At 32.1% G+C, this 60948-nt stretch overlaps 4 protein-coding genes across 5 annotated transcripts; all 4 read left to right on the top strand.

Moving 5' to 3' along the window:
• Positions 1-3871: 3871 nt before the first annotated feature.
• Positions 3872-6716, top strand: LOC114425546 (exopolygalacturonase clone GBGE184-like). Its single transcript, XM_028392489.1, has 4 exons — positions 3872-4441; positions 4928-5217; positions 5639-5867; positions 5980-6716. Exons 1-4 carry the CDS (start codon positions 4124-4126, stop codon positions 6196-6198), a joined length of 1056 nt encoding a protein of 351 aa, XP_028248290.1. The 5' UTR covers positions 3872-4123; the 3' UTR covers positions 6199-6716.
• Positions 6717-25780: 19064 nt separating this feature from the next.
• Positions 25781-28148, top strand: LOC114368020 (ethylene-responsive transcription factor ERF071-like). The gene is made up of 2 exons (XM_028325351.1): positions 25781-26066; positions 27338-28148. Exons 1-2 carry the CDS (start codon positions 25901-25903, stop codon positions 27883-27885), a joined length of 714 nt encoding a protein of 237 aa, XP_028181152.1. The 5' UTR covers positions 25781-25900; the 3' UTR covers positions 27886-28148.
• A 13053-nt stretch (positions 28149-41201) lies between these two features.
• On the top strand, positions 41202-54055 carry LOC114367832 (phospholipase D zeta 1-like). Of its 2 annotated transcripts, XM_028325039.1 has the most exons (20): positions 41202-41702; positions 42325-42426; positions 42578-42702; positions 42796-42937; positions 43816-43986; positions 44115-44288; positions 44734-44976; positions 45144-45260; positions 46342-46481; positions 46611-46760; positions 47937-48093; positions 48192-48725; positions 49096-49206; positions 49514-49660; positions 49754-49951; positions 50026-50127; positions 50939-51070; positions 51151-51216; positions 53366-53427; positions 53524-54055. In XM_028325039.1, the coding sequence occupies exons 1-20, from the start codon at positions 41442-41444 to the stop codon at positions 53768-53770; spliced, it is 3381 nt and encodes a 1126-aa protein (XP_028180840.1). In that variant the 5' UTR covers positions 41202-41441; the 3' UTR covers positions 53771-54055. The 2 variants fall into 2 exon arrangements, with proteins under 2 accessions (XP_028180840.1, XP_028180841.1); XM_028325040.1 differs by lacking the exon at positions 41202-41702 and having other exon boundaries at positions 42319-42426; positions 42603-42702.
• A 3287-nt stretch (positions 54056-57342) lies between these two features.
• LOC114367650 (disease resistance-like protein DSC1) lies at positions 57343-57933 on the top strand. Its single transcript, XM_028324835.1, has one exon. It carries the CDS (start codon positions 57362-57364, stop codon positions 57827-57829), a length of 468 nt encoding a protein of 155 aa, XP_028180636.1. The 5' UTR covers positions 57343-57361; the 3' UTR covers positions 57830-57933.
• The last annotated feature ends 3015 nt before the right edge of the window (positions 57934-60948 follow it).

Below are 60948 nucleotides of genomic sequence, written 5' to 3'. Positions count from 1 at the left end.
TAACGAGAAATAAGCTTGACTTAATTTCAAAGATACTATATTTTAACTCCATAAAATGGGACAATGTGATTGACAAAAGGGAACATATATAATTTCTTTTAACTATAAATTATTGTTATGAAATATCTATTATTTTTTTAATTAATAATAAACAGGAAAATATTAATGAGATCTTTCCTTTCAATTATTTTTTTTATACACAAAATTAATCATCAATGACAAAGATCGAGTAACTTCGGTTGATTAATTTGAATGCAACGGTGGGATTCAAAATTGTAAACATAATTTAAAACGTGATTTTGTGAGATTCGTGTGCGTAGTTAAAAAAAAAAATCCCTTATCAGTTGAAAGAATAATTTCTAAAAGAGAAAGAATTCCATCAAGCGAAAGTCCTAATTAATTAAGGAGAAATCAATTTTAGTTTAATTTAATTGATCAGAAAATATTGTATGTTAATTCCACAAAGTGGGACAATATGATCCTGACAGAAAGGACATATATAATAAAAAGATCAACCGCATATGTGCGTGCATGACATTCCAATTCTTAACTTGGATTCGTGCAATTTTATCATCCGAATGGAGAGGTTCACATTCTATAAATATAATTTTGTTTTTCACTCTCAGAAACATATATTCGGTATGTGACAATATTTCAAGAGGTTAATTAACTCTTTCACTAGCCGAAAAGAATAATCTAAGAAAAATTAAAAATCAATCACAAATCATCTGATGTAGGATTAACCACGTCTACTATTTTGCCACCTTCTTTGATGCTCTAATAATTTACTATTCCAACAGATTCGATTCCTATTGGAGAAAAGATGCAGTGCCTTTACCTTATTACATATTAATTAATGGACCTATATATATACCCTTGCCCATCAAATTTTATACTCAAAACATAGAGAGCACTTCCTTAATTGATTCTTTCTTTATTTCCTTCTTTTTCTTGTGTAGTTGAGAAATAATGGCACCACAAGCAGATTTTGCAAAATTTGGGTTTGAAATAGAAAAGTTCTTTGGCAGGCAAAAGAGTTTTGGCAATGGTGGCAACAACCCTCCAGCAACTCATCAAAATCTCTGCCAATACAAATTTTATCCAACTTATGGAGCTACCAAGGTGGTCCACATGCATGTAGAAGATGTCAATTGCAATGAAGCTGCTTCAAGATTCATATCAGAAAAGAGAACGGAGCTGCAGATGAAAGGTTTGGTTGGGCTGTGATCATAATTAATATTCTAGTTCTACTAAAAAATATATTTAGCAGTTTTTTTGTTTTCCTTTTTGTTATAAACTTTAGATGTCTTCTAGCTCTTGAATCTTCTAGCATATGATGTCTAGTACGTACCACTGTTGCTGTACTATATAAAAACACTTATTATGTATGCTTTAGCTCGAAGACAAACAGGAAGGTCTTCTGCAGCTTCAAGAGTTATTAGGCTCTTTCTATGGCTTAGGTTTCTTTTTTATGTACAAAGACAATATAATACTATCCATCAAGAAGTTTTGTTCTCGTGATATTATTATTGCCTCTTATGTAGCAGAAATGAGTTTGAGAAATCATGGACATGGGTTTAAAATATAAGGGTTAACTGTATATTTTTCTTCCCTAAACTTTTTACGATTTATGATTAACTATGTTTTGTTTTCCTAAAAATTTTGTTGACCGATGAACATCTTTGTAACTTTTTTATCATAAATTTTAGTTATTTCCGTCTATTGTAGCTGTTAAATAATAACATCACGTTACTTTTATTATATTTTCTAATAAAATCATCATAAATTATTTCATCTTAAACAATTAAGTGTAAATATCAATTGGCAACTTAGCCGTACGTAAAATTATCTTTCACTTGCATCTTAGTCCTTGAGTATCTAAATTTACTAAGCTCGATCATATTAGAGTTAGTCCTTATTAAGGAATAAATATACAAGAAAACCTAAGGTGATACATATTTTAAAAATAGAGGAGCTAACTCCCACACGCATAAGGTAAATTCATAAACCAAGTTACAAAAATAGAAAAATGTTTAGGGACTAAGTTTATATTTACTCTCAAATTTTTCAAAGCGGTGGCTGTTAAACTTGTAATTAGAGACATGTTAGATTAGTAGATTAAAGAAATATTCTTTGTTAGTTTGAGTGGCCACTAAAAGCATATTTCAGGGATTGTGGTGACAGCATATTTTTTTTTCACCCAAACTATGAATGGAGGAACTAAAGTTATCGTTTTTTTTAGTGGTACTACTAATGGAATGTGGCAGCTAGCTAGAGAAAATGTAGCCTGCTTTGGAGGGCTAATAGCCAGAACCAGAATTTAGGAATTAAAAATGAACAGAGAGAATCACGAATTTAAAATTAACCAACTAAATTTTATTTTTTTTGCACAGCATTAACCAGCTTAATTAACTACAAAAGGTAACAATATTCTCCGCTGATTTAGACGCTCATAAATAGAAACCAATGATAACCATTTGCTTAACCAAAAACATGGCATCAAATAAAGAGACAAAGAGGAATTATTTTTTTTATTTTTCACAACCTTTTTTTCTCCTAGCCTCCCCACTCCCCAGGAGGCCTCTTGGCTGAAACAAAAAAAAATTAAAAAAAAATAAAATTGAAAAGTAGAAGTATATAGAGAATTGAGGTACAATGGCCTCTCCTAAGAGAATTGGTGTTCTAATTTTGTGCTTTGCACTGGTTTGCTATGTGGATGCTAAACCAAAAACAAAGCCATTTGCTAGTCCTGATATCTACAAGGGTAAAAATGTAGCTAAGGATGAAATTTCTCCTGGCGAGAAGATAGTTAATGTCATGAGCTTTGGAGCCATACCTGATGGCAAGTTTGACTGCACTCAGGTAGTTTGTGGGATTATATCTTTTGTTTAATAATATGGTGATTTTGCTTTGGTTCAAAATTTAGCATTAGGGCCAAATGTTGTTTAGAATAAACACTAAGAATGCTTATAGATTGTCTTTTTCTTCTTCCTTAATTAAAATGTGAAATATATTAACATTGACAATTTTTCCTTGAGCATTGGTAAATACATACATATATATATATATATGATCATATACTTTGAAAAGAAACTTTGCAGAATTACCATACCTTGCAATTGAAACTTGACATTCCACCATGTCTTACAATAGCAATTAACTCTGCTTTTGTCTTTTGGTTAGTCTTGGACGAATAACACCGTGCTATTTTTAGGAGGACCACGCAAATGATATATTTATGAGGACCACGCCATAAAAGTAGCCATTCTAATTAATTAGAAAGTCCAAGATCTTCTAAATCCTACACCAGAATATGATACTTTCAATGTGGGATTCAATGGCCAACCTTGACCAAATATTTTAAAGTGACCCACATAGAAAGGTAGGTAGGCTTGGGTTTAGGGTGCACAAATAAAATAATTTGAGTATTATGTCAAAGGTTTTTTTAACCATTAAATATATATTTCTTTAATCAAAGGTTAAGATTTTTTTATTTTGTCTTTTTTTCAATTGGATTTCTGGACTTTTATTTTTTTAATTAGGTTCTTAAATTTGCATTGGGGCCTAATTAAAAAACATACATATTCGGAGATCTAATTGAAAAAAAATCAGAATTTTAAATAAAAATTAACAAATAATTTAGGAACTTACAAAAGAATTTAACCAAAAAAAAACCTTTTATTGAAGTATATTGAAAGTCAAATTCATATTTTGGCCATTAATGATGAAATATTGGACGAATTTATATAGGCATCACAATTAAACTAATTTCCAATAATGATATATATATTGGCCAATAATGAAAATGCAAAATCTTAAGTTTTCTTTACGTTCTATGCCATGCTACATATCTATGAAATAGAATAACCATGAAATGATGTGAAGAGCACCTAGCTAGAGAACTTCTAGCCTTAACATTGGCATCAATTTGCTTAAATATATACCACCCAGTTGCTGCAAGTACTGTAGGAAGTGATCATAAGAACAATGATCCAACCCAAAATTCTTAGCACAATGATAGAACAATGATCCAACCCAAAATTGTTAGCACAAAATCAAAATCCTTAGGGGGGGAAAACATTTTTGATAATTTGATGTTGGTTATGTGTACCTGCAGGCTTTCATGCATGCATGGAGAGCAGCATGCAAGTCCAATGTGCAAGCCAGGCTTCTGATCCCTAAGGGAAGATTCGTCGTTTCCACGATGTTTTTCGCAGGACCGTGTTTGACTCCAGGGCCTATTACAATCCAAGTTGTAGGCACTGTTGCGGCTACAACAGACATCAGTGAGTATGCGAATGGTGAATGGCTCATGTTTGAGGAACTGGATGGTATAAAGCTTATCGGTGGTGGTACTTTTGATGGCATGGGTAAGGGATCATGGGCAACTGCTGAGAACTGTGAAGCAGATGAATCCAACAATTGCGTCAGAAACCCTAGTGTAAGTAAATATCTACTTAACTAATGAACACCACACGTTCTTTGATACTCTCTTTCTAATACACTCTCTCTTATATCGGTTCCCATTAGTTTAGAAATAAGATCCACTAAATGAGAAATAAGATCTACATGTTCAATTGGACTCACAAGGATTTTAATAGAGTAGAACATATTTTTAATTTCTCAAAACATTTCAAAATGTCGGTTTTTGTCATTATAAAATTTTAATGTGTTTAATCCCTACATTTTAACAGAAACACCTAGTTCTAGTCCTGATGAGAAACTAAAACCACAACTTTTGTTAAATGTAGAAACAACATTAATCAAATTTCGAAATAATTTTAAGGACAAAAGAGAATGTTTCAAAAAGATAGCAATAGAGGGGCTGTGGTTTCTCTTAATTTGATTTTGAACTGCAGCATTAATCAACAACATGTAGATACAGTTTAGCACTGTGATTGTGAACCTTGTATGTTTGGTAATGCAGAGTATTTATTTCCACAATGTGAGGAATGGAATTATACAGAACATCAAATCCGTAGACCCCAAAGGCTTTCATCTTTTTGTCACTAGCTGTGCTAACATCAGACTCCGATTACTTAAGCTCACTGCACCAGCTACCAGCCCCAACACCGATGGAATTCATATTAGCAACTCCATCGATGTAAAATTATCCAAAAATATCATTGAAACTGGAGATGATTGTGTTTCCATGATACAAGGAGTCAACAATGTTACTATCAACAAACTGAAATGTGGCCCTGGACACGGTATCAGGTAATGCTAAATTTCTGGCTATATTGATTCTCAGATGATAAAAGATTATTTTCCACTCCATGAGTTCATATTTCTCAATGCATTAAACTGGAGATCATATATAGTTCAATAGTTCTAGTTAATTTATATAACACAAAAACATGATAATTATTGGAATATAAGTGTGAGGTGAAGTCTTATATCGGGTAGGAATGAGAAGATTGAGAAGATTGAGAACCATATAAGTGAGGATAAGATCCATAAATCTGATCCTTAAGGTTTTGGATAAAGGTGTGGTGTCAGGTTCACTTGTATGATTATTCATAGTCCATTAATGTAAATCTTTCCGGTGTTTACGTCCCTCAGACACACGACAACTGTGATTTTAAGAATACAACTTGATGTGTTCCTTATTTTTCTTACTCTTAAATGTGCATGACAGTATTGGAAGTCTTGGAAAGTATCCGGAAGAGCAAGAAGTGAAAGACATTCGTGTCAAGAACTGCACGATGGTTGGCACAACGAATGGCCTCAGAATCAAGACATGGCCTGATAAGTATCCAGGTGCTGCATCAGATATCACCTTCGGTGACATTGTCATGGACAAGGTTAAAAATCCTATCATCATTGACCAAGAGTATGAATGCGAACCGGCAAACTGCAAAAAGAAGGTTTACTTGTTTATTTCTTTCTCTCTTTTTAATCCAGCAAAAAATTGTACTATACTGAAGTTGTCACACACAATAACCCTGCTAATATGAGCATTCATTTATTTCCATGCAGCCTTCACTTGTAAATATAAAAGATGTTGTTTTTTCAAACATAAGGGGAACCACAATTTCACCAATTGCAGTGGATTTAAGGTGTAGCAAGCAGTTCCCATGCCAAGATATTAAACTTCAGAACATAGACCTGAACCTTGGACCCAAGCCTTCCGGTTCTAGATGTGCCAATATAAAACCAATCTATACGGGTGTTCAAAGGCCAGCAGCTTGCCTATAAGTACTTGAAATTTCATGCACTTTGCAGCTCTGGCAATAAAGAGGGAATGAAAAGTAATGTTTTGGACAATCAGACCAAATGAGGAAAACAAGTGGAAAAGGTTTTCAACGATGGTTTTTAAGGATGATTTTTAAGTACTGGAGTAGGGGAAAAGGTTTTCAAGGATGGTTTTTAATCCCAATTAATTAGCTGAAGCCAAAAAAACCTACTTTAACCCTTTTTAGTTCACTTGCTGTCTGATTTCCAATCTCTCCTCTTGAACAACAATTCTGAATCAATTGAATCAACTTCCATACCTTGTTTTCTGTATATAGAAAAACCAGAAATTGTATACAAGTGAATTAAGTACTTTTTTCAGCCTTGTGTATTATGTACTCAAAAGTGTAAATAGAAATATTTCCTCTCAGCCAGTTAGGTAAGGAATTCATGTATATTAACTGACTGAGAGGAGTAAATCTCAAAGTATGTCATTCTTGGTTATTAATTTTATCACAAAATACCAGAGAGTGAACACTTCATGATGTAATTTGCTGCTAATTTTTACCAATTCTAATTATGAAGTAGTTTTCCATTTCAATTCTCTTCTGTTATAAAGTATGAAGCAATAGATGACAATGATAACCCATGTTAGAACTTTTTCTTTTTTCAAAGAAGTGATCATATTAGAGCCTTCATTATTACTTTTGATGTGTCCTGTAATTTTTGTTTGGTATTAGACCTTGCTAGGGGCCTAGGAGAGGCTCACTAATACAGTGGTGCTTAAGGTCTCCTACTAGAAGCCCATGAAGGGGAGATGAGGAAGGGAAATAAAAAAAATTAAAAAAAAAAAAGCAATATTCCATTAAGAGATGCTAAATCCCTGACAGAGACTTTGTAACAAAATGTCCCAACCAAGTGGATCTTATTTGTTTTATGTAATGAAATATTGTGGGGATATATGGGTTTGGATTCCATAAATAAGGTCTTGTGTTAAAAAAATTTGGATGGAGGGGAGATCCACTAAAAGTGTAATTAGGTTCTCCAGCACGATTAATCATCGGTAAAGCTAAGACACATTGCACCTATAATATGGTAATAAAAAAAAATTGCAGGTATATACTACATGAACTTCTCCATCCAGAGGCGTTGAACTTATTGTTACTTTAAAAACTCAAGGTCGTTTTCACATTGAAAGATATTGGGGAAATCCCAGTCCTCTTCAATGCCATTTAAATGACTAAGAAACCACAATTTTCCTCTCATAAATATCAGCTTGTTAGGCTGTGTTGATGCTCTGAAGAAAAAATTTCTTGGTCTCATTTCCTCGGAGGCTGCCTTTCAAGAAAATATTTCAATATAAGGAAAAAAATGATGAATTCTTTTTGGCATGAACAAGTAACAGCCATTTTTAAATGACAATAACACCTACTTATATAAGTGCCTTGCCTTTTCTTCTTATTAAAATAAATGCCATACTTTATAACTTTAACTGTGAGAGTACAATCAAAATAACTTTATTGTTTGTGCTTTAGGATTTATTTTGTCACAAATTCTTCTTGCAGAATTTTAAATTAGAACTGGATGTTTCAAAGTGCTTAGATATTGTTACTGGCTTCATGTCATAAATCATAATTAATGTATGACTATGGCTGTTCCCTTGACTCTATATCAGGTCGTTTTCCTTTTCATATTTCCTTGTCGTAGAATACCCTTTTCAAGTAGTCAGGCACCAATTAACTGTGCACCATTACCATGCAGGATCTGTTTCTAAAACTTACCTAGTACTAAATGAAATTTATGGCAACATAAAAGCTTATGAATATGTCAAACAGTTACAATATGAAAGAAAAACTGTACGATTAACATATCACAAGATTAAATTCAGCATAATTCAAGCAACTTAAAATTATAAATTAAACGTATTAAGAAGGGTTAGACCCATTGTGGTGCAAAATTGCTAATAATAGTAGGAGACTAGGATTTAACAAGGCATGCTTTCAGGATCTGTGCCAAAAATGAAGAGTATACTACCATTAAGCTTGAGTATAGCAATTGTTTACATAGTTAGTTCTGAAATTGGCATAGCATTTGCGAGGGATTCAACCGCTTTAGCTCCAGAACCTCTAGCTGATTCTCCTGCCCCAGATGAAATTCCTCCTGCTGATTCAGCTGAACCACCTACACTAGATAATAACCCTTCTTATGATGGCTCAGCTGAATACATTGAGTTATATTCAACGCTATTAGAATATTTTGATGTGACTCGTAATGGAGCAGTGGCTGATGGGAGGACAGATTCTAGCTCTGTAAGCTCTTGATTTGCATCCAAGAACTCACAGTGATGGAGGATAAATTTTGCAGGATTTGCAGCTTCTTTTGACTATTTATGCATTTTAATAATGTAAAATAAAACTAGTGTAGCCAGAAGCAAGTAACCAGCATGTTCTACGGTATGGTATCAGTATCACTAGTGATTTAAGGACAAAGCTTATCTAAATAGTTCCTAGTTGGGACAAATTATTATAAAGGACTTAGCCATCTTTATTTATTTTTTATTTCCGGGTGATTCCTTTAAATTGGTTTTCAGTTTCACCTATCCTAAGTTTTATCTATTTAAGAATCATGCCTTTTCACACTTTCATTTAGAAATACAAATACTTACTCTGGTTAGGAAGTTGGAGAAGTCATGTCAGAAATGTGATTATAATATTTAAAACTAAGGATCTTTTGAAATTTGTCAGAGATTCAGGCTAGGAAGCCTCTTATAGTTTTCTATTTAAACATTATTCACAGTAGATAAACAAATAGATTCATGCTTATCTTATTATAATCAATGTTTTAAATTGCGATCACAGCTACAGTTTTATCACGGTTCTTGATATTGCAGAAAATTATGCGGTATAGGAGCCATGGCCCCCCCAAAATATTTGAAGTATATTTATATTTCTCTACAAAGCTTTATGTGGCCCCATCCGATTTCCTGTTAATTTGTTTTCCTTTGTGCATCTTCTTTGTTTTGTTTAATTTTTCATTTTATATGCAAAATAGCTTACGAAACAAGTTGAAGTATAATTAGTCGTGCCACCTTCCCTTTTTATTATTTGATTGTTATTCGGCTTTGTTATGCATTTACCTTCTCTCTCTTTTTTTCATTTGATCGTGTGTGTTTTATACAAGTTTTGCATACTACTAGCAGTAATTTCTTTTTTACACGAGAGAAAGAAAGAAAAAACAGCAACAGTACAAATTTCAAGGCCTGGAAATAAACTTCTTGATGCATACTAACTACTTATCAACCCACTCTATATTTGTTACCCTAACTTGCTACTACTTTCGTGTGTATTCTTCTGGTTTTTTCTACTTCTCCATCGACGCTTGTATGCTAGTTACACTTGTTGGTAAGTACTTTTTATACTCAATACAAATGTATCTATTTTTTACTCAAAAAAATATTTGGTATATATTTATTTTCTTGCATAATGTGGAAATTTAATTTCTTAATTTGTTATATTTTTGTTCTTGGCCCCCTTAATTCAAAGTCCTGGCTCCACCCCTGACGATGACCCCCACTGCAATCAAAATTGCAGTCCCCGACATTTTTTAAAACTTTGATTATAACAAATTATCAAGTATATGATTATATGGTAATGGTAAAATTTTAGGCAAAATAACTAACAAGTTACAATGTAATGTTACTAGGCATTCTTAGCTGCATGGGAGGATGCATGCTCTTATAAAGGATACTCAACCTTCTTTGTCCCAAAAGGAACGAACATTCTACCTAGGTCCAGTCTCATTTTCAGGGCCCTGCCACAACAATGGGCCCCCAAAGATATAGATAATGGAAACTTTGAAGGCTCCAATTAGCCTCAATGATTTTCCCAACCCTGAATGGGTTGTGCTTAAGAACTTGAATGCCTTCAATCTCAATCTCACTGGACTCAATCATGTTAGCATCCACAGGTGTGAGAGCATTGATTTCTATGGTTTCAAAATTCATTCACCTGGGAGTAGCCCAAACACTGATAGAATCACCATTAGTCAATCCAACAAAATCAATATCACTTCCTCGACAATTGGAGTTGGTGATATGGCAGCACCAACATATCTGTGTCATTTGTACACTATGGTCCTGGTCATGGAATCAGGTTGTATACCTGTATAACAATTGCATTGTATTATATTTGTTTATCTGTTTAGATAAGATAATCCAGAAGCACTTTAAGAATAAGAAGAAGAAAAAAAATGAAATGAGTTTTTCCTTAAGTTAAAAATGATCTTTTAGAGAAATTATAGGAGAAAACTTTTATAAGATAGTTTATGCATAAGTTAATTTTAGCTTCTAGATAAGCTTTTTTTTTTCTTGTTTTCTTCTCCTAGAAGTGCTTCTAGAGAAGTTTATCAAAATTCATAAGCTAATTTTGGCGTGATCATTGAATGAGTGAATGTGTTCTATTGTTATGGCTGTGTGGGAAGCCTTGGCAAGAGCTCAAATGAGAAGGATGCAATTGGGGTTCATGTTTCAAATTGCATAATTAACGGTACCTGATAGACTATGCTTCTCTACTACAGAAAATACTAAGAGTAAGTATAGGTAAATTCTTCCTTGCCTCTTATTTCATTTCATGGTATATATATAATGATCACTCAACGGAAAAAGTTTTGGCACTCATGGACCATAACAAAAAAAAGACAAGCAATTGTAACAAAATTCCAAGTAACAAAATAGTGAAAACATCCTAGTTTGTTATAATTGTTGTAGTGTTGTCGGGCAAGGAATATTCTAGGTGAATAGGAAATCAAGCATAATCACAGAGATATGTCAGTGTCTTCTGCATCCTTGTACGCCATCTCCTCCATAGGGCAGGATTGCTATTAGCACCCTCCTCTGACAAAACAACCTTGTCCCCAAGGTTGTAGGATGTGTGAAGAGAATCCCACTCCTCCCAAGTGGTGTCATCTGGTGTTAGGCCTGTCCATTGAACCAAGACTTTTTGAATTGGCGGAGTGTTGCAATTGTCCCATTTCCAATCTAAGATCGTCAGTGGTTCGACCACTAGATAGTTGTCGGAATGCATTGGTGGCAAAGGTTCTAGGGCAAAAGGAGTAGGTCCATGATATGCCTTTAAAAAGGAGACGTGAAACACAGGATAAATTTTGGAGGATGCCGATAATTGAATGCGATAAGCCATGGGTCCTACACGCTCCTAAATGCAAAAATGGCCATAAAAAGGTTTGGAGAGTTTAGTGTAAAAGGGTCTAAGAGAGGGTTTGGCAATATGGGCGAAGCCGCACAAACACCCAGGGTGCCGACAACATAAACAACTTCATGATGATGCGAGTCTGCAAGCCTTTTCATTGCATCTTGGGCCTTAGATAAATGACGTTGGAGGTCGAAATGAAGTTGGGCTCTTGTTGACATTATAACATCCACGGCCTTGACTTGGGAAGAACCATCCAAATACTTAGGTATCGAAGGAGGGGTTTTGCCATATGTGGCTTCGAATAGGGACACACCAGTGGCGAAGTGGACAACAGTGTTGTAGGACCATTCAACGAGGGAGAGGAAGGTGAACCACTATGACGGCCTGTCATGAATGAAGGCACGGAGATACTATTTTAGGACCCAATTTAGCACCTCGATTTAGCCATCTATCTCCGATTGATACGACGTACTCATGCGTAGTTTGGTCTTGCAAATTTGAAATAGTTCTCGCCAGAAGCTGCTGATGAACACCAGGTCGTGATCTGAGACTAAGCTTCGAGGGAAGCCATGAAACTTGCAGACAATATCCATGAAAAGCAAGGCTACTTTGTGGGTTGTGTATGTTGACGGTAAAGCACCGAAGTGAGCACCTTTAGTGAAGCGATTGACCACCATGAGTATGGTTGAAAAACCCTGTGATGTAGGCAGTCCAGTAGTGAAATCCAGTGAAAGACCTTCCCAAATTACAACGGGAAGAGGTTGGAGTAAACCAACTGGCTTCGTGGTCTTATATTTTGTTTGTGGACATATGAGACACTATGAGACGAATTTGTGCACATCTCACCTTTTAGTAGTCCAAAGAATTTGTCCTGTAGGCGGCAGAGGGTTTTTGCGACACCCAGATGGTTGCCCAATGGTGTAGAATGGAATTCTTCGAGAAGAAGGGAGATAAATAGGTGAGCCAGGGGAATCCAAATCTTCTGCTGGTAAAAAATGAGACCATGTCGAACTGTGAAATCTGGCTGACTCGTCAGGGTATCCTGGATTTGCCGCAAGAAGTCATGGAACTTGTGGTTATCATGGAAGGAATAACAAAGATGTTCCAAAAAGGTAAAGTTATGCATAGATAGAGAATAATGTTGGCTAGTATTTACAGTAGCATGCGATAATGCGTCAGCTGCGACATTGTTGGACCCTGGCTTGTATTGAATTTAATAATCATAGCCCAAAAGCTTCAAGAGATAGTGTTGTTGTTCTGGTGTTTGGATGACCTAAGACATGAGGTCTTTAAGGCTCTTGTGATCAGTAAGAATGATAAAAGGATAGCCTAGGAGATAGTGTCGCCATTTACGCACTGTTGAAGTGATAGTGTGCAACTCCCTAACGTATGTCAAAGCACTTTGCAATCACTGGCAAAAAAACCTTGCTAAAGAAGGCTATAGGGTGCGATAGCTGTTGGAGAACAACTCCCATTGCATTGGTGGAAGCGTCAATTTCCAAAGTAAAGGGCAAGGCAAAATTGGGGGGCGCCAGCACGGGGGCTTTAGTAATAGCCTTTTTTAGTTTAACAAAGGCGTGTTGAGCGTCCGCGGACCAGTGGAATTGGCCTTTGCCCAAGAGAGCAATTAGAGGACTAACAATGGAAGCATAGTCATGAATGAAGCACCGGTAAAAACCCATAAGACCCAAGAAACCTCGTAAGTTAGTGGTGGATATTGGTATAGGCCATTCAAGCATGGTACTAATCTTAGTGAGGTCTAGGGCTACGTCGGTAGTGGAGACAACATGGCCTAGGCACTATAGTGTGTCTTTGGCAAACAAACACTTGTTTCTGTGCAAGTGAAATTTGCTCTAAGCCAACACTGTGAGGAACTCTTGCAAGTGAATGATGTGTGAATCCGGTGAGGGACTATATACAAGTATGTCATCAAAGAAGACTACCACAAATTTACTAAGATACAACTTTAGCAAATCGTTCATGGTGGCTCAGAAGGTGGGCAGAGTGTTGTAGAGTCTGAATGGCATTACTTTGTACTTGTAATGCCCTTGATAAGTTTGGAAAATAGTTTTGGACACATCTTCTCTAGCCATGCGGATTTGGTGGAACCCTTGTTGGAAGTCCAGTTTTGAGAAACAAGAAGCGTTACCCAATTCATCCAAGAGTTTATCGATGGTAGGCATGGGGAAACGGTCCTTGATGGCAATTGCATTCAATGTGTGATAATCTACGCAGAACCACTAACTTTTGTCTTTCTTATTCACCAATAAGACAGGAGAAGAGAAAAGACTCTGGCTCAATTGAATGAGTCTCGTCTGCAATGAAGGTAGCGATAAGGATAGGCATTCACTAGGCTTGAGTGGGGAAAATGTGGATGTGGTGGGATATGGGACACGAGGGAGGTAGTTCAGTCGATTCTTGAAAAAGGTGGTCATAACGAGAGAGAATGTGGGTGATAGTTGTTGGTGTTGAAGGTGAGGAAGGTGGTGGGCTGGTGTGGGTTGGGTCGGGTGTTTGGGTGAGTTGGAAGAGAGTCAAAACTCCTTGAGTTTGCGCTAGACGCTGAACTTGGTGGGCTGAAGCTAGGGTAGGCTGGAAGGGAACATCTGCGCATAACGGGACCTCGCAGCCTGAAATGGAAAATGTCATGGTGAGGGTGGTGTAATCAATAAGTATAGAGCCCAACTCTTGTAACCATTGGACACCCAGTACGAGGTCTGCCCCACTAATGCCCAATACAAAGAGATCTGACCTAAATAGGTAACCCTGGATAATGAGTGGAGTTTTAGGGCAAACACGACGGTAGATAAGAGTACCACCATCGCCAACCATAACCTGAAGGGGATTAATGGCAGTGGTCGAAAGAGCCAGGAAATTCGCAGCCCAAGCTTGCACCAAATTGTGGGTACTCCCACCATTTACCAGTATCATAACTTGGTGATGATTAATGTTCCCATAAATGCGAAAAGGTGTCGAGGCAAGCATGTTAAACATCGTGTTAAGGCTGAGTTGAGGGGGGTCAGCGGGCAATAGGTTAGACATGTTGGTCTCAGGATCTAAAACCGAGGAGAACAAAAAGAGCTCTGTCTCATCATCAGCGATGAAAAGATGGAGGCGAGGTTTACATCTATGGCCAATTACCCATTTATCATCGCAGTGATAACAGAGGCCTCTGTCTCTGCGATTGGCCAATTCTTCGGCTCAAAGACTTTAGACTGAAAGTTTGGGGTGCGATTGTCGTGGTGGGGAAACCGTTGCAAGCGCAATCAAAAAAGCTGTGGAAGGGGGAGACAACGTGAAATGACTTGTGCGACGGCGATCCTGTAGCTTGTCTTCCTACAACTTGGCGAGCGCAATGGCTTACGACAATGACAAAGGTTGCAAAGCCTGGACCTCACAACGAAACTCGAGGTTGAGGCCTGATATAAAACAACTCAGGAGAAAGGGGTGGGCGAGCCCAACAGTGTGATTCGCAAGATGCTCGAACTCCGAGAGGTAATCATTTATGGTTCCCTTTTGTTGAAGCTTGAACAAAGCCCCATGGGGGTCATCGTAAAAAAAAAGGTGCAAATCAAGATTCCAGGGCCTGTAACATGGTCGGCCACAAGGTCAAGAGCCCATTACCCGTCATCCATTAGTACCAATAAAGGGTTGGACCCTCCATGTAGAATGACACAACCATCAAGCGTTTGTTATCCGACACGCATTGGTAGTCGAAGAACTTGATGATTTTAAAAATCCACCCCAATGGGTCCTGGCCGTCGAACTGCGGGACATCCAATTTTATATGTGGACGGGGAAGCATGGAAGGGGGAAGTATTGGAGGTGGGGAACATTTTGGAGAAGGTGGCATGATGGTGAGGGTCACATGTCGCTTTAGGATAGAATCGATCTTGTTGTCCATGGTTGACTAGGCTTAGGATAAGGAGGCATGGTTTTATGCAAGGGAATGTTGGCCCTAGGTGAGTCAATTGGCAACCTCCTCGAGGCGTTCTATAGAGGCTTGCCTCGTATTGTGCTTAGGCATGGCGATAATGTCATTGGTATGCAAGTCGGACCAATGTGATAGACTATACTTCTCTATTATTAATCGTTGCAATAATTTAATAAATAATTTTATTCCCAAAAAATCCGAAAAATCAAATATCAATAATTTTATTAAATATTTTATTAGTTTAGAAAAACTTCATTTCTTTTATCAATGAAAAAACTCCATTTCAAAATTTACGTTTTAGACCTATTAATATGTTGAGTCGGCCTGCATATGGAGAAGGCCGTTTCAAAAGAAGAGGGTGGCTTTCGTGGTTTACAAGTTGTTAGTTAATTCTCATCTCTGACGAAAAACTTTTCTGGGTCCTCAAAAGTTGAGAACAGCACATTGATCGTCATGGTTAGTTCTGAAGACATTGAAAACATGGCTTGTTTTTTATTTAGGAAAAATCTTGCTTGTTTGTTTTTTTACAGAGGCTTTTTTTTTTTATTTCGAAAATATAGGATGTGTGTCTTTATCATTGCTGAAGAAGAAAATTTTAATCATAATTAATGTAAAAAATGATTTTAACGTACCCTGTAGTGTACAATGAAAAACTAAATATATTCCTTACGATCTTAGGTAAAATTAACTGAAACATCCACTTTTAATCTAAAATATCAAATTTATTATCCCAATGGCTTAAACGGATACAAATCAGGAAATATAACAAGATTAATAAATCCCCTACATGATTTCAGTTTATTATCATGTCCTTTATTTCTTATTGGGTTCCAATAGGGTGTTACATATATAAGAACCTTGTCGGGGAGATATGTGATTAAAAAATAATTATGAACAGTTAGTTATTCATATCTTGAAAAATATGTTAGGGTTAGTTACAAGTTTTATCATCCAATTATTATTATTTTAAAGTTTATCATCTAAATTATTTTGTAAATTTTATCATCAAAAATTTTTAATTTGTGCATGTCTTATCATCATGTTATTAACAACAAAATAATTATCCTATGGATTGATAGATAATTTTATTTATTAAATATATTAAATATATGATTATAAATTTGATTCGTAACTTGTGTATATGAAAAAATATTTGTTAAAATAAATTAATTCCTTAAATAAATCTCAATGAATCAGTTAGAGGAATTAATGGTTGCTAACTTTTCAACATAAAAAAATAGACCTCCATTAAAAAATTAGTTGAATGAGAAAAAGACTTTGAATAAAAAAAAAGTTCTCTCTTTTTGTGAATAAATTAATTTCCTTCTATTTAAGGATTAACTTAAAATTGTGATACACTTTTGTCTTTTGGAGGCTAAATTAACCATTTAGCCTGGATTCTAATATCTTATTTTATCTTATCCCATCCATGGCCATAAGCGAAAATAAAGCATAGGGATTTCAAATTCCAGTTTCTAGGAGACACCATATAGGCTGTGATGACTGGAGTAACACATTCTCATTCATGTTTTGAAATGCAATAGCGACATTTATTTTGGAAAGAGAATGTTATTTAGTAAATTTTATATAAATAAATTTTAAATAAAACACAATAAATTTAAATGTTTCTACGAATGTCTTATAAACGAATATGTTTTTAAATAAATTTAAAATTATAACTGTTTTAAATTGTCTTATTTTAAAAATTGATTTATGTGAGCTGTTTTGTTGTTTAGTTTTGACGGCTTGTCCCACCCTACTGAAAAGGAGGGGTCTACCATTTTGAATGAGTCTGATCGCTGTCAGCATGCACATACCAAGTTAAGAAAATGCTCTCAACGTAAAGTCAAATGAAAATATGATAAAATAAAGTAAAATACGAGTAAATTACTAGAAATTCATATATATAATAACATTATTAAATAAATTGTTATTGTATTTTTATTTCAATTCCTATATGCACGGTTACTTTTGACTGAAAAATTATTTTGAAATTATATTTCAATTAGATATCGGAAAATTAGTTTCTAATACATAAAAAATTAAGAATTTTTTAAGACATACATTAGATATTGATCTAGAAACCAACCTTCATTTAATTTCTTAATCAATTTTTTTAATTCAGCAAAAAAAATACAGATATAGAAATTGAGTTTCGACGACAAGAACTGATTTGAGAATAGTTTGATGTATATGCATCGTTACCATGGGTGGCTGCTGCTGAACAGCATACTTATTGGAGTGAAGAAAATTGTCTTTTTTGCATAGTTATGAAACAATGCAAGGATTGACATTATATGCATAATCTTTTATTTCCCCAAATTTTATTCAACACATTAAGTTGTTATTTTTAATAATCATATATTAAAAAAAAGATGATAAAATACATGTGATGGTTTTACTTTTTTAAGTAAATAACGAGTAAGGTTATAATAATCATGGCATGACATACAATTCCAAAGAGGGGGGGGTAAGTGAGACTCGTAAGCAGGACCACTTAGTTAGATGCTTCCAGATTTTCATTCCAACCTTAATTAGATAATGGTGTAAAATACCCATATATATTACGAATGCAAGGTGGAACAATTGCGGCTAAAAAAATATCTTTTGCATAGGTACCTGGGGCTGAACACAACTTGCAAACAAGAAGAAACAAGAAACGCAGAAAACCCTTCGAAATGTGCAATTCATTATGATATATATGCATATTGCATAGAGCATATTGATGATAATGACACTAATCAAGTCAATCTACTCTTATAAAGCTACGTAGGGGACCTCACATTTACAAAATGCATGGCGGTGGGGATTTGGCTGGGATTGTATAGAGAAAATGCCAATGCTATTAAAGGAAATGAGATTTTTTACCCCTAAACCCATAATTAATTTTGCGAGAAACAATCATATTTGAGAATTGTAGGATTATTACAAATGATTAATTAATTCTCACACTAGTATTTAGTTATGTATTCATGAATTAAACTCAAAATCACTGGTTAATGTGAAACAATCTGGTATTAATATCTATTGATTCATGGTTCGAGGGTAAAAGAATTGAGATTGAAATGTTTTTTAAGGCATCTAATATAGTAAAATTTGTGAATAATTGTTTAGTTCTATACTCATGTATGATCAGACAGCAGCTCCCCGTGATGTGATGTTTTGTAAAAACTGGATTCGGCTACAAACTAAATATATTAATTAATATCAATTAATCACATATATATTGTTTCAATTTATGAAAAAATATAACCTACCAAAATTATAATCTACCGAAATTAAGGTTAAATTTATTTCACCAAGCTGTCTACTACAGCATCTAATCTAATAGAATAAAATTTGTGAATAATTTTTTTCATTCGGTATTCACGTATCGATCAAACAGTAGCGTTCATACAACATGTATCGTGGTGTGATGTTTTGTTAAAACTTGGCTCATTTACGAATAATATATACTAATTAATACATTAATTTACAAAAATTGATTATGCTAATCACCAATCAATCAACCATATATATATATTGTTCCAATTTATAAAAAATTATAACCTAACAAAATTAATTTACTTTGACATAATTATAACATACCAAAATTATAACCTTCCGAAATTAAGAGTTAAATATATTTCGTCAAACTACCTATTGCAGCATATACATAAATTAGGTAATACAAAATAGTTTTAAAAATTATAATTAATACATTTAATTCGTTGATTTTCTTTTACTTTATAAGAAAAAAAATCCTTTAAAATGTTATATAAATGATTGCAAATTAAGCATTTGAAATGCTATCAGTCAAAACATACCATAAAGGTGCATCATTTCTACATTTTATTATCACAACAGGTTCCAAAAATCATAATGATTTAGGTTTAAATATGTTTTTGGTCCTTAATAAATACTCTTTTTTTTTACGTTTTATTCCTAATAAATTTTTTGTTTCGTCATGAGTCTCTAATATTTGAAAAATTTTGTCTAAGGTCCCTGTCGTTAGTCGAAATTCGTTATATGCTTACGTGGTCGTTAACCAGTCATGCAAACATATCATGTGTGATTTTTGTTTGACTATGATTATACGTAGGATTTTTTTTTTAAAAAAAAAAAGAAAAAACGATGTCGCTATTGCTACTTCTCCAAAACCCCCTAAACCACCCCACCGGTCCTTGACCAACTCCTCCACCAACTTTACACCGTCATTGCTGCTTCCCCAAAACCCCTCAAACCATCCCCACAAGTCCCTGATCAACTCCTGCATCATCTCCACACTGCCACTGCTGTCATCCCCTCCCTCGTCGTCATTGCTTCTCCACAACCATGAAATTAGACCAATTTGAATCTCCCAATCCAACAATTGTTACAGATCGTGGCACCCACGAAGTCAGCGTTGCGCCTTGAATCAAATGGGCCCACCTTATATCCTCCCTTGAAACTCCATGGCAGCAACACAACTATTAACACTAATCCATTTTCTTCTTTTTCCTTCTCTTGAACCGTGACCCCCATGGCGACAACAAATCTCCTTCTCTCAAAAATATATTATGGACCCCTTTCCCCAAAGAAAACCCTCCTATTTGTTTCCATCATTTCCTTCTCTTCTCTTCACCTACGACACATAAGTGGGTTTGAGGGCCAAGTGTGAGAGAGGAACTGAGAGAGAAGTGAGGTTGGAGAGTTAGAGGAAGTTAGTGGTGGTAGCTAGCGATGGCATGAGCAGTGGCTGGTGGCAGCGTGACTGGAGGCGCCAACGGTGGTCAGTGGCTGGGTTGGTGGTGACCCTTGAGAAAGGAGAACAAGAGGAGTCAACCATAGAAGCAAGGGTTTACAGAAACAGTTCGCGACTATGAAACGTCAACGGCAAGTCCCGACACCGCTACCTCCACTCAGTTTTTCGTGCTCTATGCAATGGAGCGAGTGGAATCGCATTTTGGGGTAAGGTTTTGTTGACCCTTTTCTATCCATGAAATTGTTTTGATGTGTTCTCTTAGAAATGTTATCTATGTGAATTTCTTGAGTTGTGAGTTAACTTGGTTTGATTTGTAAATGTAAAATTGATTGAAAGGTCCTGAAAATCGTTGGTGAGGACCTATTCGCCTTTGATCTTCAGGAGTGAGGAAGTCATAGTGATAGATCCACAAGGAATGTATAGAAGAAACTATAGTGGGTTGTGTGAAAACACAGAGCGATGTTGAATAATGATTCTATGATGTCAAAGTGACCAAGGAAATCAGAGAAACAAAAATATTGAAACCATGCAATAAAATGATGTCATTTTTTTAAATAAAAAAATTACGTGTAATCTCAGTCAAACAAAAATCACATGTAGCATGTCTGTGTAGCGATTAATGGTCACGTAAATAGATAACGGATTTCGACTAATGACAGGGACCTCAAACAAAATTTTTCAAATATTAGGGATCCATCATAAAGAAAAAATTTATTAGGGATCAAACAAAAAAATGAATATTTATCAGGAACCAAAAATATATTTAAGCTATTGATTTAATGTCAAAGATTGCTAAAAAAAACTAATTTACGTATACTGCTCAGGATGAACCATTTGCAATTTCTTTTAAATGCAAAGAGTACATTCCGTTTAGAATTAGTCCTAATTGACAACATTTTTTTATATTAGATTTGATAACACTTCTTATAACAAAATTTTCAAAAAAAAATTCTTGTCATGCAAGGGGGTAAAATTGGTGCCGCAATTCAGAAGCAACTTATTTACATCTTTCGGTCCAAGCTAGAAGAGGGACAATTTACCTGTTGTCAAATTTTGATGTGCGTACAAATGATGAAATATTATATCATAAAGCATCCATTTAAACTGAGTTTTGAAAAGAATACAATCATTATAAAACAACATATTTCACAGAGCATTATTTGCGTGCATCCACTTACTGAAGTCTTTCGTGGGGATTTTGACCTAACTTTTTGATTGATAAAAGATTTTTGGATCAAGCTTTATGTTACTTTTTCATTTTGATTACCAAAATGTGCATGGTTTACTGATATACAATAATATCAATTTCATCTCTTTCAGATGTAATGGGAGTTCTTATCGGTATCAACATGAAAAAAAAAAATACATGAAAGATGGTGAGAAGTCCAAACTTATAGTCTTACAACTTGATAATGAAGAATAAGTTGCCCCAAAATTATAACTATTTTTTTTTTACAGAAAATGAGAGTTCTCACCGGTTTGCATTGTTTCTAATATTTTCATAAAATGTAGATTTTAACTTTCTTTTTCTATCCCACATGAATTCAAAGTCACTTTTTTCTTTCCATATTAATAAATTAAAAGATATTTAAAAAAATTAATATTACATATCAATTAAAATAATAATATATTTATGTTAATTTCTTCTATATTGCACGGATTTATGTACTAATATACTTAAATGTTTAGATTTTAGTAGATTTTGTATCAAGTATCTTATTAATTAGTGTTGAATTTAATACGATGTGATGGATCAATATATTGAGCGCGTGAGATGTTTTCTAACATTTTTGAAAGATAATTTATATTCAGATTAAAAATAAATTTTAAACATTTCAGATTTTAATTATGATTGAATTAGTAGTTATTTAAAAAATGTTTGACTTTTCATATATTTAATAAATATAACTAAATTTATAAAATTATTATTTACTTTACTTTTAAAAGATAAAGTCAATTAAAAAATTGCACCCATTAATTACAACAAATTCACAACAAGGTGAGAAAATATTTTTTTTGACAGAAGGGGAGAGAAAATATTGAGAAGCATTTTTAGACTGTGTGGGGGAAGAAGAGTCGCAGGAATGCAAACAGAACTAGTGGTAGTGAGAATAAAGGTTATTGGGAATACAAACAATTTGCTCTGGTAACAGAACTACAGAAGATTGTAGTTAAGCTACGGCATGATTGATTTTAACGAGAAAAAATTGATTAATAATTGTAAATGGTTGATTGATATAATATATTTAAATTAATTTTTGATTTGTTGTAAAAAAATAATATTTAATTATGTAAAGCCTCATTACATTTATGATTATCACAAATAATAACTATCAATAAGTCTATTTTATCTAATATATTGATTGATTGAGGTGTGATTAATTTTAATAGGAAAAATTAAATATAATTTCATTTCCATTATTGATGATCTTTTTTATTTTAATTAAATTTTATTTTATTTGTTTTAACGGAAAAAAGAAAAAATAATTACGTGAGATCTAATTTTATAATTATTTATCATATGTATAAACAAAAAAAAAGTAATTATGTTTTATCTAATATATATATATATATATATATATATATATATATATATTATAAAATATAAAAATATTATTTTATTTGTGAATCCTCATTTGATTCATCTTTTAATTTGTATCATAAATATAACTAGTGATTAGAAATAACAAAAAAAAAATATTAAAATTTATTTTAGATTAAAAATAGATAGTTTAATGGATATTTATAAAAGAATAAAATAAATTAATTTTTTTTGTACTTGTTTGTTAACTAGTCATAATTAATAATAACTCAAACTACCTGTAATTTAAACTTATATAAATAACTTTAATTATAAATAAGTTAAGTTGCTATAATATAATTTCAGTATAAATTTAAAAATTTAAAGTTATTTATTTTTATTATAAATATATGTTTTAAAAGTGTTTGTTTTGTATACAAATATACTTTAAGTTTGTTTGTTTTAAATTTAATTTATTTTTTTTGTTTTAATTTTTTTAACGAATACCTGTACATATACTTGCAAGTATATAAACACTTATATACATGTACATATATAAAATAATATATATATATATATATATATATATATTAAAATAAAAAGACGTTACAAATATATTAAAAATTATAATAATATAAAAATTTATAAATTATAAAACTAAGACACAGGAGAACACATGTTATTACACTAATTTTTATTTAAAGTATGTATATATTTCTTCACATTTATCTTGCAGCTTCCTAAAGTAAAGTCAGTTACACTAAGATTGTGATTGTGGAAGACAGGGCAGTTCCATTCCATCAGTTTCATATCATTTGCGTATGCGATGTAAGATTCCTCAACTTATTTGTTTTCTTCTGCATTTATCGGTTTGCTTTTTTCTTGTTTCTATTACAAGTTTACAACCTGTGTGTTATCTTTATGCTTACGCTATTTTCAGGTTTCTAATGGTCATGCCAATTGTACGTTATGTACATACACATACGTACCTGCATTTTTACGTATGCCTACATTCTAGTTTTTTTTTTTTTTTTTGTAATACTCCCTTGTTTACTTTCATAACATTAAATGTGTCCTCTGCTTATTTTATCTTGAAGGATAACTCCATTAATATTATTTTTATTTTTAAGCATGAGAAGACAGAAAGAAAATAAAAACAAGCGGGAAAAAAAAAACTGCGCCGGCCCCTTATATGATATTACTCATTGGATCAAAAACTTTCTTATAAGAAAATCGTATATATATATATATATATATATATACTGTATATAAATCTAGAAACCATTGTTTGCTCTGTCACATGATATGTTTTTTTTCAGTCAACCATAATTATTAAGTTGATAATTATACAAGGGACTAAAAATTATTCCTCTTCAAATTTAGCCGCCATGGGCTATTCCCCTAAACTTTGAGATTTATATTCGCCTAAAGCTATGTTTCACAAAAGGATGATAAAAGTAAGAAAAAAAATTGAAAAGAGAGAATAAGAAAAAAAAATCGTGTTAATCAATTGTTATAAAAAATAATTGATTGTTTTAAGTGAAAAATGAGTTTTATGAAAAATTAATTACTTTTTGTTATATAGAATATGAAATTTTTTAATAAGCCAGAATATGAATGTCAAAAATATAGAATATAACAATCAAATTACAGAAAAAAAATTAAATAGTTTTTAGTAAAAAAAGAAAAAGTTGATATAGTTAAAAATACCGCCTCTTGAGCATAGAATTGAAATTAAAACTTATCGATTCATATTTTTCTGCTTCTTTTCTTTTAAAGAATAAACACCAAGCAACACTATATTTAAAATTAAACACAACTGACACAAGCAAGATTTAGGTTAAGTCTTGTGAATAAAAAAATAATTAAGAGAGATTTTACTAAAAAAATGATCCGTCAAAATCTTTAGTAAATATTAGTCACTAAAAAGATGATGAATACTTTGTAACAAACTACCAATGATATGGTTTAAAATAAATAGATGCTAAAAATCTAGTTTGGTTCCTTTTTTTTTATAAATAAAAACTTAGCTTGTTTAACAGTTTAAGAAAAAAAAAATTCAGCCTTTTTTTCATGTGAAGTCGGTGAATGGCTAATAAATGATCAATGTTGATGAAAAAAAAATTGATATTTAATACATTATTTTTATATTTTTTCATTTGATAACTAAATAAAATTACACACAAATCTTATATTACTTACCTTGCAACTTTCACCTACCTTCCATTTAGGAAAAAAATTCTCACCAGCTTTTTTCCCATGATTTCGGTGAATGGTTAATATCATATATATTTACCTCAAAGGAACCAGAATTGCCTGCCATCAAAGTAGTTTTTTTTAATAATAATATATGAATAGTAAAGAGGTTTTGATTTAAAAAATAAAATTTCACTTATACTAATATTATTTATTTAAAATATATATTATAAAATATGCTCTAATGTAAAAATTTTGTATTTTTTATTCTACAATTTATACATAACACTAAAATTGATATATTACGTTAATAAATGAAGTTAACATTATCTTATTTTTATTTTCTGAATTTTAATTAAGTTGAATTTAAATTAAATAAATAATTTATGAAAGTCGCATATTAAATAAAAATAAAAAAATATCATTAAAAATGTGGATCAACTATATGTGATTATATTTCAGCTTAATTAAAAATATCACGTTGAAGTCTATACAGTCGTATTAAATACTTGAAAAAAAAATCTTTATAATTTATGATAATTTCATCCGATTCAAATCTAGAGACATGTGTTCAACACTAAAATATATATATATAAACAAAATGAAACCCAAAGATAACCCTGTCCTAGATACACCTTTACCTTACTCCATCATGTATTCTATCAAGTTGTATACAGTCATCTCCCTTTTCAAGTTACTTTTAACCAAGAAAATTTTACAGTAGTTGGTAGGTGATTCGATTTGGATCATACTAGTAACTTTGCGTTGATGGTCTAAAGGGTTATTATGACCCAAGTCGAGGTTAACTCCAAAACCTAATGGCCCCCACACCCACACCTAAAGCGTGTTCTCCCTAGTTCCCAAGCCAAACTGCAACACCGTCTTAACCTCCCAACCAACCAAAACCCGCCACGTCACCAAGCCCCTCACTCTCCACCGTCTGATCAATCAGCCTCTTAGGTGGACCCGGGACAGTGTAAGCCATAAGCAACCGAAAAACTCTATATAAATGAAAGCACCAAGCATGTTATTTTTCTCTCACATTAATGTTTGTTTGTTTGTCTGTCACGAGACTCATACATTGTGCTGCCAATTATAGTAACTCTCTATTTCTCTTTCCATCTCTCAAGTTCTGAAGAAGAAACATGTGTGGAGGTGCTATCATCTCAGACTTCATTGGTGTGAAGCGTGGCCGCAACCTCGCCGCGCAGGAACTATGGTCTGAGCTTGACCCTTTCTCTGACTTCCTTGGCTTCCATACCACCAATTCCAAAAACCAACCACCCCTGCAGAAAATTCCAGACAAAAAAGGTATGTACCTTATCAAAATCAATTTTACTGACAGGATCCACCTATCACTTTCTTGTTCTTCCATGTTGTTCTGTTCTTTTTTTTTCTGATCAGAGATCAGGATTATCTCTCAACCATAGTTACTAATTCATTCGTGATACACGTGATTCTTGTTGATTAAGAAAATTTTACACACAGAAAAAAAATGGAAGGATGGACGAGTTCTCTTTCAAAATAGAAAAGTGATGTTTTGAGGTCTAATACAGTAATATATACGAAATTCTCTTTGTATTAATCTGTTTATGTCAAAAAATAGTAGTAGCTTTCAATTTTTTTATTAATCCTGTCTGATCTGAATATGATCATTATAAGCAGTTAAACGTTTTTCTCTCTCTTAAATATGCTTAAAAATCACTGAATTTATATGAAGCAAATAAGTAAGAGTATCTTTGTAAGAGTATGTTTGGATTGAGAATTTTAACTGAGAAGAATAATTTATCAAAAAATTTGAATTTCTGTAATTTAGAATTTATTATTTGGATTTTTTTAAAAAAAAATTTAAAATTTTAAAACAGAATTTTAAACAACTAAAAATCATGTGGAACATCGATCGGATTTAAACGTAGAGGAACACACACGTATAACTAACACACCAATCATTAATTTTCTTTTTTCATTCATTTTTTTCACCTTCATAATTTTAATTTTTTTTATCCAAACATAAAATTTTGAAAATAAAAAAATTTCAATTGAAATATTTAAAATTCTTAAAATTTAAAATTTTTCAAAATTTTAAATTTTTTCATCCAAACAAACTCTAAATATTTTTGAATATTTTTAATGGGGTTTGGGTTTGGGTTCTCGTGGTATATTAAGAGGTGGTGTACTGGTGTTTGTTGAGTAAGTTCAAAAGTAAAGTTGAAGCTTTCTCTAATTTGACATTAAAAAATACTAATGTTTCTTTTGCTCACGTTTTTTCCTTCCAATTGAAAAGTAATGGTAAAAAAAGGCAAAGTTTAATTAAAACTCTTTTTAAGAGTTTTTAACTTGAGAAAAGCAAACTCTCAAAATATAAAATAAAATACATTAGACAGAACAATCGAACTCACCCCTGATCCTATCAGACCTTATCACAGCCCTCACGCTAGTAGACACTGGCCTTTCGCAGTTTCCATAAAATCAATAATAGCCATGATTATCTATAATTTATATTAGAAAAAATAAATAGTATGAAGGGTGTCACGTGATGATAAGGATTATTAACGCAGTGTTTGTTTGTTTGCACGTGACAGTGGTGTCATCATGTGAGAAGAAGAAGAAAAGCGTGGTGGGTGCAGAAAAGAAGAAGAGTGATAGTGGGCGAGCTCGTAAAAACGTGTACAGAGGAATCAGGCAAAGGCCATGGGGCAAGTGGGCCGCGGAGATAAGGGACCCACACAAGGGTGTTCGTGTCTGGCTCGGCACCTTCCCCACCGCCGAAGAAGCCGCCCAAGCCTACGACGACGCCGCCATACGCATCCGCGGCGACAAGGCCAAGCTCAACTTCCCGGCCACCACCATTTCCGCCGCCGCCGCCGCTCCGCCACCCTCCAAAAAGCAACGCTGCCTCAGCCCTGACATCATCACTGAAGAAAGCAGCAGCAGCTCACATTCCACCACTGGATCCACCGGCGAAAGCGGCGGAGGAAACGACGAACTCGACCTGAAACAAATTGAATGGTTTCTAGGTTTGGAGAATGAGCTGCCTGTTAGCAACAACATTGGTGCTGAGTGGGACAACATGGATGACCTGTGGATGCTGGACGACGTCGTTGTGCCCAACCGTCACTTAATTTACTAGAAGGCTAATAATTAATAAATGGCGTTTTCTTAAGTTTTAGTTTTATTTTATAAATTGTAGTATAAAACTATGTTGGTATTTGTGTTCTTAGTTTTCTTCTGCTGTTTTGTCTCTTCTCTGGCTTTGGTAATTTCTGTTTTGGACGGTTGAATGATTTCAAAATTAGGTACTTAATTACACCCTATCATGATTGGGATGATGATTATATATTATGATTATGATGATTATATATAAATAAAGGGTGATTAAGTTAGGGCGCGTGAGTGTTTGCGACTTTGCGCCGTGCATGTTTTTATAATTAGTGTATGCGTTGTATGTAATATACTACTCCCTTCGAATTTAAAAATAATCAAGTTTAAGTATGTGAGTTAAGGAATTCAGTTAATAATATTTAATTTAAATTTTTTTATTTAAAATTTATTTTTAAAAAAATATTCTTCATAATAATAAAAAATGATTCACATAAAATAAGATTTTATCAAAACAAGAATATTATTATTAAATAAGATAAAAATTTATTAATATTTGATTATATTTAAGTTTAATTTTTTCTTTGTTTATATTTAGGATGGACTATGATATAGTGTATGGAATTTTATATATATGGTGCTACTTGTCGTTTTCGTTTATGATTGTGATGTAGGTGCATGCATCTGAGGTCAACTGTCTAGTTTCTAGACTAAGTTCGATTGGCTTAACGTGTATATGTTTAGTTGGATATTTAAATGAGCCTACTTGTTTATAAGAAATTATTATGCCTACTATTATCAACGAATAATCTTGGAATTGGATAAGTTGATGATATATATTAGTTAATTAGGCACACGATTGAATGAGATTATAAAATTTTATTTTAGAATCACGGATTTTTTCTATGAGATTATTTATTGGAATATAGAACAATTACGATAAGATGGATTGATGATGGGTTAGTGATTCTTTTTCATACACAGTTTAATCTCAATATTTTATTTAAGAATTTTTTTTAACTTTTGAATGAACTGCTCGATTTTAAATGAAATTATAAATTTAGTATAAATTGTTTAATTTATTTTAAACTTTTTAGATTAATATAAAAAGTAAGTAAAAAATATTTGCTATAAGTTCGCACCTTTGTGTATGTGTTTTGTCTTATTAAACTTTTCATATCTATACATTTGATATTGTTATAAAAAAATTGATCTTATTTCGAGTGTCGAGGCAGCACTTTCAACTTTTACTTTTTCAATCATATACTGAAATTATTTAATTATTACTGTTCAAAAAATTATTTTATTATCAAGTGTAGAGACTAAAATATCCAGCACAGTTTTTGTGGAGGAAATCTGGAATTAAAAGGGGAATTGGCAGTTTACAATTGAATCCATGAGGAGGGATGAAATATGATGAAAGTGTGACAAATAAAAAGAAATGAAAGAGAATAAAAAATACAATTGTTTGATTGAAACGAAAGAAAAAGTAAAAGAATTAAAGATTTAAATTAAAATAACAGGTAATAATCAACAAAAGTTAAAAAAATAGACATGGAACATATGTTTATTTTATCCAATTATCCATATAGTTTGATGGTGTTAGGTATTTTTTTTTTAACGGTGGAAGTCGATTATGATTATAATTACATAATCAACTATGTAATTTCATCTTACAACATAATTGACTATGATGTAACAATAATTGATCATATTAAAAACTTTAGATAAACTCTTAACAAATGTAAAAGTTTCAATGATTTATATAACTAATTATGTGAATAATATCACTATTATGTAGGCAAAGAAGAAGTGAGAGACGAGCAATAAAGAGAAGAAAAAAATAATAAAAGAAACAACTATGAGTAACATATTCTTCAGGGGCAATTTTGGAACAATGTCACTTTTTTCTCATCAATCAACACAATTTACTTTTTTTTCATCTCATTTTGGGTTGAAAGTTTTACCCTATCAGACTCAATTTTTAAAAATTGCCTCCCACATTCACCCCAAATAAATTACTATCTCACAACTTTTCACCCCTAAATTAAAACACCTCAATTTAATTGTATCTCAAATTCACCCCTTAAATCAAGCACACCCCTAGAGTGAAATGAAAATAAATTGAGACGAAAGTTTTAAATAAAAATATTGTGTAAAAATATAAAACTCGCCTTAATTTATTATTTATTTCACTATTTTTTCTGCTCCTTTCACCTGTATCAATGGAAGGGTTAGTTTTATCAATAGGCCAGCCAGGACCAATGTGACATCCCCTCCCTCCCTTAAAATAAATAAATAAATAAAACCTTGCATTATGCCATGCTAAGTTTCTTTCCCGATCTACATGAATCCATATATTAATATAAAATACCTTGCAAAATGATATTCCTCTTTTCAAAGCTTGATTACTATCTCCCCTATTCATATTCCTTCATTCAATGCAATAACAAGAGGAGGAGTGCTTCCTGGGTTCGGAATGTGAACGTGGGTATATTGATTTCTGTTTTTTCTTCTTTTTTTTCAAATGCTAATAATTACTAATCTTTTTAAATTAATTTACGTTCTTAAACAAAATTAATTTAAATAATTACATCAAAATTTTCAATTACTTATATTATTATTTTAAAATTATTATCTTCTTATCTCTTTATTTATTTCTCATTAATTTTTAAAAGAGAATAATTAAGTAAAAATATTTAAGAGAAAAAATTATTAATAAATTTAAAAATCAGAAAATGATCTTATAAAAAACAAACAATTTTTTTAAAAAAATTATAATTAGAAAAAAAAATACATAGTTGCTTCACTTGTTACTTGATATTTAATTATGTTTCAAATCCATTCCACCAATAATTGTGCTATCCCCAACTTACCTGCAATTTTGCTTCACTTGTTACTTGATATTTAATTATGTTTCAAATCCATTCCACCAATAATTGTGCTATCCCCAACTTACCTGCAATTTTGCTTCACTTGTTACTTACTTCTTGTGTGTTTTATTATAATTGTTGTTATATGTTGTTTTAGATAAATTAAGAAAAATTGAGCAAATTAAATAGTTAGGGTTCGTTTGAAATTTTGATATTTTTTTATTTTCAAAACTAATTTTCAATACAACTTTTTAAAAAAAATTTCCAATAAATTTTTTAAAAATAAAACAATAATAAAAGTGTTTGCTAAAAAAAGGTTTCAAAAATAGTTTTTAAAAGAATTATATTATGGTTATGTTAAACAAGTTACTTAAGCTAACTTTTATGTTTTTTTTATTACTAGCTCAAAAATTTGTTTAATTATTTGATAAATAATGTTTTTTAGTAACACTAAATATTTTTTCAAATGTTAATTGAAGTAATATTTTTTAAAACACTATTTTTTAATTTTATTCTTTTTCATGGTTAAAATTTTGTTAAATTCTCTTGATTTAACCATTGTACTACTAATTTTTATATATTTTTTATATTACGCTATTTATAATATTTAATTTATTATTTTAACATTATAATTCTTGAAATCAACAGTAATAAATGTTAGGTTTATTTTATTTTTCTATTATTTTTTAAATAATTTTATATTAGATGATTTATTTTAACTATTACATTAATTAACATAATAAAAGTATAATATCTATCTTAGTATATATTTTTTACTTTATTTTAAACTTGATTAAAGATATTTTAAAATTAGTATAGAATTAATAGTATAATACTTAATATGAAAAAAAATTGAAACTAAAAATGTAACGGAAATTGAAAATAATTTATATATGAATAAAAATTATAAGAGTTTAAAATTAATTGAAAAACTAAAATTGTAACACCTCAAAATATATTTTTATCCATAAAATAAAGTTAAAATTTATATAAAAATATCATATAAATATGTACACTTTCATCTTTATATTTTTCAGTTATTTCAACGGATAATTTTATCAATTATTTAAAATTTAATAATCTAATTTGACAGTTTTTAACTACCATTTAGATTATTTTTTTCAATTAGTTTTTGAATTTTTGATTAATTTTTCAGCTAGTTCTACAGGATATAATCAACATATACATGAAAATATGGGATATCAAACATATGTCAATTACATATTATATACTTGATTTTCTATGAAAATATCATAAATCTTAAAAAAAAAGTACGAAAATAACTCTGAATTGTTTATTACTTTTTTTTTGGTTTAAAATCTTTATTTTTAGAACAATTTTCAAAATGTATATATGGAAAACAAATAAATATATTTTCCTTTTCTTTCATTTTCAAAATTTGAAAATACTTTTTGCAAAGTAGAATCAAATAACTCCTTGGTACCAAAAATAAAATTCTTTAAGAAGTAGGTTGAAAAAGTAGTACTTTCAAAGTTAACCAAAAAAATAATACTTTTTAAGTTTTAACTTAGAAGAAGTTAAAAAAAAGTTAGGTAAAAAAGGAAATTCATCAACACACTACACTCCAAATCTATATATGATATTTAAAAGAGAGAAAAAAAAATATAGATATAATAAATGATGTAATATAATATATGAAATAATTAGTCAATAGAAGATCAAGTATAACTAAATCTTAAATAGAAGGTTGTTCCTATAGTCAGTCTAAAGAAAAGTTTATAAAAATATCTCATAATTCCACCAAAAAATCAAAGATCTTCATTGTGGTAATTATAAAAAATATAAAGAGAACAATAAAATCATCAAACACCTAGATTAACTAATTCAACTTAATCAATGGTGTTAAATTTGTCAAATGTAAAATAAAAGACACATGTAATTAATATCTACCTCGTGGAAAAAAAGGAGTGAGGACTTGATCATTATTTCAGAAATGGCAATATAGTATAGTCCTAGTCTAGTTTATGCGTAATTTACCGCAACATGCATTTTTTATATTTATGTTTGGGAAACCAGTGAATGTGTCATGGTAGGTGCACGCACCAAACGATGTTTCTCTGCTGCCGATAAAGTAACTTCATATATAATACAGTATGTTACTGCCTTTGGATTGACAATAACAAAACAAATTCATTTTCTACACATGTTCTAGGTCTTGTTTCTCGACTCCCAACCAATATTTTCTTTTTTAATCTTTGACAATATCATTATCATAGAAAACAATTTTAAAGAGAAAACTCGCTACTACTGGTTGACTGGGGAATAATGATGATTTCAAAACTGAAGCATGCATTGTCATCATCAACATAGCACCTATGTAGTTGACCGTCAAAAACACAGAAATTTCTATATGCCCCCATGTCTTCTTTGACTATTCAGCTTGTAGGATTGTTTTTTGAAAGAATATAGCTGGAAGAACAATGAATAAAAGGGAAGACTGAAGAGGAGGCAGCGTGTCAAGTATGAACAAAAATAGTTGAAAGGGGAATGTGCACGTACTATTTTATTTAAGAAAATCACTACTTTCTAGTAGCTAGGTTAATATCCGTACTGAAGGAGCTTAAGAGGAAACTTCCTAATGAAATGTAACGAGCTAGGGCAATCTAAATATTAAATTCAATGAGATGGGACACATTATTTGATATTTTCTACTTTCTAGATTTAATTCCTCATTTTATTTTTTTATACACTAAAGATTACGGATATTCTTCAATTTATTGGATTAAAGAATAATCCTATTCATGATGGGTGACTATTAGTAATCTAAATTTTTTTTACACATAATAAAAATTAAACACAAATTATACTGTTAAATTTTACATTTAGTCTCTATACCTATAATATCTAAAAATGACTGATTGGACTAAAATGGATTAAAACTATATGTATAACAATTAAAACTAGTTAAACAATGTATTTATATATAGGAACTAAAATAAGTAATTTCTAAAGTTTAAGAACAAAAGTAAAAATTGTACAGGTATGAGCATACGTACGGATAATTAAACCTAACCTTATGTCTACCTGATTCTTTAGGGGAAGGCGACGTGGGTTGATGATCCACTCTCATGCATTCTACCATGGAGGCGAAATAAAAGTACTACATTCATTAACATTTTCAAAGGCACATCTTTTTGAACTGTTGTGGATCAATGCGTAAAGCTTTGACGATGCGAGACACACTAACGATCGACTGACAAATACAATTCAATAATTTTGGTTGAAAAACAGAAAAAAAGGATACTTAGAAGGTGCATGAACCAAACCCTAACTTTCGTCATCCCCCGAACATTAATGGGACCCAATATCTAGTATATTAGATATCATATAGTGACACTATATAAAACGACTTAAGTTTTTCTAACGATCGTTTTCAAACGCAATAGATTCCCGTGTCATTCAATGCTTTAAGCAAAAGAGAAGAAAATAAAGACAAAAAATAAATAAAAATATGCACTACATATTAGCGGCAGGCGAAATGAATTATGCTTTCAAGTATAAATTATGACGGATTTCAAGTATAAATTATGCTTTCAAGTATAAATTATATTTTATATGTAATATTATGACTTTCAATTGAGAATTTGTTATTTCGAAAACGGATTTACTTAATTATTATCACCTCCATTTGAAGACTCGGCAAAAAAAAATCCTCCTTTTGAAGAATTAGTTAATATTTTAATAAGAATTAGTAAATATAAGGACATATTTGGTAGTCAAAATATATAATATATGATAAGATCAATTATTTCGTCCTTTTAATCGGTTATTTAATGTACCAAATAATATAAAATTGCACACTTTATATTATTACCTTTCTTATCATGTTGGGTTAGCATAATTTGTATTCCATGTACTCGAATAGAAAAACAAATTAAACTATAGATAAGATAGAATTCATAATAATAATAATAATAATTTCTTAAGTAAGAATGACAATTTCTAATGTTAAATTAAAATGGAAGAGTTAGATATTAAGATATTAATTTAAGAATTTATTAAAACCTCACAAGATGATTAAATCTATAAAAGATCTTGATTATCATGTCACTTATCTTTTAAGATTATTGTTAACTCATCACTATTATTACTATTATTATCATCATGATTATTTTTGTCACTCTTGTCATGTCCACTCTGATAATCATCATCATCGCTATGACAGTTAGATAAATCACTATCATGATTAATTGTTACCGTCTCCATCATAATGATTGTTAACGCCAACATCACAATACATGTCACTACCATCATCATATTATTATCGTCATTACCACTATTATGTTTATTTCATTAATTGTTTTTCTCATTGTACTTGGATACTTTAATGAAAGATCATTATGAATTGTTGAATGTCTTGTAGAATTTTTGCTATGGAATCAATACCCAAATTAATAAAGGATCAATTTTTGTGTTTTGTGAATAATAATGTCAAAGAATACTTCTCTAATAAATCAATTTTGACCTCTCATGGTATCATACATCAATTGGGTTTCTTTCATACTCCTAAGCAAAATGGTATAGGTGGAAAAAAATACAGCATATTTTGATGCTATTGGTACTCTTTTTTAAGTACCAAACTTAATTGTATTTTTTATTCTCGATTATTTAATTTTTGACAAATGTTATCCACAACAAATTAATTTAACTTATTTTATCCCCTAATTTTTAAAAAACTTGTTCTAATTAATTGTAACTTTTTTCTTCAACTTTTTTTTTGAAAATTTTTGGACCTAACATTTTTACTTTTTGGAAAATTTTAGCTCCAACTTTTACTCTTATTAAGAGACAAATGACACAAGATAAAATCATAAATTCCTTAAAAAAAATAGAATAAAATATGCAAAGTTAAATTTTTAAAGATAAGATTCGCCAGAAATTAAAAAGTCAAAAATAAAAAGTGCAATTAAGCATAAACAGTGAGGCACTTTTAAAATTTTGGGGGATGTGATTTTTTATTTATTTATTTATTTTAAGCAAGGGGATGTGATTCTTACTGCTCGATATTCTATTTTGAATAATTAGATTTCACTTACTACCATGTTGGGCCGCCGCATCAACTATTTCCAAGAGGCCCTTTTATCCTTGTAGTCCTGGTGGGCTTTTTAATAGACATTTGGGTCAGCCCATTTCCACCAACGGAAGAACAGTAGTTAATGACAATTTCAAGGGGATTGTGACTTAGTACAGTATCGAAGGACATTTATTTATGACTTATCTATATAAAATACTATTGAAAAAGAGTTTAGGGAGGAGTAACAATATGCTTGCTGTCTAAACACTTCAATTTGATATAGTAGTATTTTGTTTTGAAAGATGTCCTGAGAGTATAGGGATATCTAGATTAGAGTGGTCGTTTTGCTTTCCTTCCTTAATGAAAAAGTATTGTGTTTATTTTTTGTTTGAAAAATAAAAAACATCATTTAAGAAAACATAAAATTATATTTATTAACAACAAATGATACAAATGATAATGATTTATATCATTTAATCAAATGGTTCAAATTCTAGTTTAAATATGTAAGAAATAAAATACTTATTTTGTGTATGCTCATGTCCTTCCATGGAAGAAAATTAATCATTCCATTCAGTGAAACTTCATACCAATATTATTATAAGAAAAAAAATATTTTTTGGACATCCGATAATGCTAAATTTTTCATAGAGATTTTTTCTTATGGATAACTCTTTTCCCTCTAGATGGAGTTTTAAGACACCGGATACTTACTAAAAGTCAGGTAGGTGCTCACACTTTCCATTGCATGCATGTAGCTATATGAAAAAAAGTACTTTGATTTGTAGCTGTACAATATATGTAAAGCACAGTTCCGTGGTACCAAGAGCATTACTAAAACCTGGTCCATAAATAATGGTAAAAAGTTGTTTTCTTACAAACTTTTCTTTTTCTTTTATTCAAGTATTGAGCATCATCTTCGCATATCAACATTAAACACATTCGCCTTGTTTCCAACGATGACAAAGGAATTATAATTCCACTCTCACACTGCACACTCATGGCTAATAATCAAACCTTCAACCCATCTTATTTCGTTTCTCAATTGCCTAAATGTCTAAGTTTCTAGCTAGGATTGTTTGCCAAATTTCCTTGACAAACTCATTCAAACAAGAATTTGATGGAGTTACACAAGAATTAAACTTCAATTCAAACTAAATAATAATAGCTAGGACTCAATTATAAATTACTTAATATAAACACTTCATAAATTATGTAACTTATTATATTGAGTATTTTTTTAAGGGCATAATGTATCTTTTACACACGGGTAGTTTAATTCTTCTAAAGTTAGTTTACATATCTCTCTTCACTTAATAGCTAAATGTTATGGTGAAAGTATCTCATAAATAACAATTGTAGACTTTTTTTTTATAAGCTCTAGTTAATAAGGAAAATGATACTGACTAGTGATTAGTTTGGAATTTAATTGGGAAGTAAATAAAATTTGATCAATAATTATTTTTATAAACACTCAAATTCCAATAATATTCAAATGATTGAATTTTAACTTCAATACATTAATCATTTTTATTGAATCACTTTTCTAACAGGAAACTTTTAAAAAATCTCTTCTTAACTTTTTTTTTTTTAACTCAGGTATCCTCTTTGATTTTGGAGATGTACCCCTTCAACATATATATCTCCGCCTGCCAAATCTGGTATATTTTAAATAAGATGTGTAACTTTCTCATTATAGTATACGTTTATACTTTTATCTACAGGAAAACCAACTATATTAGTATTACCTTTCGCGTCTCCTAAAATATCAGTCAACACAGTATAGTAGACAGTGCTATCACGTAATTAACAATATTATTATAGCGAGTTAGTACTAAATTAATGAAATTAATTAGTGACTTAGATTTAAAGTTATATATTTCAGACTAATAAGAATAAAAGAACTACAAAATAAAAACAACGAACTAAAACAAAATAAGAATATTTACTCATCATAATTTTAAAATTTACAAACGAAAGCTCGAATTCCTCAGTTTGTTGCACATAACGATATAGCATAAAACGATTGATGATGGCCACACAATTTGTGAAAACTGAAAAGGGTTCTGTTTTTTTTTTTTTTTTTTGGTAATAAGAAAGATATTCTTTTCTTCTTTATGGTATGGATCCATGAACATCAATTTATTAGTATTGCTTTCTTGTCAGGTTGATGAACGTATCTAGAAGGGAAAAAGTACATGTGCAAATAGGGCAATTTACTTGCCACGAAGACATGTCATTGATTTAAAATATTGTGCAGAGAATCATCTATAGAGTTAATTAGTACTATTTATATAATCACAACTGCTGCATATTAAGAAAAGTTTTTATTCTAACTTGTGCTAATATTATTGGCTAATTAAATAACATTTTTTTTTTTAAAAAAAAGATAAAGATACTGGACATTTTGTATTTTGTGTTTTAACTTTCAGGAAGACAATCTCGAATTCTTGATTTTATTTCATATCATTAAACGATTGATGATGTCTCTTATAATGTATAATGTAAAAAGTCTAACTTAACCTAAAAAACCATCTTAAAAATGAGAATTACTCCTCACTTAAATATTTTGATATGCTTGTATTGTTAATCAATATAAAACTTAGGTATTAATTTCTCAGACATTTTGTGAAAAGAATGTAATGATCCATCATGAAGAAAGGTTATCTTTGGAGTTTGGATCCATCGAGATCTATTTAATAGGACTGTTTTCTTGTCTGGCTGATGAACGCATGGAGAATGGGAAAGTACGTGTGCAACCAAAGAGGGAAAAATTACTTCATCACAAACAAATGCCGTTGATTTAAAGTATCATTGCTCCATCTCTTTCCTTATAATTATCCTTCTACCTTATTTTATACAAGTATACTTTTTTTTAATAAATAAACGAAAAAAATAATGATTTTATAAAATTAATTCTATTATCATTAATTTAATTTCTATTTTTATAGCACCTATCATTAATATTATTAGAGATAAAATGAAAAAAATATTATTAATTAATGTTAGTTAAAAAATTAAAATAATTTTTTTTTAAAATAATTTTTTTCTTATACATGACTATTACTAGTTTTATGGAACAGACGGAATATTGTATTTAAAGTCATTATGTAAATTAGCTGAAAATTAATTAGAATTTAAAAAATTAATTTATTAAATTATAAGTGTTTGATAAAATTAATTATTGAAGTAGTTGAAAAGTATAAAATTACAACTTATTTAAAAAGTGTAATAAGAAAAATGAATAAATATATAACAGATAAAAGTGAAAAAAAAATATAAAAAGTTAGAAGATAAAATTAAACGTTTCACAAAATGTTACTTCAAATAATGTTCAAAAAATATTATAAGCCATTGAAAAATTAAAAAAAAATTGCTTACCAAATAATTAAATGAGTTTTTTAGTTAATAAAAAATTAAAAATTAACTGAAATGTCTTTTGGAACATTGTCTTACTATTATTTTCTTGTAAAAAAAAATATTACTGTTATTTATTTATTTATTTTTATTTATAAAATCTGTTATTTATCTAGATTAGATGAAATACTAGGAGTATTATATTTCATTGATGAACTAGTACACTTGTGTTTTCATTAAAAATTACACAAAAAATTGTATTTATGAAATAGCACCAAAATCTTGCTAGTAAATTTAATGCAGTAATATTTTTTTTTCTTCAATGCCTTGTCCATACAACTACATTAAATTTGCGCCAAGTGTATGGCAACTGTTGATGATAAATGGCACATGATCGGCGAATATTTTGTTCAAGTAAAGTATTCGTGTTTTGGTCAAATGCTCCACCATTCATCAATAAATTCAACACCACGACGACGACAACAAAGCAAATAAAATAACGTACTTAATCCTAATTAATGCGCCATCATAGAGGCAAGAGGTCCAATTTGCAACATTCATTTCACAAAGAAATCCATTTTAGCCATCTTCTGACCTATCAACTACCTACCATTCAAATCAGTGAACGCTAAAATCAAATAACTACAGTATTCTACAGTTAAAATATATTAGTACTCCTATAAAACAAACACGTTTTCTAAACATCTTATAGATTGCATCGAAACAACATAAAAATAATACTCGCCATCTAAATCACCATAATTAAAAAAAAAATTACTACATTATCTTTTATGGAAACATAGATACAATCTTTTGGATGGTTTTGATACAATTATTGAATTTGAACCTTAATAACTTAAATCATATTTAGTGTAATTTTATTATGCAAATCATCGTTCAATCTTATTTTAAAAAATATAATACTAATAACTTAAGAGTTCCTACATCTATATCTTATTTATTTATTTTCATTATTAAGTCTTTATTCGATTCAATTTTGGGTATGTCTTTCGTATTTACTAGTTTATAAGTCTCATTTGTCTTTAACTTGAGATTGTAGCGTTATGTATATCTCATTTTTAGGTTGGGCTATGTGCATCTTAAACTCTCTCATGATCCTAAATCGACTTATTGTCAAATACCAAACTCAATTTCTAATGTTTGATTTTTGGTCTTGGGTAGGAGACCACAAGTGTCTTTCATCTTCTAATATGTTGGATCAAAAACTAATTTTATTCGTGGTTTGTGATTTGCCTTTGGAGAATTTTATACATGATGAGAATCGAAAACAGATTCTCTCATTAAATAGATCATTCTTACTCATATAAATGCAATGAAACCTTACAATATTACAACAAATCCTTTGGACTCTTCCAATGTTGGATTTGGTTGAGAGGATAAAAATAATGATGAAAATAAAAGAAAAATATTTATATTAAAATAAAATATAAGAGACATGAGACTCACATAATTTCTTCTCTATTTTACTCCCCCTCTAATCAACCAAATACAATATAAATATCTCTTGAAACCTCAATCTATGACCAGTTATCTAAAAAATTGCCAATTAAGAAGATAAGATTAATTTACGATATCAAGAGATTTTTCATTATTGAATCACTACAATCAACTCAAGTTTAAAACTCCTTGGACTTGTAAAACAACACCATTTTTACTTTTAAATCCATGATATATACCATATTTTTATTTTGAGTTCCTGATGATTTTTTTTGTTGTTTAAAATCTTTTATATATTAAAAATTTTGTTTCAAGTTCATGTTATTAGTTAAATGATGATGTAATATCAATCTAATGATTAAAATGTATTAAAAGGCAAAACTTTTAATATATTAAAGACTTAAAAAAAATTATCATGTCAAAACAAAAATTAGATATATGTTATAGATGTTAAACATATTTAATTCTTATTTTTATAATAATAATATAGATTACATTAGATATTTATACGACCGTAATTTTATTTTAAATAATAGTGTATTTTAATTATTTTTTATGATTAGTATTTTAATTTGTTATATAAATAATTTTCTTAAAAAGGAAAATGGTAAGGACTAGAAACAAAGAAGGGCGAGTGAAGAAGAAATCAAACTTCCGCACTCGTTTGGCCTTGTTCACAGTTCAACTCTTGTTCCGTATTATTTTCCTCTTCTCACGAAAACTAGCGTTCTCTTCTCTCTTTCTCTCTCTCTGAATTTTGATTTTGGATCTTAAACCACCAACGACGTCGTTGCATCATCACTTCCTTGTCGCAATTCGATTCCCGCATCGTTCTCTATCGCCGCCGCCGACGATTCAATTCCAATGGCGACGGAGCAGTTAATGTCCTCCGCCGGCGGCGGCAGCTCTCGCTACGTCCAAATGAAATCGTCTCCGCCGCCGTCGCCGCCGGCCGCGGCGGCCGAGGAGATTTCCTCGGTCCCGTCGTTCCGGCACAGCGGCGCCGAGGCCAATCGGATTTTCGAGGAATTGCCCAAAGCCGCCATCGTCTCCGTCTCTCGGCCCGACGCCAGCGACATCAGCCCCATGCAACTCTCTTACACAATTCAGGTTCAGTACAAACAGGTAACGTGCAATCTCTCTCTTCGTAAATTTGGAATTCTCAACAAAAAAAAAGAGAAATTTCTCTGATCGCAAGCACTGAAGCCGATTCTGTTAACCAAAAGCGAGGGAAATTGGATCCTAATGATCCTATATTTGAATCCGATTGCTTCTTCATACACTGCGTTTTTATATGTGCATATATTTATACGTACTTACGTATGTATTTGGCGAATTCATCGTAGAAGGTTTACTTTGAACCAGAGCTGCATGATGCAACAACGGTTCTGCAGTTTGTTTGTATTCTCCAAAAGACTTCAACTTAGTTAGCTTTTGTCTTTTCCTTTTAATTTTCAGTTTCCCCGAACAAAAGTTTCTGCTTTTGCGCATTTGCTTTTGGCCTTCACCAGCTTTTTAGTTGTTAGAGTTGAAAGTGTGTGTAAGAATTCTTCTATAGAAGACAAAAAATAAACGGAGGTGAACAATCCGTAGTATATTTATAATACCTGTATTGGCCTTGTCTGTTTCGCTGTGGGCCTGTGGCTGTGAATGGTTGGATGGAAGAACAACATTGGTTGTTGAGTATTTATTTCTTTTAGCCTTCCTTCCTACAGGAGGGTACTTATATGTCTCCTTTGCATTCCAGTTCAAGTGGGAGCTAACAAAGAAAGCCCATCAAGTATTTATTTTGCATTTCGCGCTAAAGAAACGTGCTTTTATTGAGGAAATCCACGAGAAACAAGAGCAGGTGAGCAATGTTGTTTACATTGATTTTCGGTTGATTGCCTTATATGTGAATGGATTTTGTGCGCATTTATTGTATTATTTTTTGGTGATATCATTTCTATCTAGCTAAGTTTGGATTTTGATGTAATGTTCACTGAAACATTATATTAAAGGTTAAAGAATGGCTTCAAAATCTAGGAATTGGAGAACACACTGCTATGGCGCAAGATGACGACGAAGGTGATGATGAGACTGTCCCGTTGCATACTGAAGAAACTCATGAAAGTGCCAAGGACAGGTGATCCCCAATGTGAAACTCCTGTGGAGCACTCTATGATTGAAACATGTTACTCTGTGGTCTTAATATCCTATAAGTTGATTTTTTGTGCAGAGATGTTCCATCTAGTGCTGCTCTGCCAATTATACGGCCAGCCTTGGGAAGACAGCATTCTATTGCAGACAGGGCAAAGAGAGCAATGCAAGGATATCTGAATCACTTTTTGGGAAATATCAGTATTGTGAACTCTCGTGAGGTATGCTTTGTGCATGAGCTTTTGAAAATATGTTTATCATGTTATGGAAAACAGTCATCGATTCATTGCCAGTTCATATGTCAGACATTTCAGATATACATAGAATGTTATAGTTTGATGTTATGGGTAGGGTTATTTATTAAGTAAAAGTAGAATTAGTTGTGTTTCCTTACTACTCTGGCAATGGAATAACTTGATTTTGGATATTAGTTTCATTGAAAGGAAGCCAGATGCATGATGATCCCACCATTGTGGGGGTGGTGTGGGTCAAATGTACACATCCAAACCCCTCATGAGTAGAATCAATTAGTACTAGATTGCAAGCTAGTAACTTTACTATTGCACCAAAACTCGCTCTGGGATATTAGTGTTATTGATAAATATCAATCATGTAAGTTTGCCAAGACACTGCACCTTTGCATGTGAAATCCATGCGTCTGATTACTAGATTTGGCAGGGAAGGCTAACATCATGAATCTGTTTCAAGTAAGGCTGACATGATTCTTGTTCTGGTTCTAGTCTGGAAATAGGCTCTCCACTCTTAGGGTTAAGGTTACATGTATAAGATCTTTCAAGACCCCAAATGGTGGGAGCTTGTGCACTGGGCTGCCTATTGGTTCTGTTCGGCTTGAATTTTAACAAATTGTTGCCATTTTTTTTACTACCGTATTTAGTAAATGTTATATGATATGGACCTCGGAACTTATAAAACATATTTTATTTTCAGTTGAAGTCCATGCATGCCTATTTATGTTTCTTTATTAGCTGTTTTGTTGGATATTTAATCTTCTCTATTTGATTTCTAGTTGAAACTGTGTGGTCTTTTATTTTATGATCACTAAACGCTTGTTTTTACAATAAGAAATTTTATGTTCTAGGTTTGCAAGTTCTTGGAGGTATCGAAGTTATCTTTTTCACCTGAATATGGTCCTAAGCTGAAGGAAGAATATGTGATGGTGAAGCATCTACCCAAAATCCAGAAGGATGATGATTCCAGGAAGTGTTGTTTGTCTGACTGTTTTAGTTGCTGTAATGACAACTGGCAAAAGGTATAGAATTCTGCTTTCGAAGTTGGTTAATATGCTTCACTTATCTTGGTATTGTTTAATTCTTTTTTGGTAACTTTTATTATATTTTTTTAAACTATATTATAAATTTCCTGTCTTTATATGTGCAGGTATGGGCTGTACTGAAACCTGGATTCTTGGCATTGCTGGCAGATCCTTTCGATACACAGCCTCTAGACATCATTGTTTTTGATGTACTGCCTGCCTCAGATGGGAATGGGGATGGTCGACTATCGCTGGCGAGTGAAATGAAGGAACGAAATCCTTTACGTCATTCATTCAAGGTGAGATGGGTGCTCTTTTATCTCCATTGTTGCTTCATAGTCATGTGCTTTAAAATAATGCCAATTCATATGGTCTTTCTGTTTGTTTTACATCATATCTTGAGTAAATCCCCAATTTGGTCCTTCAAAATTTTTCAGAACATCAATTGGGTCTTCGAAAGATCAGTGACATCAAATTGATCCTCAAATGGTAATATTTGGTCAATGATATCAATTTGATCCCAATAACTAGTAACTTTGGGAATTTAAAAGCTTTCTTTTGAGGAACAAGTTGATGTAAATAATCTTTTGAAGACCAAATTGATGTTCCAAAATTCTTTCAAGGACTGAATTGAGTTTTAGTCTTATGTAATTACTAGCCATTTGTGGTTGTTATTAGATGTATGGTGATACTATACAGAGAAAGACGCCTTTTTAAATCTTAAAAATTAACTGAGTATTATAGGTGACTTGTGGAATCCGGAGCATCAGAATTAGAGTGAAAAGTAGTAGTAAAGTTAAAGATTGGGTTGCTGCAATTAACGATGCTGGACTCAGGCCTCCTGAAGGCTGGTGTCATCCTCACCGTTATGGTTCATTTGCTCCTCCAAGAGGCCTAGTTGAAGACGGAAGTCAAGCCCAGTGGTTCATTGATGGGCGAGCAGCATTTGAGGCCATTGCTTTTTCAATTGAGGCTGCAAAATCAGAGGTTTGTTTTTCCAGTGTCATAACATTCAAGCCCACTCATGACATACATACATGCACACCTATAGATAGATAGATAGATAGATAGATAGATAGATAGATAGTAGATAGATAGATAGAGAATAATGGTTGTTTTCAAGTTTCTGTTCAATGATTGAGAGATTCATGCAGATATTTATCTGTGGGTGGTGGCTGTGCCCAGAACTGTATCTACGGCGACCTTTCCACACTCATGCTTCGTCAAGGCTTGATAATTTGCTGGAAGCAAAAGCTAAGCAAGGGGTTCAGGTAACCTTTACTATGAGCTCTCACTCATGCTTTGCCTTTTTAAGAGACATTTTTTTAATTACTTGAGTTTGAGTTGTTTAAAGAGATAATTACAATCATTCCAAGGATTTTAGTATGATGATGGCTTTCAGTCATCTTATCCACATTTGCTTTCTACTGTATTAATGTTGTGTCTTTCACTAGACGACTACTTGTTCTCTGTTCCTGAATTTGTTTTTCATTGCAAAGTGTATTGTGTTTAGTTTGGGTCTTGCCCAGTATGTGACCTGACTTGAGAACCCTTGGTTTGGCTGAAGCAAATGGATGTAGACCTGTAGATATGTTTGTGCATGTGTGTGTGGCATGAGGATTTGAACATTGACTGACTGCCCCTTGTAATCTTTCAAAGTGAATATTTTGTCTTCATCCTTGGACATTGGCCTAAATTTCATTTTAGGTACAACAAAGTTAAATTTTTGGTGCATTTTGCTTCTCCCAGTTTTCTGTATGCACACTTTGTTTCAACATTTTTTTTCTTTTCTAAATTTTGAGTCATTGCAAAGTGCATGAAGTATGGGTGCTTCAAGAAAGGTGTCAAATCCATTTAAGCTATGTATTGAAACTTGTCTAAAAGTTTGCTGTGTCACAGTGTCCATGCTTTTGCTTTGTATATGCTAGCCAAAATCCACGGATTTTGTGTAATTAGGTAGGGAGGGATGATGGTTTGTTGGAATCTTTGAATTGCATTGCATAGTACAAACTTGACATATGTGAAGATGGATCAACAAAATTCTGTTATTGATCTCCCCTTTCTTGATAGAACAAGTGGGTCCAAAATTTGCTTTATTGTTTGTTGATTTATGAATGGTGCTGGTTGAAGGTACATACTACATAGACCTGTAGTTTTCTATAAATGTTTTTGATACCATAATGGAGGAAGTAGATTAATTGAATTATTTTATTACTTAATTGCTGATCAGTACAGTCCTTACGATAATCAAGTAGTTACAAAGGTACTCAGCTATGATGTATGCCACTGGGATAATGCATGTTCCAATTGCTTTATTTCCATTGTCAAGATTTACATGGATTTTTAATGCAGATTTACATTCTTCTCTACAAAGAGGTGGCTCTTGCTTTGAAAATCAACAGTGTTTATAGCAAGAAAAAGCTTCTTAGCATTCATGAGAATGTGAGGGTATTACGCTATCCTGACCACTTTTCTACTGGTGTTTACCTGTGGTATGCAATTACCCAAAACTTGGCATTTAGTCTTATGGTTTTATAACAAACTTATGTTTTTTTTATCAAACAACATCAATTATACTGCACTTTTGTAGTTTCTTATTTGTTTGTGATTATTATACACAGGTCGCATCATGAAAAACTAGTCATTATTGATAACCATATTTGCTTTATTGGAGGACTTGATTTGTGCTTTGGTCGTTATGACACATCTGAGCATAAAGTGGGAGATTTCCCTCCTCTAACCTGGCCTGGAAAAGACTATTATAACCCAAGGTAAGTTTTGGGGATAGAAAATAAAATCACTAAGAAGCTTTGTAAGAGTTTGTTTGGTCATGCTATGAAATTGTTAAAAGACTATTATACACACTTCTATTATTTGGAGAAATAATAGAAGTGTGTATATGTGACAGTAGTAGCTCAAAATCTGTTGTTAAAGAGTAGAGGAAAATGTTTGCTTATATTATGCATTTTTTGGTTCAAAGGAGGGGAGAAGAGGGTCCCCTTGTTTGGTTTACTAGGGGAGAGGATGGAAAATAAAATCTTAGGACAATTTAGTCTACCACAGTCCAAAACTTATAAATCATTTCCCCTCCTCTCCATATCCCTCCTATATTGGTTAGGGAGGCACAATTGGGAGGGATGGATTTTGGCCCCTCATTTCTCCTCCCCTCCTTCTCATCCCCTCCAACCAAGCATTGTTAAGGAGAAAAAACAAACCAGAAAGAAAAATTATTTTTGAATTAAGTTGTTTCTTTCCAATCATGTTTTATAATTTTTATTTAGACATGTTTTTAGATAAGTAATTCTCAAAAATTTATAATTCTTCAGATTTCAGTTATTAAAATTGAACATGTATGTCTCATGGAAAATGTTTCCTCTACACCTAAAGTCTTATGCTTATCTTTACACCAAGCAATTTTTTGGTCAAAAAGAGAGAAAGAGACGGGTGGTTGATATGATTTCCCCCCAAAAGTGGTAGTTGTTTATATGTATGTGTTTAGGTGCAGAAATAATATTGTTGACGTTTCATATAGTGCATTTCCCATATGAATTCAAATTCACCTCAATGCTTTATTTAATTAACTTTTCAGTTTTATTCTAGCAGAGGCAATATTTGACATGGAAAACACTTAAGAATCCCAAGAACAATCTGATTAGGGGTAAAATAGTGTATGTAGACAGTCGACATATGATTTCTATATACATTAGTGCTAGTATTAATTACAATGATTTGATCCTAATTATACAGGTATATTAGTTCCTAAGATTGGTTCTAACATTTTACATATTGATATGATATGCTACAATAAATATCTATGAAATTCCAAAGAAAACAATTGGTAAGCTTGCACTTTGAATGTGTTAAGATATGTCATTCATTATTAATTGATCATAGACTAGCTCTTTCCTGTTCAACGATAGTAATAGATTCATTTTCAATTTTGACAGAGAATCTGAGCCAAATTCATGGGAAGATACAATGAAAGATGAATTAGAACGTGAAAAATATCCTCGTATGCCTTGGCATGATGTTCATTGTGCCCTTTGGGGACCACCTTGCCGTGACATTGCTAGGCACTTTGTTCAGCGATGGAATTATGCCAAGGTTAGTCTTATTTTGCAATTGCATTGAAGTCTTGGAGCATTCTGGTCCTATTCCTATATTCCCTAAATAGGAAATAATATTTTTTTTATTAACGTCAGAGGAACAAAGCTCCATATGAGCAAGCAATTCCATTACTTATGCCTCAGCATCATATGGTTATTCCACATTACTTGGGAAGAAGCAGAGAGATACAGATTGAAAGTAGGAACACTGACAATCATAGAGTTCTCAAGAGAGAAGATTCATTTTCCTTATCTTCCCAAGACCAAGATATTCCTCTACTTTTGCCTCAGGAGTCTGATGGGTTGGATACTCATGAAGGAGACCAAAAATTGAATGGGGTAATCTCCTTTTCACATCACCTTGACAAGCCAAGAAGGATCAGCAGTGGTCTTCCGTTCTCGTTCCGGAAGGCCAAAATTGTAGCAGTTGGTCCAGATACACCAATGAAGGGCTTTGTAGATGATCTAGATTCTGAGCATGGTCTTGAGAAAATGTCTCTGGATAGAGTGGCTCATTTTGATTTACAAAGTACAAAGCCACAATGGTGGGAAACGCAAGAACGGGGTGACCAAGGAGGTTTTGCTGAAGAATCAGGACAAGTTGGTCCTCTTGCTTCCTGCCGTTGCCAAGTGCGTTGTTCTCATGACCTACTTAAATATAACTGTCATTGACTTGTACAATTTTGTCTGTCCTATACCTTTTATATGTTTATCTCATCAAAGGTTCGTTAAAATGTAATAATGTTATTTTTGTTGTTAAATATTAGTTATTGAGAGAAGCCTGATATTTTTTTGGTAACCCTTGGCTTTTATCCATTTTTTTACAACATAAAGACTAATATCCATGTGAAGTCAATGATATTTTATCTCGCTGGAATTATTAAATTTTACGACGATGCACATTACATTGTCTTATTTCTTTTGTTCTTGTCACTTTTATGCTGTCAATTTTTCAACATTGGTTGTTGTATTTTCTCTCATTAAAATAACCTATTGATAGGTTATTAGGAGTGTGAGTCAATGGTCTGCTGGAACAAGTCAAACCGAAGAGAGCATCCACAATGCTTATTGCTCTCTTATTGAGAAAGCTGAATACTTCATCTACATTGAGGTATTAAATAAACTTCCTCCTTGTATCTCCGTTGAATTACAATTTTTTGAAGATTGATGGTTTTGCAGATGATTATACCAAAAGTGGTTTTACCTTGTTATAATAATAAATCCATCTAGAAAGCCCGCCAATAGATTGAAAATAAGTATGAAAGAACATGGATACTTATTACCTGAGTTACCATGTAATTATTGTCTATATTAACTAAAATGGCATTATTGTAAACTAAAATGATACTTATCACATCCTTAATCTGTTCTGGACCTTTCTCTGACTGTTCCATTTCATCCTTGGGAGTATATTCCAGAATCAATTTTTTATCTCAGGTCTTTCTGGAGATGAGATGATACGGAATCGTGTGTTAGAAGCTTTATATCGACGGATTATGCGAGCTTACAATGACAAAAAATCTTTCAGGGTTATAGTTGTCATACCTCTCCTGCCTGGCTTCCAGGTTCTGATTAATTTTATTCTTTTATTTTTTTCTGTTTCAACACTGTAAATATTGCTTTTGCATGAATGTAAGACTGATTTCTTAGTTATCTAGGGTGGTCTTGATGATAGTGGTGCAGCATCTGTGAGAGCCATAATGCATTGGCAGTATCGAACCATTTGCCGAGGGCAGAATTCTATCATGCATAATCTTTATGAACTTCTTGGTTCTAAAATACATGACTACATCTCTTTTTATGGCCTAAGGTCTTATGGTAGACTCTCTAATGGTGGCCCTGTGGCAACCAGCCAGGTATTCTTTTGCATCTGTCTACAGCCATATACAGAGTTAGTTTCAGTCAGCTTAATGATATGCACTTTTTGCAGGTGTATGTTCACAGTAAAATCATGATTGTTGATGATTGTATTACTTTGATTGGATCTGCTAATATTAATGATAGGAGCTTACTTGGCTCCAGAGATTCTGAGGTACAGTTCCATACCCTTTTCCCCTCATATGCTGCATGAGGTTGATTAGGGGTTTAAATTAACTTATACTACGTTCTCTGTCTCTCATTTTATGAACCCTCATTGAATTAATTTTCATCAATGCTAATTTTTACGTCATAGAAACAAGTTAGTTGATATTGTTGAATTTAGAGGGGGAGAGGAGAAAGATAGAATGCAATGTTTTACAGAGAATTGAGAATGGGAATGCTTTCTTGTTCAAGAGTGTGCGTGTGTACATAGAGAATTAGAGATTATACATAGCATTCATGTATGTAGACTCTTAATAGACTTAGTGGATACTATTTTCCTTGATTTATATTAATTGAGTGCAACATCCTAATTACAAATTCCCTTGAACACTAAGTGCATTTATCATATGATACATGAATGTACTATTTCCTAATCCAACTGATATAGTTAGCTTTTCTCGTCTATATATTTTATTGGAAAATTTGAGTGTAGACTGCAAATTTAATCCTCGGTGTTGATAAACTTCGAAGTTCCTTCTTCATATCATCAGTTTGACATAAATGTGATGTTCACAAATTTTGGGGGAACACCTTAAAATAAAATATGTAACTAATAAGAGAATAATTGCAACTGACAGGTACATCTTATTGCCAACACCTTTTTTCTCATTTTTAAATCGTGTATTGAATGCATAGATTGGTCTGTTGATTACTATTTGCTGTAGTTTTAAAACTTATATTTGACTTTTTAAAGTAATTTATTAATGCATAATTACTGTACCCCTTTCTGTTCTTTTAATTGTCTCACATATGGATTTCAGATTGGTATAGTTTTAGAAGACAGAGAGTTTATTGGTTCTTATATGGATGGAAAGCCTTGGAAAGCAGGAAAGTTTTCCTTGACCCTCCGATTGTCATTATGGTCTGAACACTTGGGTCTCCCTATAGGAGAGGTTAGTGACTTTTCATTCTTTGGTGAGTAGTTGTTTCATGTGCCTGATTTGTAATGGCTAATTTAATATCTTTTCCTCAGGTCAATCAAATAATGGACCCAGTCGTTGAATCTACTTACAGGGATATTTGGATGGCAACAGCAAAGGTAATTAAGAAAATAGAATGCTAATATTCATTGCTATTTTGACCTGTTTTTATATGAATAAATGGTGTTTTAACTTTTAAGTGATATATTCTTATAAAATTACTATTACATGAACATTTTGATTCGTAAAATTCATTCTTCTAAAAGTATTTTTTGTATAAATAATTATCTTTTAAAAGTGGCCTTTGCCCTTTTAATTATATCATTGCCCTTCCATTAAGTTCAGGATTGAAGACCAAAGTTGATTGTAGCTGTGATATAGATTTGCCTTTTCAATTTGTATGTGTTTTTTTTAGGCTTCTTTTCTTTTCATTTTTGTTATTTTGGCCAAGTAATAAATTACCTACTTCAACTTTTGGCAAATTGCCCCCGATGTTTTTGCTTTGGCAATTTTCTCACTTCAACTTTACACTTCTAGTAACTGAAAACTCTTTCTAAAATTATAACAGTCTCGTACAACTTCACTTCGAATTTCTTAATGCTAGAAAGTATTTGGTTAGGTAAATATGAAATAAATACAATGATATGTTTGGGAAAAAATAATAATGTAAACAAAGAAAAAAATGTATATTGCCAAATGTTAAAAGTTCGAATGAGTAAACCACAAAAAATTAAAACCTGAGGAAGCAATTCAGGAAAAACCTAAGGTTAACATTAGCATGGGTAGTTTGCAATTTAACCTTTTTCTAAAGCCTTTTTGTTATTTTAGAAGGATATCATCTAGTCTTCTAATTTGTATTTTCATAAATTGCTTTAGAAAATGTTAAATTACAGATTTATTGGCAAAAGGTATGTGTTCATTAGTGCAAGGCAGTAGAACAAAAGTGTTTGTATGATAGGGTTACAGCTAGTGTCGGGGTGACTTAAAATTACCTAGATCACTCCGGAAGTCTACTTTGTCTACTTATCTTTTTACCTTAGTTTTGGATGTGCTGGCTAAGCATATCAAAGAGCCAATTCAACAAGCATGCTTTCTGCAGATGTATAATCCTAATGGGAAAGTCAAGGGAGGGAAATAAATGTAAACTAGTGTTGTTGAGAAAAGCTTTGGAAGCACATTGTTACTGATTAAATAGAAGTAGAATGGAGCATTTGAAAAGTAAGTTTAACAAGGCGCGCATTGACAACTAGCTTTGACTTTAAAATTGAAGATCATACTATTCCATAAGTTACTAGTTTGAGTATTTTGAATGTATCATACTAGCAAATGAAGATATTGACGGAGTTGTAATTCAAGGTAGTTGAGATAAAATGGAGAAATGTCAGAGTCCACAGAAAAAAAATTTCCACTTTGAGATTCAAAATGTTATCTTGCATTAAATGTTGGGTGGTAAAATGTCCTCAAGAGCATAAGGTCAGTGTTGAAGAGATGAGGATGCTGTTATGGGTTAGTGGCTTGTGGACATACAAGACATGACAGGATCAAGAAATAATGCTTATAGTAAAAATAGAGGAAGCACTGACTGAAGAAAGTATGGTAGAATCTCCCTTAAGTTGTTTCTCTGCATCCGAAGACTGATAGAAGCCCTTGTAATTTGTAAGGAGAGTTAGACCAAATGGAGGATAGCCCTTTGAAGTTAAAAGTCAAGGGAAATTGAGAAAAATTATTGTCGAAATCATTAAAAAGACAGACTTAAGATCTAAATGAACTTGCCGAGGATTTAATTTTATGACACTGATCCATGTACCTAATTCTCTACCAGAAAATGGATTTTCCAAAATATCTAACACAGCCAATTGTTGGTGTGGGGAATAAAAGACGACTGGAAATGACATCTGTGATCTGCTAAAAAGACACAGGTCGATAGTATGTGCTTGAACTTAAATGGCATGAGAATTTTACTGTTATCTGTTGTCTTCCAAAGTCCTTTTAGAGTGCAATGCATGCTTCAGGAGTATGACATTTTTCAGATTACTCTTTAGCCCAATCCCCTTGGGACTTATTTAGATTGCATTACTATTTAGTTGTGCAAGAGATTTATGATTGTATGTTCTAAGTTTTAAGCGGTTTGTGATGTAAATGATTCGGATAGACCATCTATTCTTTCTGTTTATGTTTCCTAATATTTTCTAGGTGATTGAATACCCTCTTTAGATCTTATGATGTTTCTGAATAATACTGATTATTGTCCTTGGATACGTTTTACAGACAAATACTACAATTTACCAGGATGTCTTTTCTTGCGTACCTAATGATCTGATACACACCAGGTATGTTAGTAACAATTATTGCCCATCTTACATCTTTTGAAGAAACTTCTCTATTGTCTTGCCCTAACATCTAATTTAAACCTAATGTTTCTGCAGACTTGCTTTCAGACAAAGTGTGGCTTTCTGGAAAGAAAGAATTGGTCACACGACCATTGATTTAGGAATAGCCCCAGAAAAATTAGAATCCTATTATGACGGAGGCATTACAAACACCGATCCCTTGGAGAGATTAGCATCAGTGAAGGGTCATCTCGTTTCCTTTCCCTTGGAATTCATGTGTCAGGAAAGTCTAAGACCTGCTTTTAATGAAAGCGAATACTACGCTACTCAAGTTTTCCATTGAGTATGATGTCTCCGAGTATATAACTCGTCTTGGGTTTTTTCTTTTTCAATTTTTACAGGGAATTTGTAGTTTAATACTTGCAGAATTCCTTTTTATTACAATTCTGCAAGTGAGAAAAAGAAAAGTGGGGTGGGGGTGGGGGGAGACAGGGTATAATCACCATATTCTTGTAAAGAATGTATCTGTAACTGCTCACTGTAAAAAGAACATCAGTTTAATTTTTATAGAAAAAGAAAAATCTGTTCAATAATATGCGCTGATATTTATTGTCAGATATTTTTCTTTCTTCGTTCTTGTTTTTCCCCCCACTATATCCTAGGTGAGTTTCAAAGATTTACAGTTTAAAATTTTAGTGTATACACTGTTAGTTTCAGGAGCTATTACAGAGGTTTCAGAACTACTTTTAAGTTTTAACTACAAATCAGACTGCCTCAAATTTCGGCTTTCTATCGATTTGCTTTTAAAATGCTGCATCATTTCATTACTTGCTTTTTCCCCCATTATTGAATTAGCCCTTGTCTCAAGTAAAAAAAAAAATATCAATTTTTCCTCTTCATAATGATAAACATTATTTAATACAAATATTTGCTTTAAATTGAATAGGCATTTTCACAATCTTTGGCTCTGACGTTAAATGTTATCCTGGAGGTATGAGAATAACTTGCAAGAATTTTATAAAATGTTGAATTATGTTATTCCCGGTAGATATTATCTCAAGAGCAATGCTATTTTATACGAATGCCTGTAGTACCAAAACACATACGAAAGGAATTAAATCAACCAGAAGAATCTATAACAATACATGAGTGATTTAAAAAATAAATAAAATATGGCTTACATTTAACCACGCCATTATCCTTATTTCAAATAGTCTACCCTAAATAATCGTCGTCTGAAAAAATCGTCGTCTGCTATAATGTTTTATTCCATTCTGCTATAAATTCTTTCAGGTTGGTGATTTTCTTGTTAAAATCTTTATGAACTATTCTGAATGCGAATCTTAATTTACTCTTCTAAATCGTATCTGGCATGAGATGTCGCAGTGTTCCAATCGTCAAGAAGTTCAATAATTATTAGGTAACAATCTGTTTTTTCTTTTCTTCCTTTGTTTTTATGTGAATTTTATATAGTCATCATGCATTTTTGGCTTCCACACAAAGCAACCCTAACCATGAATTTGTACTTGTTAGTTAACCAAGTCCATCATGACTCATGAAATAATGTCACATTATCATCAGTGTCCCCTTGTTTTTTTTTAGTGAACCAAGGTATTCGTCGATCGTATGTCAATGACTAGTCTTCCAAAACACTGAGATTCATTTAAGTGATTAATATTTCTCAACATATTTTTTTATACACATCGGTGAACTAGTGTCCACTTGTTTGACTTGGTGTCCAGGGGCTCTTTAAGTATAACAACTGACCAAGAGATAGGCTTCTGTTTGGTATACCATAAAGTGTCGTTAAAAACTATAAAGTTCCCAACAGATTGAGGCTCGAGATTAGAATATTCAGTCAAAGAAAATTTTCTTTTTAATTAAGATTGAAGATCACTTAATTTAATGCCAACAACTAGTACACAATCTAATTTCATGCACACGAGTTATTTATTTATTACTAAATTGTCAGGTTGCCATAGTAATATATATTTGTCAACTACCGACCTCGTATCACAATCATGCAAACTATGAATCATGGAAATATATTCATTTTGCTTTTTAATTACTTATTGGATCCCTTAAGTTGGGGACCATATGTGATCACTTTCCATTGTCCAAAAAGCCCTTCTGATCTGTATCCTATGATGGCCAAAGCATGGGTGCTATGGTAAATTTGTTATAAGACCCGCCATCAGCCACCACCTTACATTACCAGTTACAAAAAGTAAAAGCCACGTTCCTACACTATTTGTGCTTGGAATTCGGGTTCATGGAGTTTAAGTAATAATACATAGCTTCAGAGGAAATCATCTCTCAGTTCTAACATGAGATAGGACTGGCTGGTGGTCATTCCAAGCTCAGGCATATATGTAACAAATCCTTTCTCTTGATTAAATTTGGTGGGAAATCAAAGTCTTGTTTATTAAGCTTTCTTTTACTCAGATTGAGTTTATTGTATTACCAAAAAGATAAAAAAGATTGAGCTTACAATTTATGAATCATTTTCCATCTTTCTTTGGGGTGAATTTTGAGTAATGCAGGAAATTAAGCGACTGTTTTTGAGATTACCTGAATGCTTGTTTGAAACTTTCTCTTTGTTTTTTTTTTTTTTATGAGAAATTTGGTATGCTATAAAATTTATATAGTGTAATGATTTTTTCTATTGAATATTATGAACATTAATGTTCATTTGCATTACATGTATCTGGTTGTTGAGGTTTATCTTGAAAGAGCTAGAACTGATGTACAACATATATATTATATAGCATGTTCATCTCGTGAATAACAAGTAAACAATTAACATACTCATTTCATTTTTCTGTTTGTAAATAGATGGTATACTCATTTCGTTGTTCAATTCATTTCAATTTCATTTTTCTCTATTGTTGTTGTTGCTGTCATTGTTTTGCTTTGGTGATCAAAGGGGCACTACTTGATTTCCAATCTTTGTATTTCCACTAGAAAAGAAACATAATAATGACCCAATTTTGTGGCTGTGTATAATCTACAACTGTGATTGGAATGTAGTGGCAATGGTTCTTTTTCCATCTCTTGTCAATGGATTGGCAAGAACTGTGTCCTTGAAGAAAGACAAGAATTGTAGAAAGGATGGTGGAAGGAAAGCTTTGGAAGCATTGGCAAAGGAAGCAAAGAAAAATGAACTATTACTGACTTCATCTGGAATTGTTAAGTCTTCCAAGGCCAACAATGTTGCCTCTGTGTTCACTAAGAAGGGCCACAAAAGATTCAATCAAGATGGCTTTATTGTTTGGGAGGTATGCCATGCATATTTCCAACATAATAATATCATAGACTTATATGCAATAACCTTTGGCTATACATAATTTCTGTAATTAGGTACCATTTAATTAATATTTTTTTTGTTGATTTAAAAAAAATCATACATGATGTTTTGTGGTTGGATGATAAAGTAAAATTGTTTTACACTTTTTAAATAATATTTTTTGAAATGATTTCTAGACACGTATAACAAAATCTCTTTATGGTTAGAACACGAGCATCAAAGAGCTTTCATTAAGAAGAAACAAACAAGTTGGATATGCTTCATATATTTGATCATTTGGGATAATTAATAATAGTCATCAACTTGCATTGAACAAAAACAGTCAAATCATGCAAATTGAGCAACCCCGAAGATATTTTAGTTAATTTTTAATTTTTTTATTATATGAAAAGTTTGTTTGATTTTGGTAAACAATTTTTTTTAGTAACTTCTTAATAGTTTTTAACGTTTTTTGAAACATTACTTGAAATGATATTTTTTAAAAAGCTATCTTCTAGTTTTTAACTTTTTATATTTTCTTTCATTTTTATCTTCAATATATTTATCAAATTCCTTGATTATCTTTCGTATGTAGAATCATTGATACACAAAGAGTCAAAAGACACTTGTCTTATTGGAATCTAGGGCATGGCCGGTAATGGCAAGACAACCCTTGCAGAAGAAGTATTTAAGAAACTACAATCTGAATATGATGGTTGTTATTTTCTAGCCAATGAAAGAGAAAAATCAAGTAAACATGGAATAGATTCTTTGCAGAAAGAAATTTTTTCTAGACTTTTAGAAAATGTTGTGAAAATAGACAATCCAAATGCATTTCCTATTGATGTTGATAGAAGAATTGGTAGTATGAAAGTTCTTATTGTTCTCGATGATGTTAATGATTCAGATCACCTAGAAAAATTACTGAGAACTCCTTATAAGTTTGGATTAGGTAGTAGAATAATTGTAACAACCAGATATGTGCAAGTGCTTAACGCTAACAAAGCTAACGAGACAAACCAGCTTGGAGAGTTCAGTTTAGATAAAGCCCTTGAACTTTTCAATTTGAATGCCTTTAAGCTAAGTGATCATCAATGGGAGTACGATGAACTATAAAAAAGGGTGGTCAATTATGCCAAAGTCAATCCATTAGTTCTTAAAGTCTTGGCTCAACTTCTTTGTGGAAAAATTAAGGAAGAATGGGAAGGTATGCTAGACACGCTTAAGAGAATGCCTCCTGCAGAAGTTTATAAAGCAATGAAACTGAGTTACGATGAACTAGATCGCAAAAAGCAATAGATATTTCTAGATTTGACATGTTTCTTTCTTAGAACACATACAATGGTAGATGTGAGCGATCTAAAATCTTTATTGAAAGATTATGAAAGCGAGGAATCAGTGACTTATTGGTTAGGAAGGTTGAAAGACAAAGCTCTTATAACTTACTCCGATGATAATATTATAGCTATGCATGAAAGTTTACAAGAAATGGCTTTGGAGATTGTTCGTCGAGAGTCTAGCGAAGACCCTGGAAGTTGCAGTCGGTTGTGGGATCCAAATGACATTTTTGAAGCATTGAAAAATGACAAGGTTAGAAAGCCTAACTAAATATAAACATCTTTTGAATAACATTTGATTTTTTTTTTTTTTTGGTGTGAGAAATGTGAATTTTGATGATATTTAAATTTTTTCTTCTTCACTGATGGCAGAGTCCTGAGGCCATTAGAAACATACTAATTCACTTGCCAACATTCATGAAGCAAAAGCTATGCCCTCATATTTGAAAAGATGAACAGACTACAATTTCTGGAAATTTCTGGGAAATGTGAAAAAGATTGCTTTGATAAACATAGTATTCTTGCAGAAGGGCTTCAAATTTCGGCAAATGAACTAAGATTTCTTTGTTGGTATCATTATCCTCTAAAATCCTTGCCAGAGAATTTTTCTGCTGAAAAACTTGTTATATTGAAATTGCCAAAGGGAGAAATAAAAAATCTTTGGCATGGAGTGAAGAAGGTAAATATGTCTCTCACTGTTATAATATTATGTTAATTCAAGACATATGAAATTAACTAGTTTAGCTCATGTGATATATTCATTCTGCTTCATTTTGTTACAGAATCTGGTGAATTTAAAAGAACTTAACCTCACTGACTCCAAGATGTTAGAGGAGCTGCCAGATTTATCGAATGCCAGAAATCTTGAAGTACTGGTTCTTGAGGGTTGTTCTATGTTAACTACGGTGCATTCATCTATTTTCTCTCTAGGCAAACTTGAGAAATTGAACCTTCAAGACTGCACGTCCCTCACAACACTCGCAAGCGATTCCTGTTTATGCAGCCTGAGTTATCTCAACCTTGATAAATGCAAGAAACTTAGGAAACTCTCACTGATAACAGAATATTAAAGAGCTGAGATTAAGATGGACGAAAGTCAAAGCATTTTCCTTTACATTTGAAGTTGCAAGCAAGCTTCAATTACTACTTCTCGAAGGAAGTGTCTTTAAGAAATTACCTTCATCTATAAAGGATCTAATGCAACTGTCACATCTAAACGTTAGCTATTGCTCGAAGCTCCAAGAAATACCAAAGCTTCCCCCATCCCTTCAAATTCTAGATGCCAGAAATTGCTCTTCACTTCAGACTCTAGAGGAGCTTCCCTCTTCCCTTAAAATTCTAAAAGTGGGAAACTGCAAATCACTTTACACACTGCCAAAGCTTCCCCGTTTCCTTAAAGTTCTAATAGCCCAAGACTGCACATCATTGAAGACTGTATTGTTCCCTTCAACGGCTAATGAACAACTAAGGGAAAACAGGAAAGAGGTTCTGTTCTGGAATTGCTTAAAGTTGAATCAACGATCTCTTGAGGCCATTGCGTTGAATGCACGGATCAATGTGATGAAATTTGCAAACTGAAACCTCTCTGCACCAAATCACGATGATGTTGAAAATTACAATGATTATGATAAAATAAATATAATTTTTATCAAGTTGTTTACGTGTAAGACAAGAAATAATTGTATAATTATTGATTTGTCTTCAGCTCCACCTTCTCCCCTGGAGGGCTTCATTTTCTGCTTCGTCCTTGGAAAGTATGGAGACACAACCTTGGAAAGAATTGAAGCAAACAATACTATAAGTGATGGTGAGGGTGAAGGTAAAAAGGATAGTGTCGAAATGTACATAGCTCTTCGGAATGGCACAATTGAATCAGATCACCTATGTGTGATGTACGACCATAGATGTTCTGCCTTCCTAAATAGCAGAGCCAAAAATAAAAAAAGAGTTCAAAATCGAGGTTACAATGGTGTTACGATCTTCATCCAAAGAAATTTCTACACTGCCGCAGCAGATGTTTAAAGGATTTGGGATCAGCCTAATGAACACCTTGAGATGTAGCAGTTGCAAACAACAAATGGAATTGCATGACTCCATGTATTGATTTCATTAAACAAATGGAATTGGGTTGTGCTTCGTATCATCCCAGGTATTCCCTTTCCGTGTGGTTTACAACAAAATCTTTAGATTAGTAGAATGTGTATTATTTCATGCTATAAAAACCTAATTTGTTACAACATTCAAGTTACTAACGCAAGTTCTTATAATTTTGAAGTTATCAGATGGACCTACTAAGTTCTTAAACAAACAGCTGAGTAATGATTACTCAAAAGAAAATAGTATGCAAGCGTACCCCAAAACTACCAAAGAAGATACTTGTATGCATGTACTGTCAAAGCAGAAAGCTCTTACCTTCAGCATCACCTTTACCACTTACTGAAACACTTATAATAGCTTAAGCTGTGGCACTGGCATTCTTTTGAATATGGATTGATACATTACCTTGTAATGTTAATGTGTCTTCATGTCATAAATTCTTGTAAGTGGTAAAATATCCAGGAGACAAGTGCTCTCCTACCTTCCTCAAACCCACACTACAAAAGAAAAGTTTTGTTTTTACGTTTTAGGGGTACTATATTTCTTTCGTTGTTTATGCATTCAGAAAAAAGGTATGATAAAAATATGATGATAAATGAGATATAAACAATTCAACATATATAACTACCTGCACCAGTTGTATTTTTTTTTATTTCTCTGTTGTTTATTCAAAATTCAAAGACTCTCCAGATGAAGCCATTGACCAATCTGATTTGGCAGGATACTGTGGTCACCATATTATTTCATCATCTCTTTCTCCTTTCTTGTCAATAGAGGACAGAATGGATTGTATATAATATA

This window comes from Glycine soja, chromosome 9 (genome assembly GCF_004193775.1).
Source record: "Glycine soja cultivar W05 chromosome 9, ASM419377v2, whole genome shotgun sequence".
Taxonomy (NCBI): Eukaryota; Viridiplantae; Streptophyta; class Magnoliopsida; order Fabales; family Fabaceae; genus Glycine; species Glycine soja.
Note: the sequence above shows the minus strand (reverse complement) of the source record. Positions and strands in the feature narration are given on the sequence as shown.

Excerpts from the sequence above, each read along its gene's own strand:
- LOC114425546 (XM_028392489.1), top strand. The coding sequence starts at position 4,124 with ATGCATGCATGGAGAGCAGCATGCAAGTCCAATGTGCAAGCCAGGCTT. Across the intron at positions 4,442-4,927 it reads ATTGCGTCAGAAACCCTAGT|AGTATTTATTTCCACAATGT; the intron begins GTAAGTAAATAT and ends TTGGTAATGCAG. Across the intron at positions 5,868-5,979 it reads CGGCAAACTGCAAAAAGAAG|CCTTCACTTGTAAATATAAA; the intron begins GTTTACTTGTTT and ends ATTTCCATGCAG.
- LOC114368020 (XM_028325351.1), top strand. The coding sequence starts at position 25,901 with ATGTGTGGAGGTGCTATCATCTCAGACTTCATTGGTGTGAAGCGTGGC. Across the intron at positions 26,067-27,337 it reads GAAAATTCCAGACAAAAAAG|TGGTGTCATCATGTGAGAAG; the intron begins GTATGTACCTTA and ends TGCACGTGACAG.
- LOC114367832 (XM_028325039.1), top strand. The coding sequence starts at position 41,442 with ATGGCGACGGAGCAGTTAATGTCCTCCGCCGGCGGCGGCAGCTCTCGC. Across the intron at positions 49,207-49,513 it reads AATACTTCATCTACATTGAG|AATCAATTTTTTATCTCAGG; the intron begins GTATTAAATAAA and ends AGTATATTCCAG. Across the intron at positions 50,128-50,938 it reads TTGGCTCCAGAGATTCTGAG|ATTGGTATAGTTTTAGAAGA; the intron begins GTACAGTTCCAT and ends TATGGATTTCAG.
- LOC114367650 (XM_028324835.1), top strand. The coding sequence starts at position 57,362 with ATGGCCGGTAATGGCAAGACAACCCTTGCAGAAGAAGTATTTAAGAAA.